Source organism: Phyllopteryx taeniolatus, chromosome 11 (assembly GCF_024500385.1).
Source record: "Phyllopteryx taeniolatus isolate TA_2022b chromosome 11, UOR_Ptae_1.2, whole genome shotgun sequence".
NCBI classification, from domain to species: Eukaryota; Metazoa; Chordata; class Actinopteri; order Syngnathiformes; family Syngnathidae; genus Phyllopteryx; species Phyllopteryx taeniolatus.
In genome coordinates, this window is record NC_084512.1 from 16,298,600 (window position 1) to 16,368,726 (window position 70,127).

The 70,127-nt window shown below is 40.3% G+C and overlaps 7 protein-coding genes across 23 annotated transcripts in view; 3 read left to right on the plus strand and 4 right to left on the minus strand.

The window, feature by feature from the left end:
* Positions 1-9,480, minus strand: part of ubtd1a (ubiquitin domain containing 1a) — a 13,265-nt gene extending 3,785 nt beyond the window's left edge. Inside the window, exons 1-2 of one of the 5 annotated variants that reach the window (XM_061788939.1) lie at positions 9,355-9,480; positions 6,031-6,120 (exon numbers count right to left, since the gene is read on the minus strand). In XM_061788939.1, coding sequence (XP_061644923.1) covers positions 6,031-6,112 — 82 coding nt within the window. In that variant the 5' untranslated portion in view covers positions 6,113-6,120; positions 9,355-9,480. Of the gene's footprint in view, positions 1-56; positions 222-1,004; positions 3,989-6,030; positions 6,121-6,477; positions 8,254-9,354 lie in introns of those variants that run through there. The other 4 variants (XM_061788938.1, XM_061788941.1, XM_061788942.1 and 1 more) reach the window with 4 other exon arrangements.
* Positions 8,404-17,400, minus strand: zdhhc16a (zinc finger DHHC-type palmitoyltransferase 16a). 2 transcript variants are annotated; one of them, XM_061788934.1, is made up of 11 exons: positions 17,215-17,400; positions 13,724-13,984; positions 13,360-13,554; positions 13,190-13,278; positions 10,934-10,962; positions 10,724-10,857; positions 10,489-10,572; positions 10,307-10,389; positions 9,770-9,893; positions 9,595-9,665; positions 8,404-9,496 (listed from the first exon to the last, which is right to left on the minus strand). In XM_061788934.1, exons 1-11 carry the CDS (start codon positions 17,245-17,247, stop codon positions 9,394-9,396), a joined length of 1,206 nt encoding a protein of 401 aa, XP_061644918.1. In that variant the 5' UTR covers positions 17,248-17,400; the 3' UTR covers positions 8,404-9,393. The 2 variants fall into 2 exon arrangements, with proteins under 2 accessions (XP_061644918.1, XP_061644919.1); XM_061788935.1 differs by lacking the exon at positions 10,489-10,572 and having other exon boundaries at positions 17,215-17,396.
* mettl18 (methyltransferase 18, RPL3 N3-histidine) lies at positions 17,351-21,306 on the plus strand. 2 transcript variants are annotated; one of them, XR_009790673.1, is made up of 3 exons: positions 17,351-17,672; positions 18,918-20,820; positions 21,019-21,306. XR_009790673.1 is itself a non-coding variant. In XM_061788936.1 (2 exons), exons 1-2 carry the CDS (start codon positions 17,711-17,713, stop codon positions 19,827-19,829), a joined length of 1,002 nt encoding a protein of 333 aa, XP_061644920.1. In that variant the 5' UTR covers positions 17,356-17,710; the 3' UTR covers positions 19,830-20,961. The 2 variants fall into 2 exon arrangements, 1 of the variants encoding a protein (XP_061644920.1); XM_061788936.1 differs by lacking the exon at positions 21,019-21,306 and having other exon boundaries at positions 17,356-17,800; positions 18,918-20,961.
* A 7,903-nt stretch (positions 21,307-29,209) lies between these two features.
* On the plus strand, positions 29,210-42,099 carry sufu (suppressor of fused homolog (Drosophila)). 3 transcript variants are annotated; one of them, XM_061788933.1, is made up of 12 exons: positions 29,210-29,574; positions 29,887-30,021; positions 30,347-30,483; positions 32,891-33,033; positions 34,656-34,741; positions 35,030-35,102; positions 36,887-37,043; positions 37,116-37,212; positions 38,980-39,114; positions 39,963-40,101; positions 40,589-40,661; positions 40,739-42,099. In XM_061788933.1, exons 1-12 carry the CDS (start codon positions 29,426-29,428, stop codon positions 40,810-40,812), a joined length of 1,398 nt encoding a protein of 465 aa, XP_061644917.1. In that variant the 5' UTR covers positions 29,210-29,425; the 3' UTR covers positions 40,813-42,099. The 3 variants fall into 3 exon arrangements, with proteins under 3 accessions (XP_061644917.1, XP_061644916.1, XP_061644915.1); XM_061788932.1 differs by having other exon boundaries at positions 36,890-37,043; positions 40,589-40,657; XM_061788931.1 differs by having other exon boundaries at positions 29,211-29,574; positions 40,589-40,657.
* A 509-nt stretch (positions 42,100-42,608) lies between these two features.
* Positions 42,609-57,852, plus strand: LOC133485811 (E3 ubiquitin-protein ligase TRIM8-like). Of its 5 annotated transcripts, XM_061790097.1 has the most exons (8): positions 42,609-42,915; positions 44,034-44,091; positions 45,233-45,862; positions 54,742-54,837; positions 55,519-55,752; positions 56,580-56,611; positions 56,760-56,875; positions 56,979-57,852. In XM_061790097.1, exons 2-8 carry the CDS (start codon positions 44,089-44,091, stop codon positions 57,566-57,568), a joined length of 1,701 nt encoding a protein of 566 aa, XP_061646081.1. In that variant the 5' UTR covers positions 42,609-42,915; positions 44,034-44,088; the 3' UTR covers positions 57,569-57,852. The 5 variants fall into 5 exon arrangements, with proteins under 5 accessions (XP_061646081.1, XP_061646083.1, XP_061646082.1 ...); XM_061790099.1 differs by lacking the exon at positions 44,034-44,091 and having other exon boundaries at positions 42,609-42,874; XM_061790098.1 differs by lacking the exon at positions 44,034-44,091 and having other exon boundaries at positions 42,610-42,915.
* A 7,809-nt stretch (positions 57,853-65,661) lies between these two features.
* Positions 65,662-68,847, minus strand: npm3 (nucleophosmin/nucleoplasmin, 3). The gene is made up of 5 exons (XM_061789045.1): positions 68,652-68,847; positions 68,371-68,456; positions 68,179-68,298; positions 67,660-67,753; positions 65,662-66,234 (listed from the first exon to the last, which is right to left on the minus strand). Exons 1-5 carry the CDS (start codon positions 68,722-68,724, stop codon positions 66,113-66,115), a joined length of 495 nt encoding a protein of 164 aa, XP_061645029.1. The 5' UTR covers positions 68,725-68,847; the 3' UTR covers positions 65,662-66,112.
* A 236-nt stretch (positions 68,848-69,083) lies between these two features.
* Positions 69,084-70,127, minus strand: part of oga (O-GlcNAcase) — a 21,506-nt gene continuing 20,462 nt past the window's right edge. For all 5 annotated transcript variants that reach the window (XM_061789041.1, XM_061789040.1, XM_061789044.1 and 2 more), the window contains one exon: positions 69,084-70,127. This exon is cut by the window's right edge and continues 1,088 nt beyond it. The gene's annotated coding sequence lies outside the window, so the exon portion shown is untranslated.

The following is a 70,127-nucleotide window of genomic DNA, read 5'->3' on the forward strand; positions in this document are numbered from 1 at the left end:
ATTAAAGTGATGCATTCTCATGTGTGTGGATTAGTGGAGTGAGTAGTGACACATACTGTACATGTGAGCCACACACGGGTGGACGCTGCTGGATTATAGGCGGTAATCAGGTGCCACATAACAGGATTTAGCTCTCTGTGGCTATCCTCAAAGGGCATTGGCTGGACAGAGGAGCACGCTTCGGCCAATGACAGTCAACATCAGCACATGTACTGCAAGAGCTGAAATGATTTGTACAATATACTCAATATTATCTTATCCACCTGTTTCCCAATTGCGAGGCTTATTCTATTCTGTGTGTCGCATGATGATCTTAAAAAGGTATAACCGTCCACAGTATTATATTACAATTCATAATTTTTCTTCCTATTTCGTTTGGCAATCTGCGAGGAAGCAGCCATTAACATTTCACAATTTGACATTTTCTTTTATTTCTCAATGAATAATGCATTCATCTGAAATACTGAATTCAGGCAATGTAAAAGGTGCATCTGTGAAGTACAATTTTGTGCTGATCACAGTTGCGTTTGTCTAGAAGAGATCTTTGCTCTACTGTGTGACATTCTACTTATTACAGAGTAGAGTTATTACATGCTACATTAATAACGAAGACTGTGGAGTCCAAACATAAATAAATACAACATTCAAGTGGAAATAAGATTATATTGGTGCAATTGTGAGTTTGTTTTCTGCAGAACAGGAGGGAACAGATATTAATAAATAAAACATTTCTATAAGAGTCAACAAGGTGGAAGAGGTTTGTTGTTGTCATAGGCACCATTCATATTGTAATTGTCAAAATAGCGTAAAAAGCATGCAGAGTATCTGTAAATTTATTTTTAATTAAAAATAAAGAACATATCTTAAAAACACAATGTTGTATGTAGCTGCAAACAAACACTTTGCATTTTTTTTGTATTGTAACCTGAATTCATCAATCCATCTATTGACCTCTCTATCTGTCCAGCTGTCAATCAATCAATCAATCAATCAATCCAACTTACTTGTCAGCAGTATCCTCAAAGGTGGATTTGAAGAGTGATAGTAGTTGTATTCCCTGGAGTTGGGAACTCCCATAGCCGTTTTGTTATTGTGAACGCGGCTACATCCACAGTCGTGTCTGACAACAACAAATCGGTCTGTCTTGTTTAGTTGACCATGTGCACCACCACCTAACCCAAGTTCTTGGATATAAACACCCTACCGCCTCCACTTATGTGTTCTAATGACAAACCATAAATATCCTCTCCCTGCTCTTCATGGAACAAGAGTTCAAACTGGGTGGAGTAAGTCTAGGGTCCTGGTTGTCCTGAAGGTTGTATCTCTACACAAGAGGCCTAATCCTATCACTTCTATTTAGAGGAAGGATAAAAATGAGTGACGCTAGGCTGCTAGCATGCCAAACCTATTAGCAGTCAATAAAACCCCGTCAACATTCCATAGGATGGAATTCTGTGAACAGCCAGCACCAGTGCGTATTCTTGTCAAATGCTAACTTCTGGGCCTTTGTCGTCATGTCTCTCAAATTTACATTGTGTGACTGTTAGACACTGAGTAGGTTAGGAGTGATAAGAGGGCTTTCTGTGCAGGCTCCATCTTCAGCATAATGCATGATGAATGACACATCCAAGCATGAAGACACCTTTTGGATATTTGAGTGAAAATCAGGACACAGATTTGAGGCCTGACTCAGAACAGTCAGAATAGCATGGGTACCAATACACTTCCATTTTTACTTTTAATATCCTTACTCATTCATGCAACCTAGCCTCTGGCGTGGCAAGCCAGCCTAACTCTGTGCAGCTCTCATGCTTGGATAAAGAGGGTGGGTTGGAGTAAGTGTGGGCATCCGTCTTTAAAATCTGCGGTAGAATCTTAACAGTGGTTTTGGTATTGTTACCCATCCATCCATTTTCTGTACCACTTTATCCTCACAAGTGTCACGGGACTGCTGGAGCCTATCCCAGCTATCATTGGGCAGGAGGCGGGGTACACCCTGAACTGGTTGCCAGCCAATCGCAGGGCACATATCAACAAACAACCATTCGCACTCACATTCATACCTACGGACAATTTAGAGTCTTCAATTCACCTACCATGCACGTTTTTGGGATGTGGGAGGAAACCGGAGTGCCTGGAGAAAACCCACGCAGGCACGGGGAGAACGTGCAAACAGGCGGGGCCAGGAATTGAACCCCGGTCCTCAGAACTGTGAGGCAGACACTCTAACCAGTCGTCCACCGTTTATTCAAGTAACATTTTGGATATATTGTACTTGTCAAAGTAGTTTTAATGCATCATATTTTTTAGGCTCCAGCACGCCCTAGTGAGGATAAGCGGTTCGGAAAATGAATGACTGAATGTTATATGCTGAGAAGAATGGTCTATATGCCGCTCTCTACCTTTATTTACCAATTATTTCATGCACGATCTATTTTTAAACTTAGTCTTCGACTTCCGCATTAGAATCCGAATCCGGTGGTGCACAAGACGTAGCCTCTCCAGCGTGTCCTGGGTCGTCCCGGGGTGTCCTCCCCGTGAGATATGGCCGGAACACCTCACCATGGAGGCGTCCGGGAGGCATCCGAATCAGATGCCCCAGCCACCTCATCTGGCTCCTCTCGATGTGGAGGAGGAGCGGCTCTACTCTGAGATCCTCCCGGATGACCGAGCTTCTCACCCTATCTCTAAGGGAGAGCCCGGACACCCTGCGGAGGAAACTCATTTCGGCCACTTGTATCCGGGATCTTGTTCTTTCGGTCACGACCCACAGCTCGTGACCATAGGCTTCTTCATAGGGGTTTATGGAGCCGTGCATTGTCTGGTCTCGGACCTGTTTGCCATGGGTGACCCTACCAGGGGCGTGAAGATTTGCTCCTAGGATCATTGGGACACACAAACCCCTCCATCACGATAAGGTGACGGCTTCCAGGAGGGGCTTGAGAAAACACCTTGGGGTAAATTGCAGATGTTTTTGTTATTGTTTTGGCTGTGCAACATTAGCCCTATTTTATGGTCATAAGTAACTGTAAAACATGCATCTTTGGGGGACGTTCTGTCATCTCTCGCTCCCTCACTTGCTCGGACACGCACGCATGCACATGCACGCACGCATGCATGAACACACCATTAATAGATCTGGTCAACGAATTGCTTCTACATTTGGTCATTTCAGTAAATAAAGCAAAGAATGTTTCTGTAAGGCATGCATGTGTTTTGGGCAACTTAGCAATTGAAATGTTGGCAGCCTGGTAAGTATGTGTGAACTCCCATTTAATGAGTTTGAATGTGATTGGTTACTACTGAACACAGCCACATGAGAGTTATAAGAGGGAGTGTGCCCTTGTGCAGCCAGATTTATTTTATTACTATTATTATTTTTTTAAACTTTATTTAACCAAGTAAAAGATCAGATGAGATGGAACATCTCTTTTGCAATGTGTTTATTTCATAAAGACTTTATTTATGTTTTAGATTAAGTGGTATTGTTCAGCAGTATCTGAATTTGCACATTCATATTTAGTTATTTTTATTTTTCACTGAGTACTTTCTTACTCATGTAAATATTTGGAGGACTACTTTTTACTTTTACTTGAGTCATATTATTCTAAAGTAGCAGTACTCCCACTTGAGTACAATATTTGGCTACTCTAGCCACCTCTGAATTTATGTCATTGTAATCCATTACATTACGGGGAGAAAATGTGTGATTAAATTATAGCTGCTTTTGGAAATTTCCATGATTACAATTGCAGTTACCGTACATTTGAAAAAAAGATCAGGTTTTTTTTCATATCACTTCCTCCTTCTAAAACTGACGTTTGTGATTGGCTCTCTTTCGTCACGTTCCATTTTGCCATAATCCAAACATGGCATATTTTTCCAAATATGACCTAATTTCTCTGTGATTTTGAAATGGTTGGACTTTAGTTATTTTTGAACATTGACTTTTGAGAAGTTTCATCTTTATAATTTTTGACTTTTTTTTATCGAACATTCACTCATATGAAGCGATATTGTCTAAATTGTGCACATTAGGTCAACATAGTTTTATATTTTCCACATGCTGTACACATGTTTATGTACAGTATATACTGTAGCCGTATAATGCAACAATCTTATTATGTATTTAGATTTGATCATGTTTTGTTATAGTTTATTATTTGTGTAAAGAACAAATATGTGGCTAAATAAAGATCTATGGTTTTAATTCAGTTTTTTTTTTTTAAGGAAACATTTAAGGGTCCCGTTGATGCATTCAAAATGGTGTACTCGAAATGTAATCACATGTAATTAGTTACAGTACGTATATTACCTTGAGGAAATAATTGAAATAGTTACACTACTATTACATCTTCAACTGGGTAACTTTTAATTGTAACCAACTATAGTGTTACCTGCTAAGGTATTATGGATGTAAATTGTAAATACAGTACCTGGATATGTACTGCATTTGATTCAGTTCAACAGAATGTGCTGATTGTTCTCCGACTTAAAGACTTGTAAATGCCACATTTGTATTTCATTTCCATCTGCATCATGTAGATTATAATATTACTACATATTATTATACCTCCTAGTTATCTCTTATGATGTCTACCAACATGTCCCTTCAAAGTATCCTAATCTCCCTTCAGACACAACGAATAGTAATCCACTCGAATGCAGCCAACATATAATACGATGCCAAACCAACAAGAGGATTAAAACACCCTCTATATCAGGGGAGGGCAACCAATGCCCCCTGGGCTATTGATGGCCCTCAAGAGCCTTTGATCCAGCCAAACGTGCAATTCTAAAAATGAATAAAGCCTCAGAGGACATTAATGTATAATAATAAAAATAAAGATTTTCCTGATCTTTGCAGTATCCATCCATCCAGCCATCCATTTTTTATGGCAGTAGTACCCTGGCTGCCTCTTGTGGTACACGAAAGAATCACTGCCTCAGTACAGTTCAGTTGTTTTTATATTTTATGTGCAAGACATTTGCTATCAATCATTAACTGTTTTTAAAACTTATCTAGGTATACATTTTATTTAACTTTAATGTGCAATAGAGTGGTGCCTTGAGATACAAATGTAATTCATTCTGTAACCACACTCATAACTCAAAACATTTATACTGTATCTCAAACCATCTTTCTCCATTGAAATAAATGGAAATGCCATTAATGCGTTGCAGCCTCCCCAAAACAAAATGGTTGTGTTATGGGATTTAAAAAAAAGGAAAAACAGCACTCTATAATGTACATTATAAAAACCTGGAGTAATAACATAATTAAATGCAATTTAAAGAATTATTTTGTGCATCATAATTTAATGCTGCAATTCAATTCATCGTGCTGCTCCTTAAGGTGCCCACCTTGACCACTGGGAGGCAATATAAATAGATAATACAATCATGCAGAGACAAACAAAGAAGAATACTACTTCTACTATGACTACCACTGTGACTGACTCAGTAAGATGCTGTAATATTAGTCATTTTTGGATAAATACTATATGCATGTGAGTATTGTTGTATTGGGCAGTCGAAATGATCATAATACATTAAGCATTTTGATGTGTTTTTAAGGGCGTGAATTCAGACACACAAAAAAAATGCTTTTTATCGAAGAAACCGATCCTTTTTTTTTTTTTTTTTTTTTTTTTTCTTTAGATGTTCGTGGACCCTAGGAAATTTCGGGGCCTCGTGCAATTGCCTGTGTTGGTCGGGGGTCAAGCTGGAGCCAAAGCTAGCTGACTTTGGGCGAGAGGCGAGGTACACCCTGGACTGGTCTCCAGCCAATCGCAGGACACATACAGAGGCAGACAAACAACCATCCATGCGCCCATTCATAACTGTGGACAATTGTGAATCTTCAGTGAAACTGGCAAGTATTTTTTGGGGGTGTAGGAGGAAGGAGAACATGCAACTTGACACAGGAAGGCCTGAAACCAGAATCTCGGAAATAATCACTTGCTCGGCGCTCTGCTCTTTGACGCTCCTAATACTGCATATGAATATTCCACAAATGTAGTTGCTTACCTCCACGTTTTTTGCCCCTAGTCAAGCTACGGACACTCCCGTGGCCGTCGCTCCTGCTCCTCCTCCCCACGCAGCCCCCCATCACTGTACCTGCACATAAATCACGTCCACATGCTAAATAAATACAAAAATACGGTGTTAAAATACGATATACGGTAGGTGTTCGTCGTGAATTAAAAGCATTATGTGAGGGAATTATTGTGACAGCTCAGCGTGTTCCTGCTAGATCTGCCATGTTTACGTCACGTGTACTGCCAGCTGACCAGAGCACGCGCCAGGTCCACGCGCCACTATCAATCACTTTTGTGAATTATTACATGATAGATGTAGATTTAAAAAAGAAAGAAGGAAAGAAAAACATTTCATGTGTAAATTTACGACGACTGTTGGAAAAAAACTATTATTGACCTCTTTTTTTTTTTAAAGTTCCTCTACCTAATTACCCACCTGAGATCCAATCTGCTAAATGATGCATTCGTCGGCAGTTTGCTTGCCACATCCGAACTTCGAGTTTTCTCAAGAGACCACGACTGTCAAAAAAGCTCCGGTTGTGCTACAGAAACCTTCCAATAAGCACTATAAATTATTCACCAATTAAAAATAATGGAATAAAAAATGGAAATTAATTCACCACCGAATCCTGCAGAACAAAACAGATCTGAAAGAGTGCAAGAGGTTTGCATTCGAGAATTAAAGCCCGATCAGCCTGCGCGCATGCGCTGCCAAGACCATCTCTTCAGACGCTGTTAACGCTGAAACTAGAACAGCATGCCTTTCAAAATAAAACTTACAATGGCTAACTAAATGTACCAGGTATCAAACGTGAACGTACCGTCGAAGCGGTGGATATGACAAATAATCATACTATAGAGACATACTACAACAAAATGCGCATATGTTAACCTACCAGTGTATTGATTTCATAACTACATACCGGAAGTCTTATTTTTAAGAGCAAAGCGTGTCTGATTACGTAGCATTTGTCCTTTCTCTACATAGCATCATGAGCACGCCATCTGCTATATGCACACGTTCGAGGCTGCAAGGAGTCATCATTTTGATTCTACTGTAATAATAATCAAACCTAATAATATATTATAAAACAATTATTACAATATTGACCGTGTTTTTGGGTGAATTCAACAGATAATGATTAAAACTACTGCTAGGCCTACGCTTATTTGATTAGATTATTATTCTCAACAGAAATATGAATGAATCAGGTTACAGAACTGTGAAAAGAATGTTTATAATAACAGTAATTGATCCGTATACGACGGCACGGTAGCCGACTGGTTAGGACTGAGTGGAGTTTGCATGTTCTCCCCATTCCTGGGTGGGTTTCCTCCCACATTCTAAAAAAATGCATGATTGAAGACTCTAAATTGCACTTAGTTGTGCATGTGAGTGTGAATGATTGTCTATATGTGCCCTGCGATTGGCTGGCGAACAGTTCAGGGTGCACCCTACCTCTCGCCCAAGGTCAGCTGAGCCAACACATCCGAGACCCAAGTGAGGATAAACGGTACGGAAATTATTCATATACTATATTCATATGACACGCATGTGTGTGTGTGTGTGCATTTGTCGGAGAATGGAGACCTTTAATTTTTTTATCTTATATTTTGTATTCCTGTCCTGTTAATTATTAAGTTAGGTATTAATTTTATCTTCTTATATAGCCAATTCATTCAGAATCCCATCTAAGCCAAAATATTTGACAACAGTGACAAAATCTGTTGCAACACATTCATCATATCTCTTAGTTCTAATATCATCCATCCATCCATTTTCTGATCCGCTTATCCTCACAGGGGTCGCGGGAGTGCTGGAGCCTATCCCAGCTATCATCGGGCAGGAGGCGGGGTACACCCTGAACTGGTTCCCAGCCAATCGCAGGGCACACATAAACAAACAACCATTCACACTCACATTCACACCTAGGGGCAATTTAGAGACTTCAATTAAGCTACCATGCATGTTTTTGTGATGTGGGAGGAAACCGGAGTGCCCGGAGAAAACCCACACAGGCACAGGGAGAACATGCAAACTCCACACAGGCGGGGCCAGGGATTGAACCCTGGTCCTCAGAACTGTGAGGCAGACGCTCTAACCAGTCGCTCACCGTGCCGCTAGTTCTAATACCATGTGTTCAAATAAAGCTCAAATCTGACATGCGTTTGAATTAATCCCAGACTGACATTGCATCTTGTGTGTGTGTGTGCAGTCAGTCTGCCCAAACAATGTTGTGATGTAACAGATGAGATGAGACCCTGAAACCAAATAAAAAGCAGGACACAGTTGTTTACCATTGGCCGGGTGCACGTGTTATGTATTTAGAGTGATTCTGATTAAGAGTAACCACGTTTGAAGTTAATTAAACAAGATTTATTAAGTTAGACAGATTAAAAAATACAGATAAATAATAGTGTTTACTGGGGTGTAGATCAGGCTCATCAAGTATTAGCTCAGGTAGAATATGAGCAGTTAATGTCCTTAAATTATTTGCTTCAATTCAATCAAAGCGACTGATAAAATATCGAACTCGGTTGAGATTCCGCAGTGTTTTTGAGGTATTGGAGGTTGTTTTCACCCACTTTCTTGACTACCATCAGGATCCAGCTTGAAGCCAGCGGGGTACACACATACCGAATGCCAGGCCGAATTTGAACATTTTGTGTGTTACGAGTGATTTTTTTTCCTTCCCAATCTTCTCGGAAAACGGTCGGGGCTGACAATCGTAAATGTTAAACATGCTACGATTGTAAATATTGTGATGTGAAATGTAAATGTAACGCTGTTGCCGGACACAAATAGAGGAGCAAGTTGTTGAGTTGAATGTTTGTATAAAATGTCTCATTAGTCATTCATTGCAATAAAAATGACAACGCGAAGAGTTTGCAACCGCAATAGAGTTAGCAGATAAGGTAATAATTAGCTTAGCTTCCTCCATTTCTTCGACTACTACTATTACTACTACTACTACTACTACTACTACTACTGCTACTACTACGCTTTCTTCTTTGCATTTTCCAGCAGTCTGGATGCCCTCTGGCACCATTCCACCTCTCACAGGTGAGTCTTGGTACTACGGCAGACATCTGGTTTGGGCAAGGAAACTTACAATAGGGTATACGCCCAACCAACTTCAGCAATCGGCCAAACGGGCCGAAGCACTTCCTTCCGGCTCGGGTAAATGGCAATATTCTTATGTGTGTAACACAAACTATAAGAGCAGTTTCCCCCCCCCCCCCCCCCCCCATTTCATATAGGGTCTCTCATTTTGAACATCAGTTAAGATGGTAAAAATTGGTGTGTGTGTACCCCACTTAATGCCAAGTAGGCTTGGAGCAGCTTGACTGCTTAAACTTGTATTGGCTCCTTTTTGACAGGGAAGCTGTCCCACGTCAAGCCATCGCCAAGTGGCGAGTGAGCGGAGGGCAGCAGAACACGTGTGAACCAGTGACTGCAAAGGTGACATGCAAACAGAGGTTAGATCAAATGGTTTCATACAAATAATAACAACAACTGCAGCTGAAGATAAAAATGTCAGAGAAAACACACCGTCTCTTTTCCACGCCAAGGAAGAGTTTCCAGTTATGCAGCTTGCCATAGTTAAATGGGTTTTTGTAAACCTGACACACAAGGTGAAGAGATACGTTTACAGTTCTATACATTTAAACGATTGAAAAACAGCCCTTAGCTTCATCACGACACCTCGATTATGCAAAACACTCACCTGTCCCATTTTTTCCATTCGACTCTTTTCTTTTGAGTTGGTGTGCTTTTCTATGCTGGTTTCACCTCTGGATATGAGAAGTGCATGCCACGTAGTCAGTGCTCCCAGGACCACTGCCACTGTGCTGAAATTATACAACACATTTTAATTAGCCCTTTAACACTGCCTTTAAAAGCCGGTATTTTTCCATGCGCTTCTACAAATGGCAATGACACAGAAGGGAGGGATGAAGTCGGCCTAGCAAATTCTCCACCTTCTGAGGTTGTTGTAGAGTTGTCACAGAAGTGCCGTGTGTCGGTGAATTCCATAATGCCGGGAGAGGGGAGATTGGTTACACTCACTGAAAGGCCGACTACACCCTGAACTGGTCGGCAGTCAGTCGCAGGGCACATTTGGAGAGGGGCAACCATTCATACTCACATTCACACCTTCACTGAATAAGAACTGGACCCACGCTGCCTGCACCAAAGTTAGGCGAATGTACCACTACAACAAATGCGATGCTACTTTAATACTTGTATAATGAAAATGTTTTACCTGGTGAGCACCCACATGTAGATGATGCTCTTATCCATGATCTTTTCCTTAAAAGAGTATGGCGCAGGTGTCACGTAGTCAGTCTTAGTAAAAAAAATAAAATAAAATAAAAAAAAACATAAAAGCAGTAGGATCAGTTATCTGAATACAATCAGAGACACGTATTATTACTGAGTTAGTACCTGGCCAGTGGGGAGAAGCCCTATTAAAGGTCCCATCCCTGTTACGGGTACCCCCGGTTTTTCCATTTCCAAATGCTTAAAACGCTACAGCAGCAGCCCACATACACCAAGCACAGGGTTTGAAGAGACCCCACAAAGAAAGGTAGCAACAATAGAAAAGCATTACAGGACAGAATCACAAGCTCCAAGCAGTTCAATAAGATGAAACGTCGCATTACGAGTGCCATCCACTCACCTCGAGGGCATTGTACGCAGCCAGGAAACGGATTCTGCCGCTCAAGCTGCTGTACACACAGCCCAATGTCATGAAGACGCAAAAGGAGAAGAAGTAACGGTGGTTCAAATGACCCACACAATTATTCAGCCAGGCTGATTGGAAGACATTTAGGATCAAAACAACACGTGCCACTGCAAGATGCTACACAACGTACATGAGAAAGGATACGACAGTGATGGTCCATTTTAAGAATGCACCTGTAGACAGAAAAGAATATGTCAGTCTCAGTTATTTTCATACTTGATCAAATAAGATGGCGAATGACAGCAAACATTTCTAGGCTTTGAAATATATTGTTAATATAATATCAAATTTATTTGTCTCACAAATGGGCTTGTGTCGAAATATAAGTTGCATTGATTGATAGAAAATAAATCATCCATCCATCCATTTTTTATAGCACCTATACTCATTAGGGTTTGCGGGTGAGCTGGAGTCGATCCCAGCTGAATTTGGGCAAAGGGTGGTTGGGGTACACCCTGGACTGGTCGCCAGTGGACAACCAATAACACTCATGGACAATTTAGAGTCTTTAATTAACCTAACATGCATGCCTTTGGAATGTGGGAGGAAGTCAGAATAACTGCAGTTTTTAAAATACTGCATTGTTCATTTCATTTTTTAATGTATATCAATGGATATTTAATATGAATAGATTCTAGTGAGGGAAATAAAAGACCCTGTAAAGTGAATTAAGAGGTTTGTTTCTAAACATATTATATGTATTTGAAAATAATTGCTGAAAACTTTGTTATACTCAATTGTGGGGATATCACATTAAATAGTTTTTCCACCATTTCAGTCTTCCTGATTTTTTTGGGGCGCAGCAAAAATGGGGCCTGTGACAGACTATATAAGAACCTGAGCACTTTTGTCCGCATCGTGTCTCGTTGTCGGCTGTGAGTGTGTGTATGTCACAGAGAGAAAGGCAGAATAGCGAAGGGGGTGGGAAAGCTTCACGCTGGCATGGGCGCTTTTGAGCGCCTCGTTGTCAGCCGCGAACCTTGCACCATGCGCAGGTCACGCTGAGAAAGGCAGAAGAGCAGGGTAAGGGCGATTTTTTTTTAATCATTCCCATTTGGTATTTCTCTGTGGTATGTCAAATTCACAAAACATTTATTTCTCACTTTACAGGGACTATGAGGATTTTAATCAAATCTTATTAAATTTAGGCTTTACACGATCAGGATTTTTGGGGTCAATCACCGATCAGCAAGTTTAAGAAAAACAATAACCGATCACAAGATGGAGCAATGTGTCTATTTACATGTATTCATGTATTGTATATACTTGTGTACTGTATACTGAGTATCTTCAAACGTATTCTCTAGCATTTTAGACAAAGTTAAAACATCAATGACCTCTAGGGGGAATTGAAGGATTGGCCACTGACACAAGTTTAGGTAAAATCAACATTACATCGACATAAGAGAAATAATGGGTGCTAACTTCCATCCATCCATCCATCCATCCATCCATTTTCTGAGCCACTTCTCCTCACTAGGGTCACGGGTGTGCTGAAGCCTATGCCAGCTATCATCGGGCAGGAGGCGGGGTACACCCCGAAGTGGTTGCCAGCCAATCGCAGGGCTCATACAAACAAACAACCAGTCGCACTCACATTCACACCTACGGGCAATTTAGTGTCGTCAATTAACCTACCATGCATGTTTTGGGATGTGGGAGGAAACCGGAGTGCCCGGAGTAAACCCACGCAGGCACGGGGAGAACATGCAAATTCCACACAGGCGGGGCTGGGGATTGAACCCCGGTCCTCAGAACTGTGAGGCAGACGCTCTAACCAGTCGGCATTTATTGCAATGAAATTACTTGAACAAATACTGTTAATGACATGCTTACTCTAATTTTCTCACTGTCCAGGCTATATGAACGGGTGTTGTCCAGAGTTTGCATCGGTTTGGCTTTTCCCTTTTTTTTTTCACGCTGCATTGCTTGAACGTGGCATGCTCCTCCTTGTGTACATTCTTCAGGTCCCCAATCAAATTTGTTGTGTTGAAGAATTTAGATGACGTACTTCTGTTGTGCACAGACTGCAAATAATTTACGTGGTTTGTCTGAGACACCGCCAAATACTCCCACAACTGACGTGTTTTTCACCGAAAGGATTGAAAAAAACTTTATTGGCCGTCAGATAATTACAGTACTATGCCACAAGACACGGAACAAGGCTAAAAATAAATTCATACGCTATGGCGACGCGGAGTAAATGTCTCTTGCGGAGCCGATCGATGATGTCGTTGATTGGATCGGTGAATTATGACATGAAAGACGATCAGCCAATCAGCATAAAATGCTAATTATTGGCCGATACCGATCAAACCGATCAGATCGGTGTAAAGTCTAATTAAATTAATGTAAAATTAATAATAGTATTTGTATTTGGGTACTAAAACAATGACTGACCTGTTGCAGATACCACAGTGATGTGCTCTTGCTGGTTTGGGAATGACACATTTTTTGCAGACAGATACAAAAGGAATGTCATTTTTTTCCTAAAACAAATCCAAGATAATCAAGAATGATTGCTCTAATAAATGAATACAAATGACTTGTGCCTTGAGCGTCAGTCTTACAGTAGGAGGATACCCCGGGGAGGTCTTGACGGCCTTGTAGTAATGAAAGACGATCATGACGAGGTTCCAGTGCCCGTAACAAAGGTCCCAAGCAAGCCACGCGGTAGAATATGTCATGAATGCGTTAGGCAGAAGGACAACGTAGATGACCAGCAAGATGGAGATGGTCAGTACCACCACCATCCACACAAACACCTATGGTACAAAAACACAAGAGCACCAATACTTCCTATTGTGGTTTTTCATTATTACTGGTTACCTAAATTAGCTACAAAACAGCACCAAAAACAGGAAACAGCTCTCACTACAAATTTAAGTTGAGTGTATTTGTTGGATACAAATATATGAGCATGCACATATTTACCAGCCCAAACCAGCGTGTCAGATAATCCACAGTCCATAACAAAGGCTCAAACAGAGAGTCAAAAACCACATCTGAGTCCGTGAGCGAATTATAGAAAAGTGAGTGCAGCAGCAGTTTCAAGTAGGCCAGGGTTTTCGACATCCACAGAGGCAGCCGGCATCCCCTTCTCCTGGGACACAGCTGCAATAGCATGCAGCGCAACAGGTGCACGAGAGAGGAGGGACACCACCACCGCATCCTGCACTTGTAACAGGCAATCACCTATACGAAAGAAACACCCAAAAATACACTGGAGATGATTTTAGGAGATTTAATTATGTTACTGGTTTTATTTGTTAACTTTTCTACTTCTTGATTTTGTTCCCATGGCTTGAGACTGTCTTTAGAGTTTTTTCTTATTTTAAATACAATATTAGACTGGTTAATGTCTGCTTGTACTCGTAGGACAATTAAAGGTCCCATATTTTGGCTATTCAGACCACCAAAGAGTGAGTTTCTAACATGGACTTAGTATAAAAGTGTCAAAAAACACCTTGTTTTTGTCATATGAGTGTCCAGTAAAGGCCCCTCTGACAGCTACTTCTGTTTGAGCCAGTTTTGTAGCCACTTTGGAATGCATTAGCGATTTTAATTCATATTTCATATGTTTACTGAGACACCATAGACAATATTACATCACAAAAACAAGAAAAAGATGCTTTGGTAAAATATGGCACCCTTAAGTCAAGGGGAGGCAGATTAATCAATTCCCCATTGTTTTCCATATCACAAGTAGGCTTTACACGATCAGGATTTTTGGGGCCGATCACAGAGTTTAAAAAGACGATAACCGATCCGATCACAAGGTGGAGCAATCTGTCTATTTAAATTACTTTTTCATTTACTGTATATACTTGTTCACTGTCTACTGAGTATCTTAAGGTATTCTGTATTCAGGTCATGTATTCTAATCAGTCAGGTCAAACCAACATGACAACATGACAGAAATAATGGGTTTTAACTTACTGTAATTAAATTACTTTATTGCAATTAACTTACTTCACACACACCGAAACTTTCGAGCATGAGTCAGCATAACGCGTGTTTCCGTACAAACCGTGAGTGCTAGCACTAGCCTGTTAGGCTATATAACGTTTTGTTGCCTGCTTGCGAGTGCTGTTAAAAGTACGGTAACATACCTCAAAGAATCCTTGAATTTAAGTCCTCTCCGGAGCACCGGTGACCACCAGCACACATTTTTTTAAATAACTTTATTGGTGGTCCGAGATTTACAGGACTACGTCAAAAGACACGCGACAAGGCTAAAAATAATCTAGCTTTTGGATTCAAATATACTGTACACGATAGCGACACCGAGTAAATGTCTTTTGCGGAGCCGATCAATCGGCGAAATATGACTTTAAAGCCGACCAGCATAAAATGCTAATTATCGGCCGATACCGGTCAGGCCGTTCAGATCGGTGTTAAGTCTAATCACAAGGAGCACTGGAAGGCAATCAGAGTCAATAAGGCTGAATATTGCTGTCAGGCCCTTCAGATTGGTGTTAAGTCTAATCACAAGGAGCACTGGAAGGCAATCAGAGTCAATAAGGCTGAATATTGCTGACATATAGCAGTGATTTATCGACATGTTGGAAACCTTTGACCTGAGCTTTCAAGCTGGAAATTACGGTTTTTGTTTTGGTATTAGCTTTCAAACTGCAAATTACAGTGTTTTTTTGGTATTAGGAGAAATAAAGCAAATTGGAAAAGAAAAAAGAAAAATGTGTTTTCAATGAAGTAATTATCATTTGTCTTTTGCTTTTTCTACAAGCAAAGGGGAATAAAATGACTAAAATTAGGTTTTTGTGGGAAAAAATTTTTTTAAGGCCGTATCGCCCTACCTTTATGCTGTATTTGAGTCAAAACATTCAGATTAAGATACTTAAAACACTGTCTGCACAGTGTAGTTAATAAACTTTTCAACAGCTTTCAATTGTCAGGTTCTGTTTGAACTCCACTGCAAAGAACCTGACAACCTTGAGAAGTTGAAAAGTGTCTTAAATAAACTCCCACACAGACACTACTGTCAAAGCCACTGTCATAAAGTGGATTTTCAAAACAATGTTACCTAATCTCCTTAAACCCTAAGAAGCATCTTAAAAATACTTTCAAAACACTCTTGAAATTGTCTCTAAACTAACATCAATAAGACAGAACCAAGCTCTTTCAACTGACTGATCATCAACTCAATGCCAAATTAGTCTGTTGATGAGGCACATACCAATTTGTTTTTTTTTGTCTGTTTTTTTACATTTTATTGTTTGATGTTTTGGTTCAACTCCTGTTTAGTAATTATGTGACATGCTATATTCAAGTTTGCGAAACATATTGTTTAAATCAGTGGTTCGCAAAGTGTGGTACGAGCATCACTGAATTAAAATTTCAAACTGTACATAGTGTTTTTAATCCAGTACAGTACATTTGTTAATAAGTATAGTTCCGTTGTATTTAACTTTTACATATAGGCTCCAGCAGCCTGCGACCCTAGTGAGGATAAGCGGTAAAGAAAATGATTGAATGGATGGATATATTTGCAGTCAATCACTTAGAACTGTTTGTTTTCATCAAATATTAATGTGCAACCTCTAAATTGCCCGTAGGTGGGAATGTAAGTGCGAATGGTTGTTTGTTTATACAGTATGTGCCCTGCGATTGGCTGGCGACCAGTTCAGGATGTACTCCGTCACTCGCCCGAAGATAGCTGGGATAGGCTCCAGCATGCCCGCGACCCTCGTGAGGATAAGCGGTACAGAAAATGGATCGATTGATTAATGTACAACACATTTTAATTAAATAATTTCTTATGTAATTTTTTTATCTTCCTATAGTTAAGGACAGTGTTAATGTTCAAACTATGCATGTTCAGTGGTTTAAAATAATTATAGATATACCTTTTAGGAATAAAACCTCCACCTCGTTTTAATGAACACCTAGACCTACTGAGGTACTGTATTTTAATGTTGGTCATTATGGTGATACTTGGAGAGGTGAAGTATTTTTAAGGTGGTACTTGGAGTAAAACGTTTGATAAGCACTGGTTTCAATGATCAAATGAAGTGTGGCTGTGGTAGGGCGAGGTCATTAATGACATAAACAAAAGTCTGACAAAGACATAATCGTGTTTAACAGCATTCCAGATAGGGTGAGTTCGGAGGCTTTTACGGTTATCTGTGCAGAATTTCCTGGAACGATGGCCGACTATTGACATTTGTACAATGAAAATACACTATAGTCGTAGAGTTGGACAATTACAATGACAATTGGGAAGCGGTCATCTTTGCTTTTGTCCCATATAGCCAAAACATTTTGAAGCCATTACCGCAGATTTTTACAGTAAAGCCAAATCCCTCGTTGGCCTCTTTATAGATGTCATTCTTGTGTTGTCAAATAAATAGGTGCGCATAGTGAGGTCTCGCAAGTGCCATTTTTTTGTGTGCAGGAGTACTCACTTTCTTATGAATGAAAAACCTGGTGAAATACATCCTCTAGTCGACATTTTCAAAAGGGCGACAAGATCAGTATTATGTTGATATAAGAAGCGACGGGGCGCCAGATAGAGAACAGCTCGTGCGACAGTTGAGCTGGAGCTTGAGCCCGTGAGTTAGTGCGCATGCGCGAGAGTGAGGCGCGGGCGGCGAAAAGCATTATGGTCGTTTGAGTCCGGATGTACAGTCCTGTTGACCTTATTTCAACACAACTAGCACCACCACACATCTTAAACTTGACATATATACGACCGAAGTATTACATGAATTGCCTAACGACTTATTTTACTATTTCGCATATGTGGAGTCAGGATTTGTCACTATTATCGCAAGGAATTCTGGGAATTGACGTGCCGCCGCGTGCGCGGAGTAAAGCTTTCGCTCGGCGTGTGCAGCTAGTTAGTAACGTGGCTACAAACCAGGTAGCTTTCTCGATCCAATTTAACTTTGTGTGTCAGAAATGTCGTTTTGTTTTAATTTCGACGTAACTGGAATAACAAACATGGACGACGTGCAGGGCAATGCATCGTTAAACATTGTTTCTAAACCCGTAAGTAAAATCAAAACTATTTGTTTTAAGTTGTTCGCATATGATTGACTGGTATCATACAAGTGTCCTTCCAGGTGGAATAAATTGGGTTATTATTCCCATTATGCAATCTGTGCTTGTAATGTCTTTGACTTTAAAATGTTTGTTCAAAGGTGGCTGTGGGGATAGACCTATGTTATTGTAATAGAGTAAATCTTTAGACTTGTTAATGTTAACTAAATCCAAACAAAGAAATTGCTTCATTGCAATTGGATTTCCAGTGCATATTTAGATCCACAAATTAAACTGTCATCCGCTAGAGAGCGTCCACTCACAGTCAGTAACCTGCAAGATACTCTCCAGTCCCCATAATAAGGCGTCTGTCAATGACTCGTGATAAGCATCAAATGAATGAATAGTTGAGAGGAAGTGAGATATTTTACTGTTATGCTGACAATTACTCTCTTTGTAAGGGATCGATGTCATGAGGGATAAAAAAAAATCCCAATTATTCTGACTGGTCGACAAATCATCAACACGTGACGTGTTGACTGTGCTGGTCATTCATTCAATCACATGGACGATTTGTAATGCTGTTGTTAATCCTAAAGTGATCAAAACATATATTCATCCATTTCAATAGCACTCATCATTTGAGTTGCGGGTGAGTCTATACCAGTAGCTTGACTTGATTTATTGACCTGATGCATATTTTATAAGTCGTCTCCTTTATCTAAAAACGTTTTTTTTTTTTTTTTTTTAAACTGGTATATCGCCCCCCCTGTCCCAATACCTACTAAGAGGAACAGTACTATATAATGCTGAGGTTTAAACTATGTGGCAAAAGTGCAACATTTTGCATGTAATGAAAATATGTCAATTTAAAAATCTTATTTGCCCAAAAATATGATTAAATAATAAAAAAAATTGTTCATATTATGTAATTATTAATGTGACAAATCTGTTCCTGTATTTTTAATCACTCTTTTGTGTCTTGGGAAGACAATTCATGTGTGAGTAGTAATGAATCTATCTTTTTCTTTCCACAATTTTGCAGGAATGCTTTGTAAAAGAGACTTGCATGTATCATAACTGAATCAATGTTCCACAATACTGAAGTACTGCTTTGAATTTTCAGGCAAATGAAACTGGCAACCCAGCAGTTGCAGTAAAAGAGGCCAAAGAGCACTTTTTACCCTCTGATCCTCTGCACCTACTCGATGATGCCATTTGTGAAACGCTCAACATCGGCACTCTTCCTCCCCTGCACTTCCTCAACGAGACTGTTTTTGAGAAGACCGTCTGTGAGAGGGAGGACACGGAGAACGTTCTGTCCCGCACGGCCGAGCAGAGGTCTGACCTCATCTCGGGAGTGTACGAGGGAGGACTGAAGGTGTGGGAGTGCACGTACGACCTCCTGGAGGTAATCGAGAGGGAAGGCGAGACGTTCGGCGGCAAGGCCGTCTTGGATCTCGGCTGTGGCGCCGGGCTCTTGGGGATTTTGTCCCTGAAAAGAGGAGCCAGGAAAGTCCATTTCCAAGACTACAACAGTACAGTGATTGAGCAGCTCACTGTGTCTAATGTCATTCTCAATTGCCAAGATGATGACAGTGATGATGATGATGACGGAAAAAGGAAGGGTAAAGGAACAACCGACAAGGAAGAAGAGTGTAAGATGAAACCAAAACATAACAGACGAGATATGTTACTGCCAAGGTGCCAGTTCTTCTCTGGTGACTGGCGCACCTTTCTTACTTTGACCTCAAGTCAGGATTCGCCATTGAAATACGACATTATCATGACTTCAGAGACGATCTACAACACGGCTTATTACCCTGCGCTACATGACACCCTCCACAAACTTTTGGCATCGGACGGACACGTCTACATGGCCACCAAGACCCACTACTTTGGTGTGGGTGGCGGTCTGCACCTGTTTGAGGCGTTTGTGGCAGAGAGGGGGATTTTCACTCTCAATCACCTGTGGGATAGCAAAGATGGACTTCAGAGACATGTTGTTGTCCTGCGTTTTAAAAAAGAATCGCACTAGCTCACGGGTCAATACACTACTAACCAGTAAAACTAAATATCAATTACTACTGTTCAAAAGTTATGGGTCACTTGGAAATGTCCTGAATGTTGAAAGTAATTTTTTTCTCTCTCTCTCTCTCTCTCTCTCTCTCTCTCTCTCTCTCTCTCTCTCTCTCTCTCTCTCCAGTGAAGATGACATAGAATCAATCAGAAATACATGCTAGACCAAGGGTCATCCACAGGGTGCCCGCAGGCACCAGGTAGCCCCAAAGTACTACATGGGGAGCCCGTGCCTGTTCTCAAAATAGCTCAGCAGTGATGAGAAATTGTGACTGATGCAATGCTGTAGAAATGACCATCTAAAATGTAATCAGTTGCAGAGATTTATAAAAATAGTGTTGAATGTTGAAATTTACTGCATCTCTTTCCTACCTTGTTAAATCATTGTTGATCTTTGTGAGAAATCATTAATACAATCGGTGTCTTCACATAAATGGATATCATTATTATTAATGATTTAAAGATGATGCAAGCAAATTAGTTATTTCAGAAGTGTGTATGAATGTGGTAGCCCTTAGCATTAATCAGTACCTAGGAAGTTGCTTTCAGTTTCAAAAATGTTGGTGACCTCTGGTCTTGACATCGTAAATGTAGTTTAAAAAAAAAGAAAAGCAATGCTTTCAATAATAAGGACTTTTCTAAGTGACCTTCAAACTTTTGAAACCTCGTGTGTGTATATAAACACAATAGTGTGTTTTAATGAACAACATGAAATTGTCTAGCTGACCTCAAATTTTTGGACTGTAGTGTATACCGCAAACGGCTATATTTTTAGTCTGGCACTTACTGTACAGTAAATTGAGCGGCTTATCGTTACCATCTGATCAGATGTGACCTTCCATCACTAACAATAGTGATATGGACCTTTCTCTGCATCATCTTGAAGTTTCAAGGCCACAAGGAACCTCACCTGCCTGTTGGACCTCAATCGGAATTTAATAGTGACAACTGTATGTCATGCCTTTTGCATTTTAAGTCTTAGTATATTTTTGAAAGTAGAAAACCTCTGTAGATAGTTAATAATTGACTGTCAGATGTGCTGTGTGATCTATTGTATATTAAAACTGTATTAATAAAGTAATTTTTTCTCATCCCACAGTAAACTCATCCCTCCCTTTTTTCTTCTTCCATATTTCCTCCCTATATAGACATGTTCCAGTAAGTGAGGAGCAGTTGAAAGCAGGCTGTTCCAGGTCTATTTAGACGCACCGGGAGGAAAGAAAAGGAAATGGGCTCAGTGACCTTTGCGAGTGATTTCCCCCGTGTTCAAACAGCAGCATGAAAGCCAGGCTTGTTTCTGAAGTCCAACACGAAATGTCAATTGCAACTTATCCCGGCTGCCCGAGGATGTAGCTTGAAAGTGGATTCGGGCGTCACGGTACGTCAGTGGTCGGTCTCTGTGGGGTCTCTGTAAGTCTCATTCTGGAAAAGGACCTCTCCTTTTCGTCATCTGCTCCTGTGGAAAAAAAAAAAGTAGAAATAAAAAGTTAAAAAAAATCCCTATTTTTGGGTGTGGTTTGTTTAGAAGCCACGAGATGTGACACATGCCAATGCTGGCTACCTCCTGGAAAAAATGCAAAATAGACAAACGGGAAATGCAGTGAAGTAACCTGTTAAAGCCTTTTGTTTGGAAACATATCAAGACTGGTCTTGTTAACAGACATGAGGAAATGTTTTTAGACTTCAAAATCCTCCCCCATGTTTGGTCCCTCTGACATACCAAAATCATCATATGACTTAATAGGAAACAAAAGTGACCAAGACGTGAATAAAAAAAACAATACGGGCTGTAAATACTGTTTTTGTTTTTTTGGTTCACATTTCTGTATGTTTCTGTGTATCTACATACTGTATGTGTTTAAGCCAGAAAATGTCAGGACTGGGATGTAAAATTTAACACCCAAGAATCACTTCTCTGTACTGTTGCTGTCTGGCTAATATTTTATTCACAAAAGCTGTATTTTTTCTGCCTTGTGATGGGTTACTGGTCTGTCTTAACAGCCCTGTCAAGAAAGGGCGGGCACAAAGTCGTCTCAGCAATATTCAGCCTTCATAGAGGCTTAACATAGGTGGGACGGCACGGCACCTGTTTATAAGGTATGCCGGGACAGGGATCTGTAGTTTAACAACCTATACTCACTTCTCTCACCCTGTTGTGTTAAAAGCAATTGTAGCTATCCGATAAGTAAAGCACATCACATGAGATGATGGCACTGACGTTAGTTACGATATGCTGTGTCACGGTGTAAAAGTATACACTGTTGAGGAATGACCCACTTTCCTGGGTTCCGTGTAAAAGGCATTGGAAGATAATTACCAGATACCCTTACTTAGTTACTCTGATCAAATCAGATCAGGATCTGAGGATGGGTTTTTGATTAAGATTTATGGATCAATTCATTTTTGTTGGGTATTCTGAAGAAGAAGAATCACTTTTTATTGTCATGAACATCCATGCATGCACACGAAATTTGTTCTCTGCATTTTACCCATAACAGTGAACATATAGATGTTAGTGGAACACACTGGAGCAGGGGGCAGCTGAAGCGCCCGGGGAGCATTTCGGGGTATCAGTGTCTTGCTCAAGAACACCACAGCCGTGAGTCCGGGGGATGTTGGCGGATTGGTCCAGTCGGGGTCTTGAACCTAGGTCCCCCACGGTGGCAGGCGATGATCTTAACTTAACCAATTCTTGTTTCCACGTCACTATCATATTGAGCAATAATGTTGCTGCTGGAGTTCTGCCAAAGCAGAGATATGAATGGACCTGATGTCATCAACATGTTGTTCTTTGTACCGCAAACTAGACCTGCACAGATTACTTTTGTTTTCCGACCCTAGTGAGGATAAGCGGTATGGAAAATGGATGGGTGGATGGATTTTTTTATATCCCATCCGCACACCTAGCCTGCACATTACAATTAGTACTGTACAAATCAAAACTGACCCGCAAATAAGTGCATCAGATTTAAGAAAGCTGGTGCAAAGTAAATTTTTATGCTGATGATCTCAAAAGCAGCGTAAAATTTGGTCTATTGAGTACACTGGTATAAAGATGCACGTATCACAAATACTTGAATTAGTCCTACATTCCACCTTAAGGCTGCGATATAGGTCAGTTTTTGCCAAAAAGAGTGCCGTGGCGCATTACTGTGCTATGAGAGAGCTTCAGGGGTGCCAGTGCCACAATTATCTGAATTCGCCCAAAAATTATTTCATCCATCCATTTTCTGAGCCGCTTCTCCTCACTAGGGTCGCGGGCGTGCTGGAGCCTATCCCAGCTGTCATCGGGCAGGAGGCGGGGTACACCCTGAACTGGTTGCCAGCCAATCGCAGGGCGCATAGAAACAAACAACCATTCGCACTCACAGTCATGCCTATGGGCAATTTAGAGTCTCCAATTAATGCATGTTTTTGGGATGTGGGAGGAAACCGGAGTGCCCGGAGAAAACCCATGCAGGCACGGGGAGAACATGCAAACTCCACACAGGCGGGGACGGGGATTGAACCCTGCACCTCAGAACTGTGAGGCTGACGCTCTAACCAGTCCTCCACCGTGCCGCCCAAAAATTATTTATTAAATACAAATGTTTATCTATCTAGGGTTGCATGGTGGTCGACTGTGCCGAACATATAAAGTGATGCTTTGACATACAAGCTTAATTTGTTCCGTGACCACACGCTCTCTAGATCTCAAATCATTTTTGTCCATTGAAATGAATGAAAATTACATTAATCTGTTCCATCCCCCCAAAATAAAACCCAAATCTTGTTTTTGTTTTTAATTAGGAAAAATAACACTCGATTATATGGAATACAATTATGAATTAATAGAATGTAAATCATTTTACAGTTTGTGCATCATGATCTAATATTGCATCCAATTCATTGCACTGCTCCTTCTGGTGTGCCTGCCTTGGCCACCGGGAGGCAGTCCTGCATAATGCAGTCGTGCAGACAAACAAAGAAAAATTTACTTCTTCTACTGTACTGCTCAGGAAGTTGCTGTAAAAGTCATTTTTTCATAGCAGATGAAGAATATATGCCTGCGAGTATTGTTATACTATCTGTCCATGTGTTGTTCCACCATATGATTTCAAATATCCATTTCATTGCAACTATCAATGCCAACATTAGCATGTCAACAGCATTTTCCATTTACTCTCGTAAAAGCTGAGCTATGTAGTTATTTAAAATTCACAATGTGTAAATCTCTTTGCTTCATGTTTGGGTTGACAGTGACCTTCAACTGGGAATGAGATAAAACATCTTGAAACCTTTTTTTTTCGATTAACTGTTCACTATTTACCGAACTGTTCACTATTTGCCAAACTGCTGCGTATTGGGCTGCGAGTTGAATTGAGTTTGCTGCCACCATAAAGCGCTCATATCTCGAAGTTTGCGCTTGCAAGTCGAAGCAAAACTTCGTCTGATTGACGGCTCCGATCTCTGAAAAAAACTTGTAAGTTGGGTCACTCGTATCCCAAGGCACCACTGTATTGAAGGTGATTTTTTTATTTTTATTTGACGGTGTTATTTTACTTTGATATGACTCATGTGCTTCCTTGTGCCTGCCCTCACCTTTTCCCCACAGGATTCCATGCAGACTGAATCAACAGCGCCTCTGCTGGTTGCAACATCCATTTAAACTTTGGTTGTTTCAAGACATCGTTAGTCAACAATCGATTCCTCTGCCAGTCTCTCCCAACCGTGAAAATAGTTTCCCGCCTCACCGAAAACATAACATACGACCAAGCTAACGCCAACATGACACAACTCCAATTGGCTGCTATCGTTTCCAAATGGCCACGATGTGAATATGTAGCTTTCCCAACACGAGTCTCGAGTTTCTGTTTGCATCCGCTTCGTCATCGTTGCGTCATGCCAACAGTTGTACGCAAGCCTGTGGGGGAATTCCTGGCTCCGACGCGAGACGCAGCCTCTCAGCCTTTTCCCTTCTTTGCTTTATGAGAACAGGGGGGGCAGGGCCAGTCAGATGGTTTTCGCCAGAAACTATTATGTGTTGATTCATGGCGTGGGGGCGTGCTACTGACTCCCACTGTTTCCTTGTTACTGGGAAGTGACTTGCGAGCTTACCGAACGGAGGGAGTGCGTGAATAACCGATTGCGATGAGGGCGGGCTCGGAGAAAGGTAAACCGGCGGGCGATGTGAAAGATGACGCTATTTAAGGTCGGAGCAGGATGTCAAGACAGTGCACTGTACTCTACATTGGGACACGGCGCAGAGAGGGCTTATCTTCATTCGTTTTTGGAGAGCAGATCCTGTTGAGCACTGAAATATTCATTTGTTTTTATTTTATTTTATTTATTTTATTTTTTTATTTATTTTTTGGACTATCCAAGACATTATTAGTAGGATGCACTTGATCAAGAGAGGCAAGTATTAAAGGGTGAAAACTAAACTACAGTCATTTGAAACAGGCAAAGAAACAAGTTCAGTCGAGCTCATACAAAGCCTAAACCTAAACTTTACCATGACGTCTGCGTTGACACATTGCCAATGTCCTCATAGAGGATTTAGGCAGTCGAACCGGTTGTTTGTCACTTCTGCTTAAGAATATTTGTCGTTTCCTAGGCATGCTCAGCTGTGGCCTTTCGTCAATTGTATAGATTTAATGTATACTTAAAGTGTTTTGAAATGAATCTTATCTTATCAGGAACTATATCACTCTGCAGCCAATCAGGTCAATGAATGTAGAAGAAGGAAGAAGCAGCCATGCCAGTGTTTGTAAATTTAAAACTTCCTTATTATATGTTAATGAGAGTGAGGTGCTTGCAACTGGTGAGTCACATCTGTGACGAGAGTGCTATCAGTGCTTGTATCAGCCTGTCAGGCAGAGACCGTCCTTTCCGTGCTAGTGAACCATTTCAAGGAATAAAGAGGAAAAAGGTTCCTCATTTGATCCCAACACGCTCAGTAAGCTTTGTAGAGGTTAGAGTTCACGTTCGTTTTACATCTAAAATGAGGATGTTTAACAGTATATTACACAGTCTGGCTGTGTAATATACTGTAAGGGCTGTTATACAACTTAATGTATCATTTATTGTAATTTATTTGGCACTTTTGAGTCACAATTTAGTTGATATATTCAGTAAATCAGGATTTTATTGGGCTGCTGTAAACTATTTTTATTGATCATCAATCAGGCACACATTGTATTGTATGTGTTTTTCAATTCATGTTGCAAAAAAAACATTGCTATAAGTTTATGGTCAACGTATAGCAATATATAATATAATTTAGTAAATTTGGATGCAGGAAAGGAAGAGCATTTCTTTAATTTAGGTCTTCAGCTAAAATGTAGAGGAAACCCTGACCTACAATTTAGTGAGGGTAGGTATTACTTGTCTAAGCCTGTGTGATAATTTTAAATTTTCAATTCCACATGAAGATATGGGGCAGCACTATTGATGATAGGTTAGCACATACGCCTGACAGCTCTGAGGTTGAGGGTTCAAATGCAGGCTCCGGCCTTTCCTTGTGGAGTTTGCGTGTTTCCCCCATGCTTGCGTGGATTTTCTCAGAGTACTTTGGCATCCACCAACATTCCAAAAACATGTTTTTTAGGTAAGTTGAAGACTCTAAATTGTCCTTAGGTGTGAACTTGAGTGTGAGTGGTTGTTCGTCTAAATTCATCCTGCGAATGGCGGGCAACCAGTCCCGGGTGTACCCCTCCTCTCACCCAAAATCAGACTGGGTTGGCTCCAGCTCACCCACCACCCTAGTAAGGATAAGTGATATTGACAATGGATGGATGGACAACCGTATCGGTAAAATGTCCATGCATGAACCCGTTTTCTATACCACTTATCCTCATTAGGGTCATAGGTGAGCTGGGGCCACCCACAGCTAACATTGGGCAAGAAGAGGGTTACATCCTGGAGTGGTCGTGAGCCAATCAATTTAAAATGTATTTATTTATTTTTTTAAGAATTTATTTGTTGATGTTATGATACCTCTCATATGTATAATGACCTGTACTATTGATCTTGTTACTGTCTCTGTAACCTTGAAATACTGTATCTAATGTATGAAGACCTAATTTTGAAATGTGCTCCACTATGAGAACTGAATTCCATAGATGGTGGCATCTTCAGGTGTCATCTATGGGCTCAGTTCTTTTGGCATGGCACTAACAACTACATGGCAGCAAAGAATGGAAATCCACAATAGAAGTACTGTATTGTGCGAGAAATACCATAGAAGTAATGTAATAATCTGTTGTATATTGATGTTAGTTAAATAAAGTTAAATAAATGTTATCACTTTCTCTGTGTTTGATTGTCTCATGTGTGAAATTTACAATACTATCACAATATTGAAGTTTCACAAAGGATTTAATGATATTTAAAAGTGAAACCATTCGGCCTTCTTAAATTGCACAATTGTCGATGTGTTGGATATATTTATCCATCCATCCATCCATTTTCTGAGCCACTTCTCCTCACTAGGGTCGCGGGCTGCTGGTGCCTATCCCAGCTATCATCGGGCAGGAGGCGGGGTACACCCTGAACTGGTTGCCAGCCAATCACAGGGCACATATAAACAAACAAACATTTGCACACACATTCATACCTACGGGCAATTTAGAGTCATCAATTTACCTACATGCATGTTTTTGGGATGTGGGAGGAAATTGGAGTGCACGGGGAGAACATTCAAACTCCACACAGGCGGGGCCGGGGATTGAACCCCGGTCCTCAGAACTGTGAGTCAGACGCTCTAAACAGTCATTCACCGTGCCGCCGGATATATTTATCTAGATTATAAACAGACAACACCCACTGAGTTAGTGGAGCTACTGGGCCAGACGTTCAAAAGAAAACGATGCTCTTATGTATCTAACCAACATGTGGAAGTTTAGGTAAATGCATGTCTTTTCTCTTCCGTAATAATATTCCTAATACTGGATTCGCACGTCATCCATAATAAAGTATATATCATAATTAAATAATAATGAAGTGGTAACCAAATGTATTTATTGTCTGTGAAATGTGGCTGGGTAAAATACTGTACTGCATTGGAAAAACTACCCATCAGTCAACATGAAATTTCCATCCATCCACTTTCTGTACGCTTATGTCCTCATTAATGTCGCGGTTGAACTGGAGCTGATCCCAGCTGACACTTAGGGCAAGTGTTCACCCTGTTCGAGACCACTCTTTGGTCCCCACCCAACACCAATACACCCCACTACACAAACACACACACACACACACACGCTGATGAAAACACACTGAAGTGGACCTTAAAAAACACAAATCTTGCATTGCACAACAGGAACCTTATTTTAATAATAGGATTTATGAGCTGTGGAGGTAGATGGATATGCATCATCTTCAGTGACAGACGATCCACCACAAATATTTAAAGAACGCTCCTGATGTTTCATTCAAATACAATATGATTTTCACATGAAACATGCATGGACTAAGCATGTAAATTACCATGTTGTTATGTGTTATTAATTCAACTATCAATACAGGAATAGTGTCAATAAACAGTAAAACAAAGGGCCCGTTTAAATGCACATTGAGTACTTTTACTGTTAAACTTTAAGTAGACCTACACACTACTACTGACATTTTTCTAAGAATATTAATTTACCGTTGCTTTGAATTAATGTCAATTCATTTGAACCCAAAAAAGTAAAGAACATCCCAACTTGGATTCTTCAATTGCCAAGCAATAACGAGACCTCAATCGCTGATTATAGCTTTTGATTTTAATTAACCACATACACATGTGGCCATGTGACACTCTCAGTCAGTTTCTACCAACAACTAGCTAACCTTAGCTCCTCACCAAGTACAGAGAATCTCGAACAATGAAAATATCATACTTCCATTGACATCATTAACAAACCCTTACATTGACTCTGTAAGGGGATGCAAATTCTCCATACATACTCTAACGTTTATTTTATGTCATGATTCCAATAGAAAACTATTTAATGTAGCATTATTTTGGTGGTGATGGGTGGGGGGGGGGGCGCAGTTGCCCTGTGCGGCAGCACATATTGCACATACCTGAAACTACCAAAGCAAACTACTACTCACACAATGAACAATTTAATTTATAGTCTCCAATAAATCTAACATGAGGCAGATGTGCTAACCAATTAGCTACTGTGCTACCACATTCAAATTAACTTCAAAATCCCAAAAGTATGCAGTAGGTGTTGGACAGCTATCACCCCCAAATATTTACACTGATCAAAATTATCAGCATTAATAAATAATAAGCGTAAGGTTAGTGCAAAACTACAATCGGCCCTCATTGGTTAATGACGACGTCAATCAATAACGTCACAATGCTCTCCTGACCAATCGGTACCGTTTTTGGAGAGGATGCCGAACAGGCTCGGGCCCCATCTGGGCGAAGCACAACGATTCAGTTTAAGTCGATAGCTTTGCTTATGTGAAGCTTATGGTTTAGTTGAAAGGATTTCTGCGAAGACAGGTGGTTCGCGGAGAATAGTAGCACTCCCCTTGCGGTTTGTAGTTAATTACGGCTCGTTTCGAGGCCGTGGCATGGACGAAGTACGGCCTAGCAGCGGTGCCCAAGCGCACGGGCTATCGTCGCTGTTTCCCCCAGGACTGCAGGCTATTTACGGGGAATGTCGGCGACTTTATCCCGATCAGGCAAACCCGCTTCAAGTTACAGCCATTGTAAAATATTGGTAAGTAAACACTCTACATTTTTTGTTGATATGTTTACTCTGCTTGAACTGTGTGTAGCAATTGTAAATGAAAATAGTTAGCTTCGAAGCTAACTTTAGCTACACACTCGTCGTGAGCTGTTTCAGAGCGTAGGACTTTACAACTTCACGCAAGCCGAACACAAAATACCTGTGCAACACACAACGTGCTAGGTTCGTTGTTTGTCCAAGCCCTTTGTATGATCATATGTGTTGGTCCCCTTTGTAGTGAAAGCGTAAACCCGGCCGGAGCAGTGTGTGACAATGATGATTTTTTTTTTTTTGTGTGTGCAGGTTAGGTGGTCCAGACCCGTTAGACTACATTAGTATGTATCGAAATATGGGCTGTTCAGCTCAGGACGTCCAAGAGCATTGGCACTATGTCAGTTTTGGATTAAGCGACCTGTATGGAGACAACAGGGTCCACGAGTAAGTAGTAAAGTACCATTGTTTACTATTTTGGCCATGTGCTAACATGGCTTGTAACGTTGGAGATGCGTTGGAATGATTAAGCCCATAAATTATTTTACATATTGGGTGTATAATTGGTCAATATGTCATCATACATCCTCCCAACTACATTACTACCATACCCCAGATCCCCAATTCTCAACACCTATGCCCTCCTAATTATCATGTTCCTCATCATCTAACCCCAAGCAGTTTATTTTTATTAGCGTTGTGCCTCTGACAAGACGCATGCATATGAGAGCAGCACTGTTGTTTTGCATCTCACCATGTGTATTTGGGTCAGATTCACAGGAATAGACAAACCCAGCGGCTTTGGCTTCGAGCTCACCTTTAGGCTGAAAAGAGAGATGGGGGAGACGGCCCCACCGACTTGGCCCGCTGAACTCATGCAAGGCTTGGCTCGCTATGTTTTCCAGTCAGGTGAGAAACAAAACACACTGATGAGTGAACCTACAATGAGGCATAATTAATAATATGCATGAATTCTAAATTGTTAAACTTTTTGGGGTGTTCTCCTTATTTGGTATTCTTCACTATCTTAGCTCGACTGTAGTCGGGTAAGTTATTACCCGCACTGGTCTTTATTTAACAGCCTCCCTTTGACTGCTGTTGCCATGTCACCTTTTGCCAAATGTTAAGAATTTGCTCTTTGTAATTGCAGTCTCTATTTCATCCAAATATGTATTAGTAGAAGTGCCTGTTTCTGTTTTCCATAGTAGACGAATCTATTGGAAATGGAACTGCCAATAGGACGTTTAATTTTATATTTACTGTACTTCCGATGACTGTTCTGTCAGGGTTTTTGTAACTTATTTATTATTGAATGTAGTGGAATGGTTGAGGTCGAACACTGTGTCAGGACAAAAAAATGTTTCCCATAGGAAGTAATGGAAATTGAAGTAATTCATTCTAGTGTTAAATGGTGTTAACATTTTATGAACTATACAGGCAAGTAACATTGAACTAACATCCTTAACTGTCATACAAGTGTACAAATTTAACCACTCCTAAGAACATTTAAAAATAGCAAAACACAGTCTTCACTGTAATTACGATTGAATGTCATGTGATGTTATTAAAGACCTCACACATAGTCACTTGTAAATGTATAATGGTATCACAGTGCCAGTTTTTATTCCATTAGCCACATTAGCACCTATGGCATCTTTTCTTTTCAACAACCCAAACTAAATAAAAGTGCTGAACTTGGCTTTCATTTAGTGGTTGTTGTGGTGAGGCGACTTAGCTTGTCATGTTTGTTATGATTAGTTAGTTTCTATTTTAGTATAGTTAGTAGACTGTCTATTTGAGTGTAGTCTGTTATGTTTAGTTGATTTATATACTTGAACTATAGGACCACAGTTATAGTGTTTTTTTTTTTATTATTATTGTATTTATTTGTTTAGTTAGGTCTCTTTTTGGGACTTAAAATCTGTTTAAAAAGTATTGGCCCCCTTCTCAAATGTTTATATTTTTGCACAGTTTCCCCACTTTAATGTTTAAGATCATCAAACAAATGTAAATATCAGACAAATATAACCCAAGTGAACATAAAATTCTGTTTTTAAATGGTGATTTCATGTATTAAGGAAAAAGCAATGGTCTGGGAGTGGCCTCGTCGAAGTCCAGACTTGAATCCGATTAAAATGCAGTGGCATTACCTTAAAAAGGCTGTTCATGCTCGAAAACCCTCAATATTTGCTGAATTCAAACAATTCTGCAAGGAAGAGTGGGCCAATATATCTCCACAGAGATCATAAAGACTCATTGACAGTTTTAGAAAACGCTTGATTTCAGTTGTTGCTGCTGAGGATGGGCCAACGAGTTATAAGGTTTAGGTGGCCATTACTTTTTCACACAGGGCCAGGTTACATTGAATAGTTTTGTTTCCTTAGTAAATGAACTCACCATTTAAAAACAGCATTTTAAGGTCACTTGAATTATATTTGTCTGATATTTACATTTGATGAGCTTGAACATAAGCAAAAATATAAGAATTTGAGAAGGGGGCCAATACTTTTTCATGGCACTGTATTTACCTTAATCTGTGATTTTGGGTACTAAATGTTATACCATCTCATGGGTCAATGTATGCTGGTATAACAATTCTGAATCCTTGAATTTGTATTGTACAGAGTTGCCACGTCAGAGACATTTGATGTTCTTTTTCCAGTTCTGTGGTTGTGTATTTTTCCTTCTGAACGTGCCTTCACTGGTACTGCTTTGTGATTACAAATGGGAAAAGAGTCTCCCCAGAAGCAATATACGTGTACAGAGGAAGTCCTTTAAATCAGGGGTAGCTAACACGTGGCTCTTTGGCATGAATTTGTAGGTCATTTTCCGAATTGTCAGAATGTTGATGAGTTAGAATTTTGAGGTCCCACTGTGAAATGCACACACATTATCCAAGCACGTTTCTAAAATCCTTGCATTGGAAGGGACTAAGAGACTTTTTGATCAATTCTCAAAGAAGCCTGTTCTCTCCAGTCTCCCCATCTCTCAGCCCTCCAGCTGGGATCAATTTGCTTGTGGGTGGGCCTGGCGTCTGAGCTGATTTCTCACCCCCCCCCCCCAAACACACACACATACACACATTTATAGTACCTCGCAGCCAAACTAAACTGGGTGCATGTTACCTCCCAAGCAAATGTAAATGTAAATGTAGATTGACACTTGTCACCATGAGGCGTCAACTTTACTTTCACTGTCCTCTTTACTCTGCATTGTATAGACGGTGACTTTGAAGTTCGCCCGCAGCCTCTCACTGGTGGTCCAAATCCAAACTAACACACGAGGGATTATAATTTACCCTTTCATGTCCCCACAGAAAACACATTTTGTAGTGGTGACCACATATCATGGCACAATCCCCTGGACAACAGCGAGTCTCGCATCCAACATATGTTGCTCACAGAGGACCCTCAAATGCATCCCATTCAAACGCCTTTTGGCACTGTCAGCTTCTTGCAGGTGGGTTCAAATGTTTCATACCATAGCAGCAATAAATGCATTTTATCAATTGTTTGTCAGAGAGAGAGGTTTTTTTTAGGTTTCAGTAGTTCTAAGCGGGTTCCCGCTGACATGGACTGCTTACACACACAACATAGCAGTCAACAGAAAAGTACTAGTTTTACAAAAGTGCAGCCAGTGTTGGCAATGTAGCGATTTGGTCGTTAAAGTCCCCTCCAAAAGTACTGGAATGGCAAGGTCAATTCCTTTGTTGTGTATTGAAGACTTTTGGGTTTCAGATCAAAAGATGAATATGAGACAAAAGTGCAAAATTCCAGCTTTTATTTCATGATATTTACATCCAGATGTGTTAAACAACTCAGGACAGAGCACCTTTAGTTTGAACCTCTACCAAAGTGATGGAAAGACCAAAGTATGCCGAAAGAAAAGATCTGCTTATGATCCAAAACACACAAGCTCATCTGTGAAGCATGGTGAAGGTAATGTCATGGCTTGGGTTTGCATGACTGCTTCTGTAACGGGATCACTAGTCCTTATTGATGATGTTATTCATGATGGTAGCAATAGAATGAATTCTGAGGACTGTTTTGTCTGGCAATTTACAAAAAAATGCATCCAAATTAATCGGGAGAAGCTTCATCATGCTACAAGACAATGACCCAAAATAAACACAACAAAGGACTTAATCAGGGGGAATAAGTGGAAGGTCTTAAACTGGCCAAGTCAATCACCGGACCTTAACCCAATAGAGCATGCATTTTACCTCCTGAAGAGGAGACTGAAGGGTGAAAGCCGCAGAAACAAACAAGAACTGAAAGAAGCTGCAGTACCTTGTACCTTTTAAAGGACTGGAAAAGCATTTCAAATGAAGAATGCAACAGTCTGAAGTCAATGGGTTGCAGGCTTGAGGCAGTTATTGCAAGTAAGGGTTATGCCATCAAATATTAAATGTTATTCACATTAAGTTAATTCAATAATGTCTGTTCCAATACTTCTGCTCACTTGAAAAGTGGGTGGCGTCAAACAAAAGGTGCTCTGTCCTGAGTTCTTTAACACATCTAGATGTAAATACCATGAAATAAAAGCTGGAATTCTGCACTTTTGTCTCATTTTCATCTTTTGATCTGAAACCCAAATGTCTTCACTATACGACAAAAACAAAGGAATTGACCTTGCCGTTCCAATACTTTTGGAGGGGACTGTATATTTAGTGACTATTTTTCCAATAATCCACCGGCAACTTTAATTCCTGCTACCAAACAGACAATACAATATGAGCTAAATCATCTTCACATTGTTTTGCATATGAAAAGAAAGGAGCACGGTAGGGGTAATCCATTTATTAAAAAAAGTATTTATTTATATTACTTTTGTGTGGGTTGATAAATACATCCCAGGAGTGAAAAAAACCCAGAACTGCAAGTACTTGTTTTGAATATTGTCATTGTAATTTGCTTTTTCGAAAAGCAAAGGGGGGAAATTTTATTAAAATCAAAAATCTTTTTTTGGGGGACGGGGGGGGGGGGTATAAGAAATTTAATTTTAAGGTTGTATTGCCTATTCATAGCACAGAGTTAACATTAAGCACACATCATTCTTAAATGTTGTACTGTCGCCTGCAGATTGTTGGCGTTTGTACAGAGGAGCTGCAGGCAGCACAGCAGTGGAATGGCCAAGGCATCCTGGAATTGATGCGAGGGGTTGGAATGTGAGTTCAACTTAAGGGCTGCTTACAACACATCATTTTCTGCTAATAACAGAATAAAAAAAAAAAATTGTTTTGGCCATCTTTGCCAGTCAATGTGATTTGGAATATTCAAATGTTTTGACAGAGTAGCATAGAGTTATTTAAATTTAACCACTGTAACTAATTTAAGGGAATAAAAACAAAAGTTATATTTTCACACATTTTCCTACCACAGTGGAGAAAAACATATCCCTTGTGTTAAAAATGTTGCGTTGTCGAACTAATTAATGACAGCTGTTGTTGATACAGAGCCGGCGGTCCCTGGCTGATCACAGACATGAGGAGAGGGGAAACCATCTTTGACATCGATCCACACCTACAAGTAAGGCTTAATTACGTTCTGACCACTCCCTAAAGTAATTAAGAGTTATATAAAAATTAAGGGTGTGACAAAATATGTATATTGTAATATATTTCACAGTTTGAGATATTGATACTGTCAACGTTCAAGTACAATTTTTCCCTCCTTTAATAATGGTTATTGTGATGAACAGATGTTTTCCCTAATTCCCTATTTGTTATTTGCGGGGGATAGGATCTGTGCCCTGGCATGAAAGAAAACGCGAGTAATTGATACCCACATTCAAAATAAATAAATACATTGGAATAATTATAGTTAAACTGTAATTCTACCACAAACTATGATCCCAAAACACTTAAATATAATTTCAAACTTGTCTTATAACGTTACCCTTAAAATGGATGGCTTGCATATTTAATACATGCACACATGTTGCAGTATGACTGTAACTTCCACTACCAACCCAGGCTAAACTTAGCTCCTCCCTGACATAAGAAGGTCTTCATCTCTCAATTGAGATGTATCACTTCAACAATACTTCCTTGTTGTATTTATAAATAAAAGAAATATTCATTCTCATTCATGCAAGTCCATGAAGGCATCGTTTAGTCACGTGACATGTAACGTGTATGTATTTGTGTATATGTAGATTTATATTATTTATAAATACTTTTACCATAATTGCATTTTTTTGTATGTGGAGTACATATTTTTTTTATTGGGGTTACGTATTTTTTATGTGGGTTACATTGAGATCAATTGTGGCACCTTAAGAGTTTTACAGAAAGAGCACAAAAATGTGGAAATGGGTGATTCTTTCAGTAAACAGCTGAGGTGTAGGTTCCAAAGGAAAAAAAACACATTTCGGAGAATTCGTAAATAGTGAACCACGAATAGGCAGGGGTTCACTATTTAACGATTATTACATAATGGCTGTTTCGTGGTATTATTTTTACCGCTACCGCATCATTAGTTACTATGAAATTATAACTTTTTAGATGCTGTAATAGAACTGGTGAAATACTCAGGGCATTGAATCGATCGATTCAGTGGCCTGAAAATGAAATGAGCTGGATGAATGAGAATATCCACAGGCAACTTATGAAATAGTGTATTGGTATCCTAGTAGGGAACTGTTTCATTTAGATTTTTGGTAATAGGCAGGGGTTCACTGTTTAATGATTATTACATAATGGCTGTTTCGTGGTATTATTTTTACCACTACCGCATCATTAGTTACTATGAAATTATAACTTTTTAGATGCTGTAATAGAACTGGTGAAATACTCAGGGCATTGAATCGATCGAGTCAGTGCCCTGAAAATGAAATGACCTGGATGAATGAGAATATTCACAGGCAACTTATGAAATAGTGTATTGGTATCCTAGTAGGGAACTGTTTCATTTACACTTTTGGTAATGGGGTAAGAAGATTGGCTCTAGCATCTATTTTAAGCTAGGGTTTCAGTGTCCTTTCAGATCAGGGGCTAGGATGCAAAAGCATTTGATCTGGCACACTATATACATTCAAAAAAACAAAACGTTGGAGAAACTGTTTTAAACAGGCCATAATCATTTAACCCACCAATGGTGATAGTATATACAATATTAAGCTTTTTTCAATTGTTTTATCATTGCTTAATCAATGTAGTGTGACTTAATAAAAACTGAAATGGTCCCTTTATAGGTCACCTTCTGTTTTCAAGCCTTGTTTGTGAATCTATGAGTCTGAAGCCCCCCCTGTTGGTGCTGTAACCACCCTGCAGGCCTAGTGTTGATGATTGCGTCTGTCTTGCTCATCCAAGCAGGAGAGAGTGGACCACGGCATCGAGACAGAGGGCTCCAACCTGAGCGGGGTGAGCGCCAAGTGCGTGTGGGACGACCTGAGTCGACCGCCCGACGACGAGGAGGACAGTCGATCCATCTGCATTGGCTCACAGCCTCGCAGACTCTCCGATAAAGGTGCTTCCAGTTCTTGGGAGTGTGTATGCAGCGCATGATGGGATCATTCCATGCTGACGTGTGTATTGACAGACACGGAACAGATCAGGGAGACCTTAAGGAAAGGCCTGGAGTTTAACACCAAGGCAGCACTGCCCCCCATCAGCAGCCAGAGACATGACAGATCTCAGTGAGTATATAGATATACACACACACTCTTCTTACACCAAGGGTTATTTCAGTTTTTCTAGTCTTACGAGGGCCATATTAAAATACACTGGGGAACAGATTTTTATGCTGATGAAAACTAAAATTATCATGCTGATTGCAAAATTGCAGTCAGTTTTTTTTCTAGCATGTTTTTTTCTCCACAGCCTACCCTTCAGATAAGCAAAATTCCACTGATTAGCTGTAGTAAGACTTGCCAGCTGATTATGATTGGACTCATCTACAGCTACGTGGCAACTTGTTTGTGCAGTCACAAATGAGGTGTGTGGTGAGAGGTGTGTGGAGCTCCCAATAGGGTCAGTACTATCAATATCTGCAAACAGAAAGCTAGCATAGTAGGAATTAAGAGGATTTGTGCCAAATCCTTTGTAAAACATTATAGTGTTAAATAAACATTGCAGTCATGCCTGTTTCTTTCATATTTCATTGTATGTCAATACTTGAGAAGTTTATAAAACAAGCACGTCTGTGGAGTACAGTTTCACATTTTTTTAAGAAAACGGGGATCTATAGTTAAAAAACATGACGTGATAGAGAAAAACTGAGATCAGTTTCCGCACCAAAATTTTATTAAAAACAGCTGGCAGACCTAACTCAACAAAATTGTTCTCCAGTGTTATTGAAACATAATGATGCAGCGATTGGAACAACCATTTACTATGTTATGAGCACCTGTGGGTTAAATGTTCTCACAGTTCCTCTGAGATTGTATTTGTTTTTAGTATTGCATTACTGGTTGGATCAAGTGCTTTCGCAGGCTTCAGATGGTCACTGGCCCTGACATCTGACATCATCATGTGTATTTGCAACTCCAGTGGTACCACTACTTAAGTGTTTCGCAATATGAGCCATCGGTTGGACAATTTTACGAGTGTTAAATGGTGGCAGTAAACTTCACAAGCAGCAGTTTGGCAGATGGTGAACAATTTTTCAACAAAAAAAAAGCCAAGTGCTTGCTTCAAGCTGTTTGACAATTCCAATTGAAGTTTACTATAAAGCAAAACATTTAAAAAAAAAAGAGAATTACACATTGTGTATTTAACCAAACCACCTAAGTTTGCCTTCTGAAAGTCCACTGGCTTCATGCTAACATCGTACGGGAAATGCCATAGGTGGGCTAAGGAAAGTAGCATCAGTGTGAAAGTAAAAAAGTTGGATTGGGATATCCCTAGCAGCAGCACATATAGACAAACACTATACGAATACTCACAGGCCTTTACTGTGATGAAAAATTACTACTATTACTCCTTCTGTGTTTCATCATCAAATCTACATGTGCTATTTTTGTATCTATTATGCTGCACCCTGGTGGCCATGGCACGCACACCAGAAGCTGTTTAATTCTTTACCTTCTATTTAGTTACTTCTGTACATTTTTATGAAGTACAATACCGTATGATAATTTTCATTAATTTTTGATGTTTTTGCTGGGGTGGGGGTGGGTGGATGGGAACAGATTAATAGAATTTCCAGTGTGGAAAGCTGATTTGAGATGTGTTTTGAGTTACAAGCATGGTCACAGAACAAATTAAGCTTTTAAGTCAGGACACCACTGTATTGCATTGCTTCTTACTTACAGGAAATTTCATCAAACATTCCCATTAGCACAGGAGCATTTCCTGCACACAAGTGTTTTTTGTCGCACAGCAACTTCCTCCATGTTTATTAAAGCACATCACACTTCCTCACTTATATTTCCCTTTTTTGTGTCTTCTTTGTTTGTTCTCAGAAGTCGAAAGGACAGTTTGGAAAGCGAGAGCTCAACAGCTATCGTTCCTCACGAGTTAGTCCGAACGCGACAGTTGGAAAGTGTCCATTTGAAATTTAACCAAGAATCCGGCACGCTGCTTCCCCTCTGCTTACGGTACCTCACATTTACCTGGTTGCAATACATTTGGTACCAATATACTGGTCAACTTTCAATGAGTATTCTCATTTAAAATCTGTTTTTCCTCATGAAAAACAATGCCCACTTTTTCTGGGTCAAACTGTCACTATCATAAGACTTAATTTGATGACTCTGTATCAGCATTTCAGTCTAGAGGTTCTATTTTATTACGTATATTACGTAAACTACACAGTTGGGCTGGGTGATTAATTCAAGTTTTTTTTTTTTTTGTCAGGATTTTTTTTTAAAAGCATGGTGCCAATTTATCAATTAGAAAAGCAGTGATTTATTGATATGATGGAAACCTTTGTATCCCAGGCGTGTGCTTCCAAGACACAATTTATGTCAAAGTTGATGCTGGGGGGGAAACTGTTTCATGGCTATCAGGAGAAATAAATCAGAAAAGGAGAAACAAAGGCAAAACTTGATTATCATTGTCGTTTGCTTTTTCTGTAAGGCGAAGGGGACAAAATTTATTAAAATTGGGTTTTTGTGTAGAAAAAACAATCTAATATTTTATATCAAGGCCATATCGCACAGCCCTACTACATAGTAACACAATTGAAACATGATTCATATTAAAATCTGCATTAGAGCACCGTGTATTCACACTTGTACTATTTTTTTGCCACAGTTGAACATGAAAAATGTTTTGTCATGATGAGCTCGATGACGTGCTTAATGTCATTAAACAAATGGTTATCCAACAAGGTAGAAATGTAAGCTTTCAGGTTTACTTGTAGACCTTCCCATGTGTGCACTTAGTCTGAGTGTTCACACTGCTTCCTGAGTTGCATAACAGAATTTGAATGAATGTCTTACAGGGGCCGCTTGCTGCACGGCAGACATTTTACTTTCAAAAGTATCAATGGCGACACGGCCATTACGTTTGTGTCAACGGGGGTGGAGGGAGCCTTTGCTACTGAGGAGCATCCATACGCAGCACATGGGCCCTGGCTTCAGGTACACACACAAATATTGTTTTTCCTCAAATAGTTGCCATTGCCCATTTAGTAGGTAGGACTCCATTGTTAATCAAAACAGCAGCACCTTCTGAGGAACCTAGATACCTCCAGTGTGACAAAATTGTAGAATTATTTTTAATTCTATCATTACTATGTTTTTATAAAGTATGGTATTTGTGCTATTTTTTCTCGTTAAAATACAAGTGATTATTATTTTTTGTGGTTGTCTAGAACAGATTAATGGCATTTTGACATCTTTAACTATTTCTTATCAGGATTAGCGCTCCCGCCGAATCTGACATATTACTCCACAATTTTGTGTGTGTCCATCCATGTTTTATGTTCCTTAGGGGACTATGTAACTAAATTTGTTTGTCCCCCGTTTGGCATAATAGTCTTTTTTTAGTTTGTTGTTAACTCCAGTTTACCTTTGCATATTGTAAATTGCTTATTTTAATGAATGAGTTTATGTACTTCATGTTTAGATATTGTTGACTGAAGAGTTTGTGGATCAGATGCTCGGGGATTTGCACGATCTTAACACCCGTGAGGATGTGGGTAAATTTTACCAAGTTCTAACTTTTTTGCCTCAGTTTTGTTTTGACTGACTTGACCAACTTTTCCTCTTCTAATAGACAAAACTACCAAAGGAGTACAGTTGGCCAGAGAAGAAGCTGACGATCTCCATTCTACCAGACTCTGTGTTTGATAATCCTCTGCAATGAGGCAGAGATGCTTAATCACTACAAACAAAACAAAAAACACAATGTCAAAACCTGCACATCCACATGCTCAGAGGACACAGTGACGTTGAGGTGTCCTCGCAAACGAAAAGTGAACTCCAAAAGACTATCAGGCGATCTGGACCGCTCAGTCTCAGGTCCAAATTAGAAACGTTGGTTGCGCATGCAGTCGTCACGTCACAAGCAATAACTCGTGTTCTATTTATTCCAGTGGACACATTAAAGAGGAAAAAAAACTCAGCTACTGATCAATTTAAAAAAATGTTTTATTTGATATTGCCTTGATGTGTACATTTAACAAATGCTGGACATTTTTCCTGTTATGATGCCAAAGTAATGTCTGTCATTCAATGTCAATGTTTTTGACTCAGTGACATAAGCCAACTTTTCAACTATTTCTTTCTTGTATATCTGACTAATGCTGCAGATACATGCCCCCCCCTGCCAAGATTATGCATCACAGGGGTGGGGAGCCTTTTCTTATCAAGGGCCATTTCATTTATATATATATATATATATATATATATATATATTTCTTTTTAATAAAGTCCTCCCAAGGACCATACTAAATGTACAAAATATAAGCATTTCCTCTGAGGTTTGATTTGTTTTGAGCCTTGCCAGATCAAACTGTTTATGGACATAGGTTCCTCAACTTGTTACATAGAGCCAGTTCTGTTTATAATGTCTCCATTGACTTATTTTGTAATAACTGGTCTATTTTAGTGTTTTAAGATGGCAATCTCTCCAGCGTTATCTGTAGGGGCCAGTGGCGATGAAAAGGTTTGGATTTTTTGTGTTGTCGTTTGTACCAGCAGTTTGACAATGAATTAGAGCAAAACTCCTCAGTGCCTCGAGTTGAAAAGGACCACACACACTAAACGGTGTTGACTTAGTCATCGTTAATTCTTACATCATCATAAACTGCTTGGATTTTAATATCAATACCACCAAAACTGAAAAGACTAATTTTGCTACATTGTCTTTTTAGAATGTGTACTGTTACACTATACTGTATGTAATGACATGATATATATATTTTTTGTCAGTCTTTTTTATTGAGTGGTACATTTTAGATAACATGGTTTTGTTATTTGCCATTTTATTGGACTGAATTTGCTGATTATAATCCCAAATGCAGGGTAGGTATTTACACAAATAAAGATGGAACACTAATAAACAAGCATTTGATATATTTTTGCCTGATTAAAAATACACCAATCATTAAAGCACCTGTTAAAGAATGAGCACTATATGGGTTTGATTTATATGCTTGCTAAAATATTAGACATGACCATGTTCCAATTGGACAAAATAAGGTCTTTAATTTAGGCTGTTGTAATCTTCGTCTGGCAGCACGGTAACCACCGGTTAGCATTTATGCCTCACAGTTCTAAGGTTCAATTATTTTACTATTCAACTTTGAAATATTACTGGTGGATGCAAAATCGTTCAGGACTAAAGGAAACGTGTATGATTACTAATTTGCAAATATTAGCTTCGCAAAAATATGCCCAGCTTCTGTTATCTTTGAGATTTACACATTGCCACGCTTTATGTTGTGCTTATAAATTTATTGTCAATATTTCACGGGCCCCAGGGGGCTTCAGCTCATAAAAGTAATTGCTGCTGACTCCCAGCCTGCTGGCCTCTGCGCCCGCCCTCCTCCGAGGCTCCTCCCCTCCCCTCCCCGTGTATGTATCAACTCGGACGGGTCACATTAGCAAGAGGGGCCGCTCTGCGTGGACGAATAGAGCTCCGATTACGACTCATTTTTTTTTTCTTTCTTTTTTTTTCTTTTTCCCCCCCCCCCATCTGGGTTTCGTGTTCTTTGATGGTTTGTTGACGATACAACGCAACAGTTACTAGACCGTAGAGGAAAGCAACGGGTGTCGTTTGCAAAAGAAAAAAAAATACATAAAACAAAAGCTCGAGGCTGGTGCTCGTTTGGTCGGGGCGAACTGCGATCTTGGCAGCGGGGGAGCTGGGCTCTCCTCGCGGGGCTTGGACAGCGTAGAAGCCGAGAAGGTGAGCTGGAGTGTGCGGAGGACATGGAAAGCCGATAGTTGGTACGTCGCTTTTGGTTTTATCTAGCAGAATTGCAACACTAATGTTCGCCGACGGGAAGCTAAGATGTGGCGTTCCAATAATAACAAATAAAAACGCCAGCGTGACATTTCTGCTTGAAAGCAAATTGACACTTTTCCCCCCTTTCTTCGACAAGCAACTGCTTGGATTGCTTAATGACACTCGACCAACAAAATACGTCATTAATTGAATGTACGTAGTTCTATAATTCATTTGAAAAATAACAATTTAAATACTTTGGTTCGTATTTATAGCTATGAAAATACATTACCCATTTCTCCCCAACCACCTTCTAAAACATGACAATTGAATTATGTTTTATTCTCCTATTTTGGGTTAGAATAGAATAGGGAATACAATACATACACCCTTTAAATTTGCATTGCAGGAACTTTATTCAATTTAATTCTGCTCTATTTTGGATTACATGGATAGTTTCTTATTTTACCATCCACAATTTAAATTTGCTTGAAATGTATGGACATTCTATTGTATGTCATTGTGGGCTACATGGCAAAGTTCACTCACTCTTTAAATCTGAAATACTGGAACATATTGACATTCTATTCGCTATTCTAGTGTCGGTTGACTGGAGAGTTTCTTACCATCCACTCTTTAACTCTGAATTTCTGGAACATACTGCCATTCTTCCCCTTGAGGGATTATAATAAGTATAATTAAAAACAACAACTGAAAAAAGAACGTAGAATGGCAATGTGATGTGTTCCAGTACAAAGTACTCTACTGGCCAGGTAACCTACAATTGTTTTATAGTTTCTTACCACACACTCCTTAAAATGTACAGTATTGAAAATTGTTGGCATTTAATTCTAATCGATTATATCCAGGAGAATTCCAACACTAATGTTCGCTGACAGGAAGCTAAGATGTGGCATTCAAATAATAACAAACAAAATGTCAGCATAGCTGAGCGTGACATTTCTGCTTTTGTAGCAAATTGACACTTTTTTTTTTTTTTTTTTTGGTAAACCCCTGCTTGGATTGCCTAATGACACTTGAACCAACAACAATGCACCATTAACTGTATGGAGTTACTTCATTTATTTTAAAATAATTTAAAAACTGATTTGTTTTCAAGGCTTTGAGAAGCCTTTTTTATTTTAAACCAACTGCCAAATTTCCATGACTCTAGCATGGTGAGTTTTCCATTTTGTTCTCTTCTAATGTAATGTTGGTTATGATTAGTTTCTTCCCAACCACCCTTTAAATTTGCATTACTGGAACATATCGACATTCTTTAAGCCTTTTCACCATGACATAACACGTACTTCCGGATGGCAGAAGCATTGAGGCAGTCTTGCAATGTACGACTATTTACAACATCCCCTCGATTTATCCTCCCAACCCACATGTTTCGCTGGATTAATTAAAAACATTTTGACGGGGTGGGGCGGCCCAACAACTTTGGGGGAATATCTGGTGGTGTAACCCCAAACACAAGTTTTTGTCATCGTTTTCAGTTCAGGTGAGCAGTTGTCAATAGCTTTCTGCCACCCTGGCGCCTACTGTTTCCGAACATTATGAAAAAGGTCTGTTGCTATTCTGTTCTGTTCTATTGTGGGTTACTGCTATAGCTTCTTACTATTTACCCTTTAAATTTGCATTGCTGGAGTGTACTGATATTATACAGGTATTCTATTGCGGGTTACATGGATACTATATTTACACCCACCCATTAAATTTGCATTACTGCAACATTATTCTATTTCATTACATTCTGTTATAGGTTACCTGTATAGTTTCATACCCTGCCACCTTTAAATGGCTAGATTGATATCTTGCTAACTTAAAAACCTACTGTCCCTTTTTGTTTTCCTAAAAAGTGATGTTTTTTTATTGTATTTGATTGTAGGTTCCCTGGATAGTTTCTTACCATCCACATTTGAAGTTTGCATTACTGAAACCTTATTCTATTATATTGTTTTATTGTGAGTTACCTACTGTATATTATTTATTACCATCGACCCTTTATTTTATGAATTACTGGAGTGTATTGACGTTCTATTCTATTCATTGATGTGCAGCGATGTTTATGGCTGGTGAAGCACTAACATTTGAGTCAGATTTACAAATTTATGAGCAATGTCTTGGAAACTCAATTGTGTTTTAACGTGGGTTACTTACAGTAATTTCTTACCTTCAACCCTTTAAATTACTGGAATCTGTTGGGATTCTATTCTACCTAGTTGCTATATCTGGAGTTAAAGGCAATTTCAGAGTTCAGAGTTGTTGTTTTTTTCATGTTTGTCATAAGATAATTTTTTCTTTTTACAACAGCGAGGTATTCCAAGGAACCTACTCTACTTGCCGTCAATGTTTGGAGCAGTTCCAGCCATGGATGCGAGTTGGAGGAACTGTTTCGAGGAGGAGCTTCTGTGTCCTATCTGCCTGAATGTGTTCGAGGAGCCAATCCAGCTGCCATGCAAACACAACTTCTGCAAAGGTTGCATCTCAGAGGCGTGGGCCAAAGACAACGGCGGAGGGGTTCGCTGCCCCGAATGCAACCATGAGTACGAACAGAAGCCGTTACTGGAGAAGAACTTCAAATTGGCCAATATCGTCAAGAGGTTCAATGTGTTGGACTCTGAGAAGTCCCCGGCGGCACTGCACTGCGTTTTGTGCAGACGAGGCCCGCCGCTGCCCGTCAGGAAGGTGTGCCTGCGCTGCAAGGAGCCATGCTGCCAGATGCATGTGCACACGCACTTGCAGCAGCCGTGCGTGGCGCCCGGTCACCTGCTGGTGGATGCCGAGGAGTTGAGCGCCTGGACGTGTCCCAGCCACGACGAATACAGGCTGCTTCACTGCGAGGAAGAGCAGGTGGCTTTGTGTCCCTTCTGCTGCATCTCCCATTGCAGCGCCCAAAGGCACACGGTCTGCGACGTGGACACACAACACATGCACATGCAGGTAAACAACACGTACGAATTTTGATTGGATTCAAGTCAGGTGATTGGCCCGGGCCATTCTAGCAGCTTTACTTTTTTCTTTGAAACCAATTGAGAGTTTGCTTGGCAGTATGTTTTGGATCATTATCCTGCTGAAATGTCCACCCTCGTTTCATTTTCATCATCCTCGTAGATGGCAGCAGATTTTTGTCAAGAATGTCCCTGTGCATTTGCCCATTCATCCTTCCTTCAATAATGTGAAGTTTACCAGTACCATTTTCTGAAAAGCAGCCCCACACCATCATGTTCCCACATCCGAACCTTCCCTGTTGGTGTGGTGTTTTTAGGGTGATGTGCAATGCCATTTCTCTTCCAAAGGTGGTGTGCATTATGGGATCCAAACAGTTCAATTTTGTTCTCATCAGACTATATTCTTACAGTATTTAACTGGCTTGTCCAAATGGTGTTCAGCAAACTTTAAACAAACTTTGAGATGTTTTTTTTTTTTAGCAATGGGGTCTTGCGTGGCGAGCGTCCATACACGCCATGGCGGCCGGCGGACTGGATTACTCACTGTTTTCCTTGTGCCAACAGTACCTGCTAATTCATGGTCTTTTTGAAGCTCTTCACAGGTGGTCCTTGGCTCTTAGACAACTCTTCTGATTATTCTTTGCACTCCTCTGTCAGAAATCTTGCGAGGAGCACGTGATCGAGGCAAATTTATGGTGGTATGATTAGCTTTCCACTTACATATTATGGCCCCAACCGTGCTTACTGGAATGTTCAGAAGCCTACATATGCGCCTGTAACCAATGCCCTCATTATGTTTTGTAACAATTACTTTGTGATGGTCTTGAGGCAACTCTTTGCTCTTACCCACCATGAGATGTCTTGACTCACACCTTCGCAATGAGACCTTTTTGTAGGCTATCAATTAGGACTGAACCAGCTGATATTCATTTGCACTGACATGGAGCTCGATTGCTGTTTGATTATTGATAGATTTTAGGTGTTGTGTTGGCTTTCCATGCCTTTTTGCACATCCCTTTCTTTGTGTGTTCAATACTTTTTCCTGTGTCATCTCACATTTTTACACACGACTTAATGTCTGAACTTATTTGTTCTACTTTCTTTATATGGATGGATTACTTGGGTTGTTCCCAACATCTGGTGAAATTTTCAGGTCGCTAGCACCTTTAGATTTATATTTAGTGAGAAAAATGGTGAGGTGTTAAATACTTATTTTAGCCGCTGTATAAGGCCAAGATGGATGGAGGAGTTTGCGAGCTTCTTTCCTAGTTGATGCACATGCAGTTAATCGAAGACTCTAAACCAGCAGTCCCCAACTGTTTTTGCGCCACGGACCGGGTTAACATAAAGCAATATTTTGACGGACCAGCGTAGAAACAAATAAAACATTTGAAATAACATAGTTGAATAGAATGCGAAGCATTAAGCAGTTTGTGTATCATGCGAAGCATTAAGCAGTTTGTGTATCATAATTTAATGCTGCATCCAATTCATTATGCATTATCCACCATGAGGCAGAATACTACAGTCTTGGAGACACAAACTAAGAAGAATAGTACTTCTTCTACAGTACTACTACTGTAGTACTGTAGAAGAAGTACTATTTTTTTTATGAATTGTCCACTATTATCGTGAAGTGAGTTGAATTTTCACTGACACCATCCAGCGCTCGTATCTCAAAGCTGGGCTCGCGAGTCAAAGCAAAAAAATCATCCAAATGACTATCTCAAAAAACTTGTAGGTGCAAGGCTCGAATTAAGCAGTCTCACATCGCAGTTTTCGAGTTAAAATTCACATTTTGCGCCCCAAAAAAACACATTGAAAAGCAGAACTGCGAATTACAGTTTTACCGCGGAACCTGTTGTGGTGAGCCGATGGAGAGTGGGACGGCTGTGCCATTAGCCACTCGTGGGCTCATGGAATGTTGCTCAACGGGTGTCGGCTCTGTCCAATATTCCACAGCCTTGCTCCATGTGCAATGCGTAGCACTCAACAGACACACTTAAGGGAAAGTTAACTGTTTATTATGTTTGCTAGCCCGCATGCTAATGAGTTAGCCCGCGAGCTAACATGCTAATAGTTGAAAAGCTCGCTCCACCGTGGCGACGTCGTAAGAAATGTACACACCCTGCTCCCAAGTTGTTGTGTGTGTAGTCCCCAATTAACACACACAAGGGGAAGTTAACTGTTTATCATGGTCACTAGCCCATGAGCTAACAGGCTAGGTAGCTTAGAAGCTAAACAGCGTGCTGCACCGTGGCGACGTTGTTTCAAACATCAGCAGTGGTACCTCACTCTGAGTTGTTCTGTGTGTTAATCCCCAATTAACACAAACGCGGGAAAGGTAAATATTTCTTAAGCATAACCTCGGAGGCACATGTTATTCAGCCAGTAGTTGACTACAGTGAAGTTAGCGAATGTATATTTGATTGACAGCTGAAGGGCTCGTCTTCAGTTGACCAACCACACAGTCTTGCAGCCTGCGGGCCTTATTTTTCATTATTTCAGCGGGATAAAAAAAACAACAACAATATTATGGTTGATCAAAATATTTTTCTAGGAAAATATATCGTGTATATCTGGCTCCCACACTTAAAATATTAAATTCATTAATTAACTGCAAGAAGACATGTACATGCAAACAGGAAAATGTGTGCTTGCTGGCAGGGTGGACAATGACAGGGTGGAGATTTTTGGCTAATGTTAGCATTTAATGAGACAAAATACTGGTCATAATGTCACTGAAAAAATCTGAGGGTTTCTTAAAGACGGTAGTTACCCCATAATGACAGGGTGGACAGCAATTTCAGGGACACACAAAATGTTCAATATGATCATGAAAGTAGATTACGCATGATCAAAATGACTTGTTTTATCAAATAACTGGTTGTGGACAATAAGACCAGCTTAAAAAAGATTTAGTATCATTTAACCACTTATCACACACACTGGAAAGTGTAGCGGAGCAGTGTGTGAGAAATGCCCCTATCACATACATTCAATAAAAAGAAATGTTAGGCCACTTATGATAAGACCTCAGAGTTTCAATCTACGTGGAGCTACATTTTCAGGATGACGCAGTGATTCAGATAAGGAAACCAAAGGCACTTCACAGTGGTATTGACCCTACCATCATGTTCAGGCTATCCCAGCTGATTAGAGTTGGCAGATGGGGTGCCTGGACTGAGAGCCCGTCAATGACGGGGATGACACATGGAAAGCTATGACACTAACTACAGTGTTTCCCCATATAATGTGCGTTCTTTTAATACACACGCATGCCTCAATTAGTCTACTGGTGCGTCATCCACTGAAGACAAACAAACTCCTCCCTTTTCTAGTCTGAAATAACTGTAAATACCTCAGTCCATAGATGCTATTGTACACGCACGAATATTTAACTGCTTGGACAATTTGAACTTTGTTGCTAACCAAATCAAGAGTACAAAGTAAAAAAAAAAAAAATTAGAAAGTGTGGAGTCGTAAGGCTTTTTAAAAGCAAGTTTTCTGTGCAGTATTAAAGATGATGTTGGAAATAGGTGGAGACAGCATCTTGAAGGACATTCCAGTAGACTCTGATGTGATCACTCCGCAATGTTGTTTTCCAGGGCGCAATGCAGCTTATTTGTTCCGCCCAGTCACCCTTCAAAAAATGGAACACTTCAGGTCTGATATTTGGGACCCGTTAGAATGGGAGAGCAATAAAAGGCCTAATGTACCAAACTACCAAAACCGTAAAGCTGCACAAGATGGCTTGGGTGATCTTTTGTTACAGCCTACAAGCCCAAAATGGGGATTTGGGTTTAAAATCAGGTTGGTTTTAGTATCTGACCCATGTATGGGGTGGGATAGGTTTCCCCATTCCTGATGAGAAAGTCGCAGGCTCACATGAAGTTCACAGAGTTCTAAATTAGATGTTTTTTGGTGCAAATTGTTGTTCGGGCGGAGAGCTATTATTGGGACAAAAGATGTCTGTTCAGCCCTTTCCACAGCTGCTCACCACACATGCATGCATGCATGCATACACACACACACACACACACATGCACACCATCTATTCTCTCACAGCTGTATATGCTAAACGGTAAAGAGATCCGTCCAGGATTCACTGCTCATTCACTTCCCACATTAACACTGTCCTGATATTGTCACATGCTACAAATGTTGGAGTTTTGCTCGCAGGGTTATTTAATAAAGTATCAGGAAGTGGATCCATGTGAAGAAGCCCCCCAAGAGCAGGGTGGAAAACTTACAGCCCCTGGGCCATATACAGGGTGCCTCAGCATTTGATCTGCCCTACCATGTAATTCTAAAAACAAATAAAACCGAAGAGGACCTGTTAGGGAAAAACTGAAATGGCCCCTGATAGGAAAACTGTTCCCCACCCCTGTCCTAGAGGGAGCTGTGGTCTATTTTGGTAGAAAATCTTTCAAATTCCCTTGGCAGCTGCCTTGTTGCTTTTGGGATAAACAAAGATGGAAATACCAACGTGACTGTGTTCATATCTTTGGTTATCTTTGGGACAGCGGCTCTCAAAGGAGACTTTGAGAGTGGCTAGATAGAAGAAAGGCAGAGTAATAAAAGACTAATGTCATTCCAGGGACAGAGGAGTCCTCCCACACAACCGCACCTTACTTTTCTCAGCAGGCAACAGTTTTCTTTTCCCAGTATCTTGCATGTGCGTGGCAATGAATCAGTCTGTGGGTTGACATCAGCTGTCTTTTGATTGTGAAAGAGGCTCTCTGTTCATTGACCCAGAGGCTCTGCATTTTAACATGAGCTTCCTGGCAACCGGTGACTGTGCGGATGCTTTAATAGGACAGTGGGGAAAGTGACAATTGTTGGATTTAATCTTGATAAAGGTAGGCTTTCACACTGCTTTGGAGAGGATCGGCAACCAGAGAGCGGCCCTTGTGCTACGTTTCAAGCACGATAACAGACCAAAGGGAACTGTAGGAAACAGGAAGACATGCAGAAAAGCTGTTCCCATTTTGTGACGCAAACTCCTCATGATGGAGTCATTGCAAGATCTCACACGGTTACTCTATGATACTGTATGTGTTTTAAGCACCGTGTTAAGGGGCACAAACTCCCGCTGGTCCTCCCCTTGGACTTCCACTGAATTACATAGCCAGTGACACCGCCATGACACAACCAAACTGGGATTAGCGGCTCGCGCATTGATGAAGAAGGCAGGCAGTTAGCTGCGAAAACTAATGTGAATTGCAGGACACACTGACCAGCAACACTTCAAATGTACGTCGCGATAATTTGATTCACGTCGGTGCCGAGCAAGCAGCATCGGGTCTTCTCTTCCCCGGTGGGCCGCTCCCTGCAGCTGGGAAAGCCACCAGTGGCTAACAACTTCTACACAAGCCAGAATGAGCGCGCTCACTTTAACTTTTATCTGTCAGGGTTTTTAACGCAGGCGATATTGATTCCCCAGCTTTGCTAACGTGGGCAATTTTCACATCGCCACACCCGGTTTTATTTCGCCATTGGCGAGTTAGTGAGTGGGCAGCGCGAACATTGACTGTAATTCGCGGGGGATAGGGCCTGAGCCGTGCCGCGAATAATTGACGCAGGCTCTTAGAAAAGTGTATAATTATTTTCAACCATACACACTAGGATTCCATGTGGCAGAGACTCTCTGTAATTTCCACCAACAGCCCAGGCTTAACTTGGCCCCTCCCCGACACACAAAGATCGAGATGTATCACTTCAACATACAGTGGAACTCGTTCTGTGACCCCCACGTTTGTAGTTGAAAACACTCTTATCCGAAATCATCTTTCCCTATTGAAATTAATTGAAATGCCATCAATCCGTTACAGCCTCCCCCCAGAAAACACAAATGGTTGTATTTGTTTTTAAGGAAGAAAAATAGGACTCTATAATATTGTACTTTATAAAACCTAGTGTAATAAGATAATTAAATAGGATATAAAGAATTAAACAGTTCGTGCATCATGAATTAATGCTGCAATCCAATTCGTTGTGCTGCTCCTTCTGGTGTGCCTGCATTGGCCACTGAGAGGCAGTATAATACAGTCATGCAGACATAAACGAAGAAGAAGAATAGTACTGCTATTACTGTGACTCAGTAAGATGCTGTAGTGTTAGTCATTTTTCGTGGAGAATAAAGAATATACTGTATTCCTTTATTGTTATGTATACATGTGCTGCTCCACCGTTTGTGTTCAAAAGTCCGTAGCTTCTAAAACCGTGACTATCGATGCTAAACATGAGCATTTCAATGGAGTTTTGCATTGGTTGTTAACATTAAGCTAAGTGGGCTCTCCTAAATTGCTGCTTTTGTTTTAGGTTTAGTTTGACAGTAAACTTCAACTGCATTAAACAGCTTGGAGCCTATTTTTTGATGAATTGTTAAATATTTGCCAAACTGCTGCTTACTCTGAAGTGAGTTGAACTGAGTACACTGGCACCATACAGTGCTTGTATCATGAGTTTGCGAAAGAAAAGAAATGTCTGAAAGACAGCTCGTATATCGAAAAATTTGTGTTTGATCACTTGTAACTCAAGGCACCACTGTTCTTCCCTGACTCCAATTACTAATTTCCTATTAGCCATGGCTTTTCTGCCTTTTTGTGGCATCTTAGTTCGTTGCAGAAAGAGCACAAAACCGCTAATAGGTGAATTTTTCAACATATTGCTGAGGATAATTTAGGATGGCGTGAATAGGAAGAGATTCACTGTATAGTTGTATTAGATTATTTTCAATAGTGCAAGCGTACCTAATAAAGTAGCCTGTGTGGTCGTTTCCAACTTTTTTTTTTTCTTTTTTTTTTTTCTTTCTATTACCATCTCTCTCCGTGGTCAATTGGTAATCACAGCTGTTTATAACCGTACGCGAAACACTGCTAACTAAGAACCGCTGGAATAATCATATTTCAACAGAATTTTAAATTGTCTCATTAGATTGTGCGGGTGCATGCACGTTGTAGCATGTTGTCTAGGAGAGTAGCACTCCCTGAGTCCTGCTTGTCAAACTGCAATTTATTTCAAATAATGAAAGACTTGTGAATGCAGTCTCCTTGGAGCGCTCCAAGCACTCGTCATCACTGAGATGAGTTGCAGTTTTGTTGTAGTTGAATCTAGTGGCTTGTTGTAGGCAGCTGAAGAGGCTGGTTGCTGTGATACAACGTTTGCTGGAAACCGCAGGAATGTCCTCATTCTCTCCCATTTTTGTGCTCAAATCTTCTCTCTCTTGCTTCCTTTTTGTGCGTCTCACTTTCATTCAGCACTTTCCCTCTTGGTCCCCGGCGGTCTGCACACAGACGTGACACTGTGTCGCTGCTGCAGAGGCCAATGCAAACAACAATGACGGAAGCGATGCATGTGGCGAGCGAGAGGAGAAAGCAGAGCGGGGCTAGTGAGCGTCTCCTCCCCCACATGCACATTAGATAATCCAGCAGGCTTTGTTGCCCTCTCTTATACTTTGTGCACAAGTGGCTTTTCCATGCACTACCAAGATCATTAAAGAGTGCCCCTATGCTCTGTCATCAATCAGCCTGAGACTCTACATTGATTTCCATCTGCAGCACTAAACTGAGAAGAATTCTATTTAGTTCTTCAAGCCCTGTGGGACTCTCTGTACTCCACACACAGGAAGTGGGACGGTTCCCAACAGTGGACAGCTGGGGTCAGGTGGATTTGTGCAGTTGTCAGTGTTCTCATAGATGAATGTTTGCTGTTGTGCCTGGCAGCAGTTGCTTCCTCTGTCCACTGGGGATTTTGGAGGCGGTTGCTGATGTGACTCACAAGCCAGGCAGTTCTGTTTAGTTCTTTTCAGATTGGTTCCGTTGTCAAAAATTAAGAAGGGTTTAAAAATACCGCACTTCCACAACATATATGAATGCATTATAGGGGAGGCCTTGACAGTGTTGTTGTTACAATTTCTGTCACATAAACTAGAGTTTAAAAGAAGATAAAAATGACTATTATGAAGAAATGCAGCAAATTGGCAGGAACTCACGCAGACAGGACGGAACGAATAAGTCACGTACAGTAGCTTGCCGTAATATAAACATAGACAAACACAAATCAAAGATTCTACTGGAACGCTAATTGTCATTTAAGACCCTGTTGCCGCATAACCCAAAATCATCTTTAATACTGTGGAAGTATTCTCCGCACTTTAATTAATCTGTGACAGTGTTTATGTGCTGAGGTAAGCGCTGCTGTTTTTGGTTATCTCAAGTTCAAAGGGAATCGGTATGTACTGTATATACATATAGTATTTAATGTCTGTGTGTGTGAACAACATCTATGGGATGATTGTTACCCTTTTTTACTGATTGGAGACAAAAGCAAAGTGTCTATTTCACACTGTTTGACATAACATGTAGACAGACAACCTAACAATATCCACAGTCATATAATCTTTATCCTCTGCACAGAATGACTAATATTAGTGCTGTACTGATGAGCTCAGAGAGGGGTTTAGACATTATGAATCCCACTTGAGTTCTAGTCAGGTCACACCATGTTGAAATATAAGAGGCGATGACTATCTGTATGTGTCCTGTGAGATCTGCCAAGCAGATTGAAACATTTTGAAACATGACCTGGAAGAAGAATCTGCGCAAGTTTTCTTGGTGTGTACTCTACCCAAGTGGAAGGTGCCCTAAACATCACTGAAATGGTGGCGGTTAACACTGCTGTCTGCATATTGTATTATCAGCTTAGTGCAACGAGAGAAATGCAATAGGAAGAAATCCAAAAATAGCTGATGAAAACAGAATCCAGATTGTGGTTCTAAAGCAGCAAATGGTGAAAGGGTTGATGGGCGGTTCCTTGTATTACGCATTTGTCCGTCTTATCCATCTCCTGTTGGTCGTCTTTCTACAGGCCGCGCTAATGAGGCAACAAGACAGACTGGAGGGTCGTGTTCAGAACATCGATGAGCACATTACCAAGCTGGAGTCCGACAAGACACTGATGAAGGTACACTACGCTGCACAAGCTCCTACGGGGAGACAATAGTCAACGTCCTCACTTTGGCGTCCTAGTGTGTGCTCCTGCGAGTTTGTCGTAATGACAAGACTTTTGCTGAATTAGTTGTCACGGTGCGACTAAGAATCTTGTTAATTTTGAATGAGATGACAAGATTTTCTTGATTGTACCTCTATCTGTTACGTACAGTACAGCAGTGATTCTCAAAGTGTGGTACGAGTACTGCTTGTGGTACATGGGCTCCATCTATTGTTCATGCAAAAGAATCACTGCCTAAGTAGAGTTCAGTTGTATTTAACTTCTAAGTTCAATACATTTGCATTTAACCAGAACTGTTTGTTTTTAAACATTTTATGTAGTTATTATTTCTATGTGCAGTACATTTTAATTTACCATTTAAAATTGTCTTTGCTACTTTTAAGCCCCGTGTTAATTAATGTTCAAACTGCGCGCAATGTTACAGTAGCTAACAAAACTATTAAATGTTTTTTAGGAATACAACCTGTCTCGTTTTTCCTCTGCGCTACTGTATTTTATGGTTGGTCATGATGGTAGTGATGAAGTAATCACAAAAACAAATGGCTTGGACTGCTCAGTAGCTCTGCCGTGTTTTATCATCTTGCGGCCATTTTACACCATGGCCTCAAATAACAACCCGTCTACTCTCCACAGGACGCAGTTTCAGACCTGAAGGAGAGAGTCAGGGACCAGTACCAGAGGATGCACAGCTTGCTGGAAGCCAAACAGTGTGAAAGTATTCAGATGCTGGAGAGAGCGTACAGCTCGTACAGGAGGAAAAACTCCCAGCAGGTTTTGCACCTCAACGAGCGGCGGCAGCAAGCGGAAAAACTCCTGAGCTCAGTTCAAGCCTTCTTTCAAAGAGCCGACAACATCAACTTTATGAAGGTTCTTTTCGGGTTTTTTTTTTTTTTTTTTTTGTGTGTGTGTGTGTGTCAGTCTCAACCACCATTTGGCATTAAACAAAGACGAGCAAGATCGTGATTGAGCATGCTTAAGAGAAATGAGGAATGTAACTCTTGGTCTTTCTTATCTGATCTCATTTATGTATCTACTTGAATTGCCAACATGATTGAAGAAATGATGCTCTTGCATGATTACAACCATTAAACCATGCAAGAGCTGGCGCTAATTCTCTTGTATTGATTTTAATTCTAGTTGCCAGATGAAAGTTGTGAAATGTTATTTACCTACAATTCTTCAATTTACCTTTTACCTACCTTATCATATCATCCTGTCATATTCTTTCCTACAGTGTTTGTTATCCTCTCATCTTCCTATCTTATGCTATCATATTTTGTCGTATTGTTTTATCGCATCGTATTCTATCCTATTGTATCATATCTTCTGTCATATCCTATTGTGTCCTACCTTATTGTTTCATATCGGGTTTCATCTATATATCATATTTTCTTTGCTTATCGTATCTAATACCGTCGCATTGGGCCCCACTGTATGGTCTCCTTTCATATTGTGTGATCTCTTTCTTAAATTTCATCATATCCTAACATTTTGTTTCCTGTCACATCATAGCTTTTATCTGTAGTTTGCATATCGTTTGCTGTTGTATCATAATTTAGCTTCACATCGTCTTAAACATGAACATATTTCAGCCATTAAGTCAAGACTCTTGCTCACGTTGCAGTCTTACATTTGTCTTGAAAATATAAAAGCAGATTTAACTATCAAATTGACACGTGTATTTTCCTTTCCAGAACACAAAACCTTACCAACTACTAACTGATAGGTAAGCGTGATATTTTCAATTTGGTTTCAACCATACCGGATAGTTTTGTTGATATTTGTTTTAGCATCAGCAAAAGAGTAAAACAAAAAACATTTGTTTGAATTCATTTAAAATAAATTGGGTATTTCAATTGAAATGATCATTTCAGGTCCAATTTGCAGCTGAGCAGTTCTGTGCCTCCAGTCTCGGTGGGCCAAATCAGCGCTCACCATTTCTCCTCTGGCCTCTCAACACAGGAAAAGAATCTGCGCAAAATCCTGGACGGTAGGATGGATTTTATTTCTTTTTTTTGTATTCTTTGGCAAGTAATTCCTAGGTTTCCGTCTGGTCTGACCGAAATAGCTTAATCCTGTCTTGTCATTATCAGAACCTGTCAATGAGGTGTCTATCCTCGAGATAGTCCAGACACAGTTAAGCCCTGTTGGTGCTCGCTCCGGACTCAATAAGAGGAAATATGGCATGGCTTTCCTGGAGAGTGCCACAGAAAACTCCACTTCGCAGCATATTCCAGCTTTGCTCTACACCAACAAAATGCCTCTCCTGACTGAACACAGCCAACGCAGCTCGAACATGTTCTCCTCTGATGCTCTGGGGCAGAACGCTCACTCTGGTCAAGGCCACAGTCTCTTCCTGGACACTTCGGACCATCACGTGGTGGGCCAACACTCTGAGGCCATTTTCCCATCACACCTCCGCGGCGGCGGCGTGTCCCAGCAGGCTGTGTACGAAGGCAGGAAAGTCTTGATGTGCTCCAGGCCTGCAGCTGGCCAGCCCCTTTACCCGACACATGACTCGTTCGCCCCCATCACCTCTCAGGAGTTTGGCACCATACCTGGCAGCCAGCCCCTGCAGCATTTACCCATGAGGGGACTGATGGAAGCCTCACAGGCATCCAGGCGCCCTGACTATTTTGGCCTGTACGGCCAGTCTTCAACCAAGCATTACGGCACCAAGTAACAATGTGGTAAAATCAACACGAGCTTCACTTTTTTTGTTCATTTTGGATTAAGAATACATTCAGCGTTGTCTTCTTCTTAATGCATCCATGACCCAATGAGATCCAATTTAAGAGCTGGTTAAACAATTCTGCTTTTACAATGATGATACTGCGCACTAATTAATAATTTAACAATATATTTATTATTGTGGCTGTAGTTTACAGTTGTGTAGAACGGCAATGTTCATGTGTATGTGTTTCTAATATTTTATGCTCCACATTAATAAACATATTGTTAAAATCATTAGCAGTAGTATTTTTTGATGTAGGCTGCACAGTGGAAAACTTGTTAAGATTGAATCCGGGCTTCGACCTTCCTCTGTGGAGTTTGCATGTTGGCCTTTGCGCGTGTGTGGGGTTTCTCTGGCTTCCTCCCGCATTCCAAAAGCTTGTTTTATAGGTTAATTGAGGACTCTAAATTGTCTATAGGTATGAATGGTTCTTTGTCCATATGTGTCATGCGATTTCCTGGTGACAAATCCCGGGTGTAGCCCGCCTCTTGCCCAAAGTCAGCTAGGATAGGCTGCAGCACACCCGGTATCCTAATGACAACAAGCGGTACTGAAAAGGATGGCTGGAGTATTTTTAGATCCAACTCTTGTACTGGTTCTAATTGTCCATGTGTACCCATTGAAGTGCCCAGTTTGCTGGTTACATGATTACATAAAGTAATGAGAATGGCACTTTTATGTTTAAGTAATATGATTAAACTTATTTTCCCTATTACATTTTTAAAATCTGTTCTATTCCCATCTACAGCTTTTTTTTTTTTTTTTTTTTTTATACTGTCAACTCATCTTGACATTATAATGTGGATAATATATTCCTAGATCAATGCAGTCAGTCAAGTGTATGTCAAAGAAGGTGAAATCATTTAAAGAAACTGCAGTGACTGAACAGACATCAGTGCCTAAAAAAACTTGTATGCTCTTATTTTCTGTTTGCTGCTGAAAGCATGCAAGGAACCTCTTATACGCTCCAAAGTCCACATGGCTTGAATCAAACAATGGACCACAGATGTTTGTCAGGATTTTAACACATTTGTAAAGGTTTCAAGAAACCAGAATCAGTGGAAATAAATATCAATTGTCAGTATGTGGGGATTTTCTTCCTTAACTTGTGTTTTTCGAACATTATCTTGCCAATTCAGCTGATTAGTTTTTGATGGCAGCTCACCATGTCCTTGAGGAAGAAAGGTTGACTAGTAAGGGAGGTGAAAAATACATTTGTAACAGAAGCTCATCAAGACCCTGATGGGAACTTTCAAGATCTGTTATTTTGTCAATATGTCAGCATATGACACAATGTTTCTTTCTTGGAAATATCGACATTTTCTACCAGTCATTAAGCTCACAAATTGCTATCTGATTGTAAGACATGGACATGTAGACACTCGACTGATTCGTTTTTGATGGTCTTTGACCTTCAGGGAGGCCCGAAGTTAAATTTCACTAGTACCAAAGGACCACATGTAGGGGACATAAGATTTCTCCATATCCTTATTCAAATGTCAGGTTTTTGTGATTTAAAAAAAAATGATACCAAGATGAATCACAGTAGCACATTTTCCTCATGTGTTTGGGGGACTTTGTTATGGTCCAATGAAACCAAGGTTGCACTTTTTGGCCACAATTCCAAAAGGTATGTTTGACCCAAAGACAACACTTGAAAAGGGCTGTGTAGACTTTTTACAGTGGGTAAAGGAAAGTATTTAGACCCCCTTAATTTTTTCACTCTTTGTTATATTGCAGCCATTTGTTAAAATAATTTAAGTACATTTTTTCCCCCTCAATGTACACATAGCACCACATGTTGACAGAAAAAAAAAAGTAATTGTAGAAATTTTTGCTGATTTATTAAAAAAGACAAACTGAAATATCACACAACCATAAGTATTGAGACCCTTTGCTGTGACACTCATATATTTAACTCCGGTGCTGTCCATTTCTTCTGATCATCCTTAAAATGGTTCTACACCTTCATTGGAGTCCAGCTGCGTTTGATTATACTGATTGGACTTGATTAGGAAAGCCACACCCCTCTCTATATAAGACCTTACAGCTGACAGTGCATGTCAGACCAAAAGAAAATTATGAGGTCAAAGGAACTGCCTGAAGAGCTCATAGACAGAATTGTGGCAAGGCACAGATCTGCCCAAGGTTACAAAAACATTTCTGCTGCACTTAAGGTTCCTAAGAGCACAGTGGCCTCCGTAATCCTTAAATGGAAGACGTTTGGGACAACCAGAACCCTTCCTCGAGCTGGCTGTCCGGCCAAACTGAGCAATCGGGGGAGAAGAGCCTTGGTGATAGAGGTAAAGAAGAACCCAAAGATCACTGTGGCTGAGCTCCAGAGATGCAGTCGGGAGATGGGAGAAAGTTCTAGAAAGTCAACCATCACTGCAGCCCTCCACCAGTCGGGGCTTTGTGGCAGAGTGGCCCGACGGAAGCCTCTCCTCAGTGCAAGACACATGAAAGCCCGCATGGAGTTTGCTAAAAAAAAAAAACACCTGAAGGACTCCAAGATGGTGAGACATAAGATTCTCTGGTCTGATGAGACCAAGATAGAAATTGTTGGCCTTAATTCTAAGTGGAAGCCACTTTCTCCACTAAGTGTGGAGAAAAGCAGGCACTGGTCATCGCCTGTCCAATACAGCCCCCACAGTGAAGCATGGTAGTGGCAGCATTATGCTGTGGGGGTGTTTTTCAGCTGCAGGGACAGGACGACTGGTTGCAATCGAAGGAAAGATGAATGCGGCTAAGTACAAGGATATCCTGAACGAAAACCTTCTCCAGAGTGCTCAGAACCTCAGACTGGGCCGAAGGTTCACCGTCAAAAAAGACAATGACCCTAAGCATGCAGCTAAAATACCGAAGGAGTGGCAAATTTCAACAATTCCGTTGTTGTTTTTTTTGCCGTCAATATGGGGTGCTTTGTGTACATTGATGAGGAAAAAATGTACTTAAAATATTTTAGCAAATGGCTGCACTATAACAAAGAGTGAACAATTTAAGGGGGTCTGAATACTTTTCGTACCCACTGTATATCCACTGTACCACACTGGCTCCTATTAGAAGACTCGTCTGTAATCACTTTGTGAATGTCACATCACATCGCAATGTTCATCTTAACACAGACATGAAGGGGTGCTTTGGCAAGTAGCCCAATCATTCTACGGGTTATTTTACTATTTTATTGGAGTTTTATTTTTGCGTACTTTGGGATTTGACTGTGATTTATCATTTATCTGGGGGATTTCCATTTTGACTTGCTTTGCCTCATTAGAAAGTCACTCCACCTTAACACTTGCTCTCTTTTAGGAGGTGAAACCAACAAAAATAGGACTTCTAGCCAACATCCTGCTCTTGGCAGAATGGTGTCTCTTAGTCTCATTATTGGAGCTGCTTGTCAAGTTACTGTATGTCAGAGTGTGAATAACTGATGAGATGTACACCCCCACCTCTCATTCTCTCTCCCGGGGTATCATTTACTAGGCCTCATTGCAGGAAAAGGAGGAGGGGCAGAGCCGGCGGGTGATCTAGGTGTAGACATTTTAATGAGGGCTCGGATAGTACACCCATCTACTTATCTGTCACTCATCCTCCTTTCATCATCACCCCTCCATACAGTGATGAAAGGGGAGGAGAAAAAAATGATGCGAGCATGGCACACATCACTTATTCATATGCTCTAAAATGTTCTTTTCCCCACGATCCCTTTTTCCTCCTATCTCTTCATTCAAATTCATACATATATATATATATGTATATATGAGGCGAAAGAATGGGCGGGGCTGATTTAGTTACAGTGTGACATCAACCTGACACGTATTGTGCACGTGTGTGTGTGTGTGTGTCAGCCCATTAGTATTCCTCATGTGTACTGTTCCACCAGTCTGTTGTTAATAAAACATACAGTGGATATTTATGGGCAGGCCATAGTATGGTACGATGAAGGCCGCGGACTGCCCAAATCCATCATTTATTGTTTTAGAACTACAGCGCTGCCTTGAGATCTGAGTTAAATTCATCCCGTGACAGCGCTAGTAACTCAAATCATCTTTCTCCATTGAAATGAATGGAAATGCAATTCATCTGTTCCAGCCTCCCAAAAACAACAAAATATTTTGTAATGTGTTAAGAAAAATAGCACTTTTGTGTTAAAAAAAAATCATTTGCTGAAAGCAGTGGTCCGCAACCATTTCCACCTACGGACCAGTTCGTGGTAGTACATACAGCTGAAATAAGTATTTAGCACGTCACCATTTTTCTCACTTATATATATATATATTTCCAAAGGTGCTATTGATATGAACATTTCACTAGACGTTGGGAACAACCCAAGTAATGCATACATACAAAGAAAGTGGAACAAATATGCTCAGAAATGAAGTTGTGTGTAATAATATGAAATGACACAGGGAAACAGTATTATTTTAGTTCAAATCCATTCCGGTGGTGGATAGTTTCTCAAAAGGTTCAAGATCTCATCAAAAGTTGCAATTTAAAAAATTAAATAAAAATTAAAACTACAGTGTTGCATTTATAAAGGTTTAAATACATACTCTATGAGAAGGATTTAATTTCATTGCAGGCTTCATATGACATGATTTTCTTTTCTTACAGAAATGAAAGCTCCAGGGCAGGTGCGCATTATCACAGCGTATGTGTGTGTGTACGTGCGTTTGGGTTGGGCTTGGTGCGAGTCGAATCCTGTTGGGTGAATGAATGTGTGCTCAGGTGTCAGCGTGCACTGCACTCTGAGGTTATGTATACAGTAAAGGGTGCTGCACTTGACAGCTGTGTTGTGCGGTGGCAGGTGTGTTGGTGCTCCATATGAATGAGCACAACACGACACTGCCTGGGGCGGCGTGTGTGCGTGTGTGCGTGCGTGTTAGGTCAGGGTTAGCTGTTGCCATGAAGAAGTATCAGCTGTTGTGTAGCTGTTATGTGGCCTACCTATGTTTTGTCAGCAGCTGCTCTTAAAGTCCCTCTAAAGTTTGAGGGAAAAAAAAACAAAAAGTCTTGCAAGTTTGACACACCAAGTTTAGAAACTGAGGCTTCAAAATCTCGTCTTGTTCTTGTGCTCTTGATGGAGGTAATTAATGGCATCCATTTATCCATTTTCTGTACCGCTTATCCTTTTTAGGATATCCTTATTTGGGCAAGAAGCAGGGTACACTCTGGACTGGCGCCAGCCAATCGCAGGGCACATACAGTGGATAGGATAAGTCTACATACACGTCCCTGTTCAAATGCATTAACACATTAAAACCCAAATCTCCGAAGTTAACTGTGAGACTGAGGGCGAGCGAGCATGCAGTGCTCTCCCGGGCCCAAAGTTAGCTAAAGTATACTGCACTTATCACATTAACGTCCACTTACATCACTAATGTTAAAGAGGCCGAAACACACACAAAATCTTTTTTTTTTTTTAAATACATGCAGTTACTGAAATATTAACCAGCAACCTTCCAACTGCCAGATTGCTGCTTTAATGCCTCATCTTTGTCGCACACAATATGTGAATTCCAATTACAAATACATAACAAAAATTAGAATCAAGATAAAGACTTAGCTTCTGTAAACTCATATTTCGGAATATCTTCCTGGTATGATGCAATTAGAAAGCCTGCAGACAGGACGTCCAAAAGAGTTAAGTGTTGAGGGGGAAACGTGACATTCCTTGTATGCATACAGCAGGAAGTATGCAGAATGATGATAAAGCTCACACGCAGAATGCTAACCTTCGCGATTCACCATTCGCAGTTTTTTTCTTTGGGACCTAACTAACAGCTATTCGCTGAAAAGCGCGGCAATTTTGCACTTTCTATGCCCTGCTCATTTTAAGGCGCCATGTTAGGGAAGAGCAGCTACCGTTGGCATGTGGCCACCAGCTGAAAGCTTAACAGCAAACACCAGCATGATGGAAGATTCCAGAAGTGGTCCGACAGGCAGTCATGGCTCCTTGTCGGGTTGACACCGGAGAAAGCTGGAGGGCTAAACTTCTCAAGATGTTACAGAGAAAGGTCCGGTACTAAAGATATATATTTTTTTCCCCGGCGTATGTACAGTGGTACAGCGACTTGCGAGTGGGCTGACTTGAGTTTTTCAAAACATGAGCCATCGCTCGACCAATTGATTGTCTTAAGTTGCAAGCGCTAGATCGTGGAAGTGTATTTCAAAACAAACAGCAGTTTGCCAGCTAGTGAACGATTCGTCAAAAAAACAAACAAACAAAAAAAGAGGCCAAGTGCTTGTTTCAAGGTGTTTCTTGCTATCTATAGTGCTGTAAATGTACCGGTAGAACACTTTGGTCAACCGTGTTCCTTCAAAATGTGCTTTAGAAATAAAAATGTAATTTGATTGGACTCATCAGCCGATCGTTACAAAAATACAGGAACTCCATGGAATATACTGTACATGACCAACCAACATTAGCCTTTCTGTCCTGTATTTTACATGTAAGGCCTGCTGTATTACACACAAAACGTTCACACAGTGAACAACAGGGCCAGAATGTTACTTTTCATTACTTGATAATGATTAATTTATTAACTAAATTTAGTGCTAGGACAGAGGCTGTTCTGTTCTGCACCCCGCCTTTGGTCTTGTTACGGTTCGAGCTGGTAAAATACTCGTCGTTTATTTACACTGAATGAAAGTAAGCCCACCCGGTGGTACAGCACCTACTTGGTCATACATGAGCTAAGGAAAAGCCCAAAGTTCGCCTAGCGTCATGGCACGGGTGAGTTGAATTGGGAAACAAAGAGGAGCTAAAGTAAAAGCAACAATCTTCTAACAAGCGTGCATATTACATATCAACTGACGGGAACCGGCGGCAGTGACCTGTTAAGAGGCGCTGCCCAATCTCGTCTTTTGTAAGCGGCAGACATGAAAAGAATTACATTTCCCATACAATTGTTTCAGTCTGGAGCATACTTATAATAATGTTAAATATATTGAAAAATGTTTATTTTATAAATTTGTTTTGCTTTATTTAAAATAAATCAACCAATAATTTCATGAAATTAATACATAAGCAAAAATGAATAAATACATTTTAATCTACCAATAAATGCTGAATAATACAAATATTGCAGCACTCTTATTAATGTAAATATTCAGTAGCTGGATTAAAGAATGGAGTGGGCCGCATGTGGCCCGCGGGCTATACCTTGCACACCCAAGGTCTGAGAACTGAATCGGGACGGTTTAATAGTTTTTGCAGGTGTACTTAATGGTGTGGCCAGTATGTATATAACAAATACTGTAGGTATAATCAGTAGTGAAGCAAGGCCTATTTTAGGGTTTCAGCCCCCTTAAAAACTTGTCATGCCCCCACAAAATATTTGGTAGTACTTGTTCATGGCAAACTTTTATTGTCCTGCTATCCCCCCTAAACAAATACTGGTCTCCCTAAAACTCATCCCATTGACGATTACGTTTTGGGGCGGAAACCTTTCAATCAGGTGAGAGGCGGGCTACATCCTGGACTGTTCGCCAGTCAAATCACAGGGCACATACAGTAGATTCATCCGTACGGACAATCTAGTTGTCGGTGAACCTAACATGCATGTTACACATGCTGACGGGACTTCAACATGTATTCATTCACACTACAAATTTTGAACCAGACCAATATTCATTTCTCATTACTTTCTGTAAATAACACATTCAATACATCTAATGCATTTCATTTGGAATTGAATGTGCAGTGTTTCCAAAGCAGTAACAAAATAATAGCTTAGAAATACAATATAAGCTTTCTTCACTTTTGAACACATTGCCATTATTCCAACCACTCAAAATTAGCAATTTAACTCAATAGAGAACATTAAGTTTAGCAGATGTTTGCCTTGTAAAAGCAATAGAAAACAGAAAATGTGCATGTTAATCAAACTTGCTGGTTAAGAAATAATTTTAAGTCAAATTAAGTCACCATAACTAAAATTAAATGCCACAGCAAACTAAATTCAAAACAATGTCACCATAAGAAGAGGTGCTCCTGCTGATCATGAGGTAAGATAAATGACAAAATGCTTTCTGATGCATTCATTATGAATACAAAATTTTATTGTTTTAACATTTTATGTTGAAAAACTTTTTAAACTACAAAATGTGTTTGTGACTAAGAAAAGTCAATGATCTCGGATCCCTTACTGTAACACAGGAACAAAAACAACACTTTTACTGTTAAAATATAACAGATGTGTCTTCTCATCGCAGGTGGTGACTTACTGTTATATACAATGAAAACAATCGGTAACATTCGATAGCAACAACAGATCACAACCACAGTTCAGTCCTGTGGTGTGAATAAGAGCTTGAGAGAATGAGGGTGATTCACCCAAGGAGTATGTTGGGTTGCCACCAGGAATATAACTGATGCGGGTGTTTGGTAATGTCCTGTGCCAACGCGGCCGGCAGTGTCCGTGAATTATTTCCTGAAACGTATCAGCAGGGGAGAACTAAAAGCCCCAACTGCCACCTCTGAGGCAAGGGCTACTGCAGCTGCTGCTGCTTCTTCTTTGCTGGTTTGACGGGACTGATGTCTTCTTCTTCCATGTCATCATCATCTTCCTCCTCTTCTTCTTCCTCCAAGTCTGATTCTTCCACCTCTGAAGCTGAACGGAAGAAGAAAGCAAAGCAAATCACTTTCACACTGCATTCCGGGTCATTGGCGCATCAAAGGAGTGACAGGAGAGCCGGGATTAATTTGCCCAAGCCTTTTAGACAGAACTTGCCGATGCAAGTTGATCCACTAACGTAATTAGATGCGTGACAATGACAACAATTGCGCTCGACACGAAGGGGCATGGACAGCGAGTCTAGGGTAATGGTGGGCAAAGTCTGACCCATGGGTCACACACGGACCGCTCTGTTCTTTAATCTGGCCCACAAGGAATTTACAAGACTCCTATAACGGTTTAATTTTTTTTTTTTAGCCATCTTTTCCTAAAATTGGTTCTTTTAAATGTATTTATTCAATTTATGTCATTAGTCGGTGAATTTATTTTAAATAAAAAAATAGAACAATTTATCTACAATCAATATATAAACAATAAACACTATAATCATAACCGTATATTATGGCTTCAATATTTGTTATTTTAAAGTTTTTATTGCATCAACCTTTTAACGGCAGATTCAGTTGCAGCCGGAATCCAAGTAAGTGAGATTTTGACATGACATCATCAAATGTATCTGTGTCGATTAATTCGCCTTTACCAAGTCTGCTTTCAACCTTGGTAAAAAAAAAAAAAAACAAGCCTATTAAATCAGATCTCAAAAGTCAATTCAAACTCAGCACTCTATTTTGCAAACAAGCAACTTCGCTGATAGATTGAATTGGATAGTTTATGCATGGACAATAGTTACGATTTCTATTTAGTGCAAGTACTTGTACAGATGTCTTCTCTTGCTTGCTATTATATTTCCTATATTCACAATTGTGACTGATACCAATTACGGGACTAATAAAGGTTATCTTATTTTATATATTGCAAATATTTATTAATAACAATAATACGTTTAACCTGACCCGTTCTCAGATGACATCGCCAGTGACATATGGATTAATTTCCAGTTCAGAGGCTGTGAATTTTTTTACATTTACATCTCCAGACACGCATTAATTGGCTTGTTATTTTGGTATTCATACTTGGGTTACGCTCTGCTATAACACGTTTCCAGCGAGACCTTTGTGACAACTGTACTGTATCAATCACTTATTTCAGTGTTTTGCAACTGCATGACATGATAACGCCATGAGAGCTTTCGCCTCCGCGGGTTGGTAGCCGGGGGGTGTAATAAAATAGTGTGCCCCAAAGCAGCTTTGTCCCCCCCCTTTTTTTATTTGAAACAAAATTGTGTTTATTTCGTGCAATTCATTTACGAAATTTTCGTCACGGTGGCTGGACACTGGCGTATTGGCCGGTAAAGTTGGACGCTGGATTCATCCGCCCCCCAATATCCGGAACAATCGGTGTCACGACCGTAACGAGTAACAAAGTATGGACGTTCCGTAACATTTGTCAGCTCTGCATTACCAATAAGGTGCAGGCCGCTGATGGTCACTGGTCCTGAGCCAGCCTTCAAGCGGATCGTCACTGGTGCTTTTAGCTCAAACTCACCCAAGCTCACCTGGAAAAAGAATAAAAACAAAACATTTTTTTTAATAATCAAAATTATTCAATAGAATAATTACCACTATTCATTCATTATACAGGAGACCATATGACCAAGCCCTAATTGACATTTGAATAACTGCAGCGGTTTCTGCTTCTGCCAATGGAATGTCCACAGTGCAGCACAGAGGACTTGAATAAAATGACACTGACATTTAGGTACACTTTTTTTTTTCTTTTCCTTTTCCTATATTTAAGTACAGTGTTCATGCTCAAAATCTGCATAAAGTTATAGATTTTGATACACACTTCGTTACTGTATTTTAATGTTGGTACAGTAGCCATAGAACTAAATATTTTAGGTGGGACTTGGTGGGGGGTGGAAAAAAAAATAAAATAAAATAATAAAATAAAAACGACAACCACTGGATTAGACAATACCATTGGCAGGCAGCCGATGTGAAGGTTCGCAATGGGCACTGAAGTTGTCTTTCCTTGGTGGTTCATGGCTGTTACCTCCACCACGTTATTCTCCTCCTGGGCACCTTCCCCTAGACAAACCTGTCGGAGCACAGTGGCATCACATAACCTTTCATACACCAAATTATGTCTATCTAAAGGCATCTGCTATACCGTTCTGAGCTCAATGAAGTGCTCCAGGTCGTCGTCCTCGTCTCCTTGGAAGCAGTAGAAGGGAACTTTGGAGGAGAGCTCACAACCTACAAAACACACACAGCGATATAAAACACAGCGTCACAACACTTGTCATTTCGTGGCAATATCACGTACAGGCACGTAATTGCAGTGAGGTTTAACATTAGGCGCCAGACGCGGTTTCCAAGCCCACGTGCGCGCCAGGAGTTAAGCTAGCAAACAGAATTCCCTATGTATTGAAACTACTTTAAATTTCTCACTGAACAGGAAGCTCTCCAGCTTTGTTTGACCCGAAAGGCCGACATCTGAGGAATCATCGTCTATGAAAGACATTCTGCTGGTGAGGGGAAAGCGCCGAAAAGTGATTTGTTGACAACACGTTGAGCCAAATGGACCTTCCACGGGCCCCCCAAAAACGTCGCCTGATTGTAGCGTGTTTATGACGCCATCAACGCGCGCCACGTTTCCTGCCTGCTCCCTGCCTCCCCCTTTGTCAAATCTGTCACGAAAGCGTACCAATACATAATGCTTATGTTTTAACTTCACAGTCAAACGTCGTGTGTGTTATTTGTGGCTTCCGCTCTTGTAGAGGTGGTCTAATGTGGACACATTAAACATAGTGCTGATGTGAGGTGTTGTTTAAAGAAGCATTACATTAAAAGTTGGTGGGCCTTGGACCACTGAGACACACAATCATTTAAAATGGTTTATTAATTGTCAACATTATGAATCTTACATACAAATTTTACATGTTGTAAACTGCCCCTAAACTTGCATTAATGAAAATGTACAACACAATATGAGCCCTTTCACTCAGTCACAACCCATCAGTGTCAAGAGGAGAAAACACCATCAAACGGGGACTAAAATCATGTGACAAGCGTGAAAAGTAAGTCTACGTTCATCTCAAACGGTGACTTTCGAATAGTACCTGTTGAGGAAAGGGATCAGTAAGTTTTCTTTTCCTTCAGGCCAAACAGAATGCCTGACACCATTTCAATAAAGGTATACAAAATAACTTATTGACAGCGTTTAATACCTGTACCTACAGTACCACGCTCACAGAGGTGAGTGGCATGCATCTTCATCTATGTGGCTTGTTATAAGTTATCCCAAATGACTACCATGACCCGCTAAAGTGTAACAGAATTTTTTTTAATAACTTTTTATTTTATTTTTATTTTTTTTAACCAAAGTGCTTGTTTCTTCACTATAGGTTTTTACAACAAACGTGAGAAATAACATCAGAAGGCAACACATTCAACATGAATTGGACAGAAAAAAAAAAAAACCTAAACTGCCACTTTGGTGACAGAACAACCAGATCAGTCCTATGGGTGCTGAGTTGCAGCCATTCATGCCAAAGCAACAGTCCTGGGCACGAGGCAACTCAGCATGGAAAAGGATTATTTCGCAATGTGAAATATTCCGCAGCCCACATAACCCGCTGATGTGCCCACCAGGTAATGATAAAGTGGTCGGGAAGCAACTGAGCAGTTATTCCAATGTAAAAAGCTGCATGTTTTCTACAATAAAGGGGGTTGGAACTTGACAGATTTTTGGTCCCGTGGTAAATTTTATATATTAGAACAGGGGTGGAGGACCTACAGCCTGTGGGCCATATGCAGGCCTTGAAAGCTTTCCACCATGCGATTCTAGAAACAAATAGAACCTCAGAGGAACTGCCAAAACATTCCACCCACAAATGATCATATTACCTTATGATAAACAGGTTT

What these genes read in the sequence shown, in the direction of transcription:
- zdhhc16a (XM_061788934.1), bottom strand. Translation starts at nt 17,247, where the DNA reads ATGTATTTCACCAGGTTTTTCATTCATAAGAAA. An exon ending in CTGCGTACAATGCCCTCGAG is followed by an intron (nt 10,573 to 10,723) that starts GTGAGTGGATGG and finishes CTGCTGCTGTAG; the next exon opens with CGTTTTAAGCATTTGGAAAT. An exon ending in GGCTTCTCCCCACTGGCCAG is followed by an intron (nt 10,390 to 10,488) that starts GTACTAACTCAG and finishes TTTTTTACTAAG; the next exon opens with ACTGACTACGTGACACCTGC.
- mettl18 (XM_061788936.1), top strand. Translation starts at nt 17,711, where the DNA reads ATGTCGTTTTGTTTTAATTTCGACGTAACTGGAATAACAAACATGGAC. An exon ending in TAAACATTGTTTCTAAACCC is followed by an intron (nt 17,801 to 18,917) that starts GTAAGTAAAATC and finishes TTGAATTTTCAG; the next exon opens with GCAAATGAAACTGGCAACCC.
- sufu (XM_061788931.1), top strand. Translation starts at nt 29,426, where the DNA reads ATGGACGAAGTACGGCCTAGCAGCGGTGCCCAAGCGCACGGGCTATCG. An exon ending in ACAGCCATTGTAAAATATTG is followed by an intron (nt 29,575 to 29,886) that starts GTAAGTAAACAC and finishes TTGTGTGTGCAG; the next exon opens with GTTAGGTGGTCCAGACCCGT. An exon ending in ATCTTAACACCCGTGAGGAT is followed by an intron (nt 40,658 to 40,738) that starts GTGGGTAAATTT and finishes CTCTTCTAATAG; the next exon opens with ACAAAACTACCAAAGGAGTA.
- LOC133485811 (XM_061790096.1), top strand. An exon ending in ACAACATCAACTTTATGAAG is followed by an intron (nt 55,753 to 56,579) that starts GTTCTTTTCGGG and finishes TTTCCTTTCCAG; the next exon opens with AACACAAAACCTTACCAACT. An exon ending in TACCAACTACTAACTGATAG is followed by an intron (nt 56,612 to 56,759) that starts GTAAGCGTGATA and finishes TGATCATTTCAG; the next exon opens with GTCCAATTTGCAGCTGAGCA.
- npm3 (XM_061789045.1), bottom strand. Translation starts at nt 68,724, where the DNA reads ATGTCTTTCATAGACGATGATTCCTCAGATGTCGGCCTTTCGGGTCAA. An exon ending in ACATCGGCTGCCTGCCAATG is followed by an intron (nt 67,754 to 68,178) that starts GTATTGTCTAAT and finishes TTCTTTTTCCAG; the next exon opens with GTGAGCTTGGGTGAGTTTGA. An exon ending in CAGCGGCCTGCACCTTATTG is followed by an intron (nt 66,235 to 67,659) that starts GTAATGCAGAGC and finishes TCTTCCGTTCAG; the next exon opens with CTTCAGAGGTGGAAGAATCA.